A 72,089-nucleotide genomic window follows, 5' to 3' on the forward strand; every position below is an offset into this window, starting at 1 on the left:
CTGGAATGAGTTTAAGAAAAGGTTTAATGAAAAGTACTTTCCTTCGTGCTATTGTCACGAGAAAATATCCGAGTTTCTCAAATTGGAACAAGGGAATACGATAATGTCGCAATATGAAGAGCGCTTCGATGAATTGTCACGATATATACCAAAGCTGTAGAGGACGAGGAATATAAATTGGAAAAGTTTAAGGAAGGTCTCCGACCTGAAATCCAGTCGAGATTGTGCACCTTCGACTTTACTGACTTCGCTGATATCGTGGACAAAGTCATGCGAGTAGAAAAGGACTTCGAGCATAGGGCCAAAACACATACTCTTATTCAAGGTTCAGCAAGCAAAGCCAAGACGTCGCCATTTGTGTCTCCTTTGATTGAGGAGAGGATGGAATTAATGTCTCACCCAACTCATTCTTCGGGTCAGAATAAGCTTTACAACTATTGTGGAAGATCAGGTCACTTCTTAAAGCAGTGTTTTAAGAAACGGCGAGATGAGGGAATCTTCCCTCCAATACAACAACTTCAGCCACCAAGGTACGACCTTTCTAAATCTTCCTTAGTAGTTATAAGGTAGTTCGTAAGGATTATAAATTGTTAAGAATGCGTAGTAATGTGACTAAAATAATTAGAAATGATTAAATTAAAGATTTTAGGATAACACGCTAAATTGAAACGTTGAAGCTTAATGAATCATTTAGGCTTATTCTTTAGGGAAGCAGGAAATTAAATTGCCTATCTCAAAAAACTAAAATGATCAGGAACACAAACCGATGGAACCATGTCTAAACAAAATATGTGCGGTTTAATGTGAATTTTAGTTCCTAATGATTACAATGATCTCAATGCCCTGATCAAGTAGAAGATCGATACTCACGGGAATAAGAAAGATACTAGTAAACTCACTACCCGGCCAAGCAGAAGTTTGGCGTTTTAGGCTCAGACCAACTATAACTATCCGTTCGTATCTACCCGAACTCTAAAAACATAAACTACTCTTCCTTTAAGACGATATAGAACTCTCATCATGAATTTTGAACTTATGTATATAAATAGGATAACCATAATAAAACTCTCCTCTACGACATGTGAGCAAACCTTTGATCTTAATCGATACTAAAAGAAATTAGGATGACCATAATCGAATCTCATCGGCGAGATTCTTCTTTAAGGGGGGTAGATTGTAACAACCCCAGTCCTAACGGTTGATCGTGAACACGCTTGCGCATATAAATACAAGTATTAGAAAACTAGCAAATACATAGAGACATTGTTGCTCCCATTTAAGATAGAAATATTGAATTTTGAGGGAGAAATTCTCTTTGAGGGGGGTGGATTGTAACACCCCATACTTTTCAGTACTCAGGTGTTACTAGGAAGACCAAATGATTCATTTTAAATATGATATGATTATGTGTGTGTGTGTGTGTGTAGAGAGAGAGAGACATGCTCATCTATGCACATGCGCACCTTTGCACACATGTCATGGGTGTCAAATCCGAACGGTCCATAAGATGCGGAATCCCATGAAACCTTAGGGGGTGAATTATCACCCTGATCTAAGATTCTGGTGGACCATAGCAAAGAGAAATTCAAATCGAGGGAAGAAATTGTTTACATTTTTCATGGCCCACCGAAGTTTTGATTCAAAGTAAAAAGTGGTACCAAGGGGTTTCAAGAGGTTTTGCTTCATGTGAACTGTTCAGATTTGTGAGACTCATCAGATATGATGAGTTCTAAAAAAGGTTCGTATGTAGTCCGTGCGAACTGGTTCGCAGGTGAGCGTTCCGCTATATATATATATATATTATAATACAAAATAATTTTATAATTATTTGTAATAATACATATGTTACTTAAATTATTCAAATTATATATATTATTTATTTTATATTATTTAAAGTATATATAAAATAAATTGTATACCAACACATTATTATACAATTGATGTATATTAATTAACACTTACATTTTATAATTTTTATCGTATTATACTATATATAATATATCTATCACTTAATAGTAGTTTTGTTATACTACATGTGCATATATAATCACAAAAAAAATTACATTATAAATATTCATGATTTTAAATAAATACTTATCTATAATTACTAATGTATTATACTAAATAAATATGTAAATATATTTTTACTATATAACTTAAAATAGATAGTGGCCCTGGGTGGCACACTAGTTAGGTAAGCAATTTTGATCATCAAGTGTGGACCATATTCCACCTCGAATCAATGGTAACTAGCACTTACTGGCCATAATTCAGATGATATGGCCCACCTAAGTCATGAATCTATTTTATTCCTTGGACTTGGCCATAACACGGGCTAACAAAACAAATGAACGGTGTGGATCAGATCACAAATACCCCTACGGGCCCCACCTTTGATGCGTGTTGTCACGCCCCAAACTCGGAAACCGGGCTCACAAAATTTTCGATCGCCGAATTCGGCACCGACAGCCTCCGCAGAACCCCATTCTCCGCTCCCAGCACCCATTCGCTAGGTCCCGATCCTGAGATGCTACGAGGAGAATTTTCAACACCAGTTTGATTCGTAATAAGCATAATCAAAGGCACAGCTCACAAACAACAACCAAAAACTCTATCACATTTCCACTATGATAAAAAACTTTACAAGTACAATGAGCATGAAGGAAAATACAATGATAATGAACAAAAAGCTCCAAGATGATCTGCTATGCGCTCTTGCCTTAGCGCTGCTGCGGTCTAACATCACCTGCACGCAACGATCGTGCATAAGTTTATGGAAAGCTTAGAGGGCGGTAAAAGTGTGTGCGGAAGGTAGTAGTTATGCAATATCAGAGTAATGCAGAATATGCTGATGAATCCATGAATGCCATTAGCCGTACCAAGGTTATGCGATGCAAGGCATAGATGATGTCGGCCATACCAAGGCCATGCGGTGTGAAATGCAACTCAAGCATGCGAATCCTTATCTACGTCCACATATCAATACAGCTCAACTCTCGAATATCACCGGGGTCTATGTTATTAGCCAGCTGACTACCATCGTACAACAACAACAGGTTTCGATCACCACACTGTTGGAAGCTCTCCAACATAATATGGGTGCATCGGCCTCGAAGACCGAAGAAGTTAGTGAGGTAGATATGTTTGGAAGGTTTCAGAGGCTGAGGCCACCATCCTTCTCAGGAGCACCAGATCAGTTCTAGCAGAACACTGGCTAAATAGAATGGCCAAGATGATGAGATCATTGGGTTGTTCGGATGCCCAAAAGATTGTTCTCGCCACTTATGCCCTGGAAGGCGAGGCTGACATATGGTGGGAAGGCGTGCTAAGAAGAGTCCCACCTGATTATGAGTAGACCTGGAATGAGTTTAAGAAAAGGTTTAATGAAAAGTACTTTCCTCCGTGCTATTGTCACAAGAAAATATCCGAGTTTCTCAAATTGGAACAAGGGAATACGATAATGTCGCAATATGAAGCGCGCTTCGATGAATTGTCACGATATATACCAAAGGTGTAGAGGACGAGGAATATAAATTGGAAAAGTTTAAGGAAGGTCTCCAACCTGAAATCTAGTCGAGATTGTGCACCTTTGACTTTACTGACTTCGCTGATATCGTGGACAAAGTCATGCGAGTAGAAAAGGACTTCGAGCGTAGGGCCAAAACACATACTCTTATTCAAGGTTCAGCAAGTAAAGCCAAGACGTCGCCATTTGCGTCTCCTTTGATTGAGGAGAGGATGGAATTAATGTCTCACCCAACTCATTCTTCGGGTCAGAATAAGCTTTACAACTATTGTGGAAGACCAGGTCACTTCTTAAAGCAGTGTTTTAAGAAACAACGAGATGAGGGAATCTTCCCTCTAATACAACAACTTCAGCCACCAAGGTACGACCTTTCTAAATCTTCCTTAGTAGTTATAAGGTAGTTCGTAAGGATTATAAATTGTTAAGAATGCGTAGTAATGTGACTAAAATAATTAGAAATGATTAAATTAAAGATTTTAGGATAACACGCTAAATTGAAACGTTGAAGCTTAATGAATCATTTAGGCTTATTCTTTAGGGAAGCAGGAAATTAAATTGCCTATCTCAAAAAACTAAAATGATCAGGAACACAAACCGACGGAACCATGTCTAAACAAAATATGCGCGGTTTAATGTGAATTCTAGTTCCTAATGATTACAATGATCTCAATGCCCTGATCAAGTAGAAGATCGATACTCACGGGAATAAGAAAGATACTAGTAAACTCACTGCCCGGCCAAGCAGAAGTTTGGCGTTTTAGGCTCAGACCAACTATAACTATCCGTTCGTATCTACCCGAACTCTAAAAACATAAACTACTCTTCCTTTAAGATGATATAGAACTCTCATCATGAATTTTGAACTTGTGTATATAAATAGGATAACCATAATAAAACTCTCCTCTACGACATGTGAGCAAACCTTTGATCTTAATCGATACTAAAAGAAATTAGGATGACCATAATCGAATCTCATGGGCAAGATTCTTCTTTAAGGGGGGTAGATTGTAACAACCCCAGTCCTAACAGTTGATCATGAATGCTTGCACAGATAAAAACAAGTAGTAGAAAACTAGTAAATGCATAGAGACATTGTTGCTCCCATCTAAGGTAGAAATATTGAATTTTGGGGGCGAAATTCTCTTTAAGGGAGGTAGATTCTAACACCCTATACTTTTCAGTACTCGGGTGTTACTAGGAAGACCAAATAATTCATTTTAAATATGATATGATTATGTGTGTGTGTGTGTGTAGAGAGAGAGAGAGACATACTCACCTATGCACATGCGCACCTTTGCACACATGTCATGGGTGTCAAATCCAACGGTCCATAAGATGCGGAATCCCATGAAACCTTAGGGGGTGAATTATCACCCTGATCTAAGATTCTGGTGGACCATAGCAAAGAGAAATTCAAATCGAGGGAAGAAACTGTTTACATTTTTCATGGCCCACCGAAGTTTTGATTCAAAGTAAAAAGTGGTACCAAGGGGTTTCAAGAGGTTTTGCTTCATGTGAACTGTTCAGATTTGTGAGACTCATCAGATATGATGAGTTCTAAAAAAGGTTCGTATGTAGTCCGTGCGAACTGGTTCGCAGGTGAGCGTTCCGCTATATATATATATATATTATAATACAAAATAATTTTATAATTATTTGTAATAATACATATGTTACTTAAATTATTCAAATTATATATATTATTTATTTTATATTATTTAAAGTATATATAAAATAAATTGTATACCAACACATTATTATATAATTGATGTATATTAATTAACACTTACATTTTATAATTTTTATCGTATTATACTATATATAATATATCTATCACTTAATAGTAGTTTTGTTATACTATATGTGCATATATAATCACAAAAAAAAAAATTATAAATATTCATGATTTTAAATAAATACTTATCTATAATTACTAATGTATTATACTAAATAAATATGTAAATATATTTTTACTATATAATCTAAAATAGATAGTGGCCCTAGGTGGCACACTAGTTAGGTAAGCAATTTTGATCATCAAGTGTGGACCATATTCCACCTCGAATCAATGGTAACTAGCACTTACTGGCCATAATTCAGATGATATGGCCCACCTAAGTCATGGATCTATTTTATTCCTTGGACTGGGCCATAACACGGGCTAACAAAACAAATGAACGGTGTGGATCAGATCACAAATACCCCTACGGGCCCCACCTTTGATGCGTGTTGTCATGCCCCAAACTCGGAAACCGGGCTCACAAAATTTTCGATCGCCGAATCCGGCACCGACAGCCTCCGCAGAACCCCATTCTCCGCTCCTAGCACCCATTCGCTAGGTCCCGATCCTGAGATGCTACAAGGAGAATTTTCAACACCAGTTTGATTCGTAATAAGCATAACCAAAGGCACAACTCACAAACAACAACCAAAAACTCTATCACATTTCCACTATGATAAAAAACTTTACAAGTACAATGAGCATGAAGGGAAATACAATGATAATGAACAAAAAGCTCCAAGATGATCTGTTATGCGCTCCTGCCTTAGCGCTGCTGCAGTCCAACATCACCTGCACGCAACGATAGTAGTTATGTAAAGAGAGGAAGGCAGGGGAGAGAAAGAGAGAAAGAAGAGAGAAAAGAGAGGAAGGCAGGGGAGAGAAAGAGAAATGAGAGGAGGGAGGAGTGCTGCCGCACTCCTGGTTAGACGCAAGTTGAGGTACGCTGCTGCTGGCGTTAATGCCGCTGCCGCACCACCTCAACTCGGGCTAATTTCGGATCCAAGTTTGCTGGTCGGTACACAAAAAAAGGAAGGAAGAAACAGAAAGAGAAGAGAAAGAAGATCATGAGGAGGTTGCCATTGTCGAGTCAGGTAAACTCGACTCGCTGGGTTTGGGTTGGGTTGCCCAGACCCACTGTTGGATGTTTTTAGCAAGAAGAAAAGAGGAGAATCAGAAGAAAAGAAAGGGAGGAAGGAAGGAAGAAGGGAAAGGGGAAGAAAAGAGAGAGAGGAGGCTGAGGTCCTGTCGCGCACCAGACTCAAAAATTAGCTCCCAAAATTTTCGATCGTCAAATCCAGTGCCGACAGCCTCCGTAGTACCCCATTCTCGGCTCCCGACACCCATACACCAGGTTTCGATCCTGGGATCTTACAAGGAGGATTTCTATAGCATAAGTCTGATTCATAAAGAGCATACCCAAGATCATAACATCATAACCACCGATAAATAACCACAGGAACAACATTACAAAATCCACTAAGAATTTAAACTTTTTACAAGAATAAGGCTCAAAGGGAAACACAAGTCTATATAAAGAAAACTCCAAAAGGATCAATGGCATGCTCCAGCTCCTACTCCACTCTTTGGCCTTAAATCACCTGCGCGCATCAATTGTGCATAAGCTTATAGAAAGCTTAGAAGGCGGTGTAAGTGTGTGCAGGACAGGTGCCATGAATGCGATATCAGAGTATACGGAAGAATGCTGTAAGACCATGAATACCACCAGCCGTCACAAGACCATGAATACCACTCGATGTTGGAGCATCTCCTGGTACCATGAAGGTTCTGAGACTTCCACCTAAGGACATCTTACGTGCCTTAAGTGCTCAAACAAACATTTTCGATGTCCAAATCTGGCCATCCACGATGTACCTGTGGAGGCTACAACCCTGATGAAGAAAGAGCGAATATCAACATGCTATGCAATGCCAGATGCATGAATCACACAAATCAACCATGCATCAGTCCTGCGCATATAGCGCGCTCAAGAGGAGCAACTCCATCACTCAGGAAGTCCCATAACAGCCTGTCCAATGACATAAACCATGACCAATCACATTTCAACCAAGCACACATATGGTGCACATGAGAATGGGTCATGATGATAACTAAGTATGCCATGCTTTGATGTTGTACTCTCCTCATAACATGTAATGACCCGAAAAATTTCATGCTAAGACCCGAGTACTACCTCAAATTCGTAAAAGTTTTATTGTGGGTTAACTAGCGCTAAACTTGATTGCTTGTGAAATTAGCATCAATCACTTTAAATTTGATCTGCAGGACTCAAAACCTGTAGAATCGTTAGCGCTATATTTCTCTGAAATCTGAGATTCAACACTAAATCCAGTTGCTCTCAGGAATATTTGGAATCTTTGTATCGGACCTGGACCGCGCGTCGAAAGTCCGATAGCGATGATCTTAGGCAATTATGGTCACCTTGTTGGGCTTGACCATCACATCGGAAATCAAGTCCAGATGATGTCCTGGGTCGATTTATTTGAGTCCGGAGTAAAGAGTGTGAGAACGGTGAGAAATTAAATATGATTTATGAAATCTGAGTCGTGTTGCTTGCGCGACGATTTTAAGTAATCTGACAGTTGGATTCTAACCTAATTTCACCCTCGGATCAGGGAAGGTAGCCCAGGCATGTCATGGTGCTTGTGGACCTGATCGAGTTTCGGTGATCGTTGAATTGAGATTGGTCTGCCACGTCTGATCTGTAGATCCGATCGGTACGAAAACTCAGTCTGACCTAGATCCATGGTCAGTGAGCTTAAGTCCGACCGCACATGGAAGAAGGACCACCGGAAGCGCTCCGTTGGATCGAGAGAAGCTTGTTTTGGTTATAACCTAAGTATACTTTGGCCCTGGGGCTATTTTCATCAACGTTAGGCTTATATAAAGACCTTAAAACCCTCACTCTCTTTTCCATACGAATTTCCTAAACCCTAGCTAAGAGAGAGAGAGGAGAAAAGAGAGAGAAAGTGAGAGAGAAGTTGGTGAATCGTTTGAGATTCTTTCTTATTACTCTGCATCCTTAAACCGTCACTTCTAAATCGTTATTCTGGCGATTCTAAGTTCCTTCTTGGGTAAGTTAATCAAACCCTTACCTGTTTTAGAGCTTAGAATAGTCTATGTGTTGATGTAGCTCATTTCTATCCTTGCCTTAGGATATCTAGTCGCCGTTGACAAAGACATATCGTCTGAATCAGTTCGGTGCGTTCTTTCTGATTTAAGGTGCGAACTATATTCGTATAGGTTATTGTTTTCAAGGCTTTCAATGTCAGATAATGATTTATTATTGTTGTGGGTGTAATTTCACATGCCAAATGCTATGTTTATATTGCGTTCCTGATATATATGTTTTATGTTGAGATTTGTGTATTCTATGTGTATGTAGAAAGTATCGTATATGTATGAAATACGAACATGTGTTTGCCGTGATTAATTATCGTGTACTTGTGCTAGTTGTATGTATGTCAACTCCTTGGTAAAAGGAATTGTTCAAATGTGTGTTATCACCAACATATGGCATGTGTGTTGAAATATGTAGTCTAAGTGTTTGTAGAAATGTCTGAATGATTAAGTGTAATATATTATCCTATTTGCGGGCGTTGAGAAGAGATTCTCAACTCTCCTATTGGTGTATATGATTTCATACATGCAATTTACATTCTTTGTTGTTTAACTTCAAGTACTACTTATGTGTAAATCCATGTTAAGTTGATATTCTTCAAATGCTCACATACTGTATGATTTGAATTGTTGTTCCATTACTGTTCTAAATTGTTGATATGAATATCTGTTATAGTTGCATATGTTTGGGACTATGGAATAGTCCAGGAAATCAGTAACAGACTTTAAGCTCGTGGCCGAGGTTGCTTTCGCCACGAGGGACGTGTTTGACGAACCCGAGTCGTATTAGGGTTGTCGGCAGTAGTTTGGCCACACGGAGTATTTGCGCACTCTATGTCGTGCAACTCAACGTGCGCTCGAGCTAGCCAAGTTCGTCAAGTAACCTGATTATCCCGATGTATGTTCACCGTGTATGGACGCTATTGCTTGAATCTAGGGTACTAAACTTACCGATGAAATTCCGTTAACCATTGTACCTTGATCCACTAAGACTCATGAGCTGGACATGGTGGTATGGGCCATCATGGTCGAGCTGTCGGCCTACGCTGGGGTGACGAGCCTCCCCGTAGTGACCAGTGAGCACATCAGACTCGTGAGCTGATTATGGTGGTATGGGACACTATATTCGCGCTGTCGGCCTACATTGATTGGTGACGAGCCTTTTGTAGTGACCTCGAGCATACCTTGATACTGCATTAAGGCAACGTGCCTTAGAGTAGTAACTAAGGTATGATAGGCGTGCACTGATTGGTGACATGCCCTTTGCAGCGACCTAGAACCATATGATCGTATGAGATTGCCTAGGACTGACGACCCTAGAATGGATCCTTGTTTGGAAATTGATATGAGTAAGGTACTTTAGCTTCCCAAACTTGCTGTATGAAAAGGACTAATAACAACTTGATAATCATGTTCATGCACCGCATTGCATGTGCGTAGCAGTTGTTGGCACTGCAGGAGTTTGTCATGCGTAACGTAAGATGAAGACGCTGAGAGAGTGCAGGTGAGGGCATGCATCATTTATACATACATCCTTGCATTAACAAGAGTACTTTAGACGTGTTTGATTGTATTGCCTTATCATTACTACTTGATTGATTTGATATCATGTTAACTTTTACTGTATAGTTCCACTGAGTTGATCACTCACTCCCACGTTCTGGGACGGTGTTTCAACACCAACCCGACTCTGTCTTAGATGCAGATGATGACGCGACCCCTGATGCAGAGCAGGAGTTCGAGGATGATGAGGCCGCATTTTCCATTATGCAGTTCTCAAGCGGGTTCATGTGAGCCGTGTCCTGATCGACGGGGATTCTGGGTTTTCTTTTGGAATAGATGAATTTCATTTTGATACTTGTATTTTGTAGATAAACACTTGTAATTAAGACCTGGCAGAGCATACATATCACAGGGACTTGCACATGTACATATATATTTCTTTAAGTCTTCCGCTTGCGTTTTTCACTTATCCCTGGATTATGTTTGCAGTTTGGCTTAATCTATTCCATGTTTTATGCACTCATACAGACAACATACATCCATCATTACATATGTTGCATAAGTGATGTTTTGGAACTCGGGAGCTGAGTTATGCTCGACCCCCGAATTTCAGGGCGTTACATAACAAGGTAGGGTCTAGGTACTTAGACAATTTTACACGGAAAGAAAGGAACACAACCACTAGTGGGGGCCCAATAGCTTGGGGTAGCCCACGAGACTAAGTAGACAATGTCATGGGCCTAGCAAGGGTCTATGGTGGACATTTAACCACCCATAGGTGAGAATGAGCCTATCAAATGGGCCTAGAGGGGTTCACAATGGGGACATCTAACCACCATTGTCCCCTAAAGGCAGCCTAATAATAATCTACCTAAAAGCAAGGCCCAAGGCCCAAATACCATTATAAGGATAAAATGGGCAGCCATATATATATATATATATATATAATCCACATAATGGGCCTCAAGAAAATGGCCCATCTACAAACAACAATATGGGCCTATAGGGAAGACTATGGCCTAATAACAATGTCTTCAAAACCATGCATTATGTTGGACTTAGTGGGCAGACCATAAGCCTAAGTACATAGGTAAAATCATGTCCAACTTGGGCCAAATGAGCCTTACAACATCAGCCCAAAAACTGATACTTTAAGGGGGCAAATAAGGGCGTAATCACATCCATATTTCAGCCTACAAATCTAGCATAATGGTCGAAATGGCCCATACATGCAACCAGGCCAAGCTTGGACGTCCTAGCCCATTTGGGCCTACTAGACATCCAAAAAATCTGGTCTAAGATGGCCCACAATAATCGGCTAAAGGTGGGCCTCACAAGGCATTAATTAAGCCCAAAATTTTAAGAATAAAGGCATGGAACATATACATAAGTCTCTCAATATGGTGGGCCCCACATCCTTTATAATTCCAGCCACATACAATGTACTTTTAAGGCCTCTTACTGAACTTTCAGCCCACCCAACTTCCTAGGCCTACTGAAGTCCAAAAATTAGTAAAGTTAAGTGAATATTTATTCTATGGTGGCCAGTCATATACACAGGGGGCCACGCCAGATGGAGAGTGGATATACATCACATAAATCAAGTGGGACTGCTGCTGGACTGCAAGTCCAGCAGCAGCCCAGAGCCATGGGTGTCCCACATGGGCTGGACAGTCTAAGGCTTGGACCGTCCAGGCCATAACAAAGCTCAAGGTGGGCCCCACCATGGACGTCCCACCAGGGGTAGGCCACGTCCAAGTGGGCCACACAAAATGGATGAATGGAAGGATGAAACACTACATCATAGTGGGCTCATATGAGGTGGGACGGCCAGCCCATGCTGGACACACTTGGGACGTCCAGCATGGCTGCTGTCCAGCCATGTCCCCAAAGAAATGTGGTGGCCCCGGATGCCCTTGATCACATAGAAGGGGTCCCAGTAAAGTGGGCCATAATGGAGATGAATTTGGGAGTCATACATAAGCCCAAATAATTTATACAAAAATGGACATCAAGGCATATAAAAAAAATCTGCTGCTATAAAATTGCTGTTGTCCCCAACTTGGGCACCTAATGGGGTGGGTCTAGGCCTGCCAAATCAAAGGGGAAATGGGTGGATTTCATGTACCCATATGTGGACAGCAAGTGGGGTCCACTAGGGTGGCCCGCCTTCCCAAAAACTTGGTCAATACAAGCCCATTTCCAACATGTAGGACTACTAGACAGTCCAGAAAATTCTAGACCATCTAGCCCTCTTGAGCCCACTCCATTGGTCTCAATGCAGGGTTAGAGGGTATGAGCGCCATCCTACATCAAGGTGGGGTCCACACCTCAAAGAATCTCAAAAGAAATCAGGGAGAAACGCCTTGCAAACAGGCCTAAAACAATACCCAAAACCATGCATCAAATGGGCTTGAAATTTGGACAACAACATATGTTGTCCATTTCCAGCCCATAGAAAAATATTTAAAGGGATTAAAGCTATGATAATACAAGTGGGGTCCACCTAGATGGACCACAAAAATTTCAGACATACTCCCTCCCAAAAATCTCCAAGAAAATCAAGCCTTAAGGGCCATCCAACCCATGCAAGACAGGGTGGGCCTGGACGTCCCCAAAAATCTGGATGGTCTGGGATGTTTATGGTCACATCAGTGGGCCACCATCATTAGTAGCAAAAATAAGGAAGAAGATAGATAGATAGAGAGAGAGAGAGAGAGAGAGAGAGAGAGAGAGAGAGAGAGAGAGAGATCAACGACCATAAGGGAGGATTCTGATACTATGAATCCTCCACTAACACAATCCACACCTTACATCTTACATGCATGCTTGAGATCTTACAATCCAAGGAATTTGCTGAGGTAGGGATGCTATCCCCACCATGCATGCCATGGTCTAGATGACTAAACAACTATTAAATCAAAGAAATCCATCATGGTGGGTCCATGGAGAATGGTCCACCATGGAAACGTGCATGCATCATGTGGGTCTTTGGCCTCACATCTTGGAGCTATGTAGGACCTCCACCATTAATTGGTGGGTTCTACATACCCCCAAATATGAAGAGAAGGACATGCAAGAAGAAGAACGAAAGAAAGAGCTTCAATCTATCACCCACCTTCAAGATCTTCCTCCAACTTCAAGCCACAAGCTCCAAAGCTCCAATGGAAGGGTTCTAGTGGTGGAGATAGGGTTTAGATGGTGGGATTGGGAGAGAGAAGGGGGAGAAGTTGCTGGAATAGGAGAGAAATGGTGGACATCCCACCTAGCAAGGAAACAAAGGAGAGGGAAATGAGAGAGAAGAGAGGAGGGTTGTAGAAGAGTAATGATGAGTTTTGGAAGAAAGAGCTAGCTTGGGAAGAGAAATGCATGGGATAGAGAGGATATCTCATGATTATTTTCTAGAAAAGAAAAACAATCATAGCTAGGCTAGGTTATTATGGAGGGCAGCTTGCATAGAAAAAGGTGCACTAGGGTGGGGCCCACATGGGAAAATGTGCAAGGGTCTAGGTGGGTCCCACAAGCATGATCAATGGCCCAAAAATGGTGTGGGCTACATCTTATGATGTACACATCGGATGGACACACGAGACAAGGCATTGGAACCACGACGTCGATGCGGTCGTAATGGTGTGGGTTTCGGGTCGATCCAGGTCAAGTTAGCAAGTCGGGATTTAAGGATGACCGTAAACAAAATCTACAGGTCGCGGGTCGCTGGGATTTGACCAGTAAGACCGCGGGACCTTACAGAACAAAACATATACTCAGGCTAGGGTCTTACAGGTCCGGTCAAGATCAAGCCTAACTGGGTTGAGTCGGGCGTGGGCCTGGTCCAGATCTAGCTGGGAGTGAAAGAAAGAAGAAAAGAAAGAAAAGGAGAAGAAGAGGGAAAGGAGAAAGGAAGGAGAGAGAGATTGTGTGGTTGTGCTCTTATTGAGTCAACTCGGTTGAACTGTCATGCTGACTCGGTAAATTTATTGGTGAGGAGCTGAGTTGACCCGGTTTGGGTTGAGTTGGCCAGTTGTTGGTTGAGTATGAAAGAAGAGGAATAAGAGAGGGATAAGGGAGAAAGAGAGAGTGGAAGTGTTGCCTAGGTCGCTAACGAGTCAACTCGACAAGCTTCATCAAGATCATCGTCGTTGGGATCATTAGGGGCCGAATCAAGTTAAATCGGGTCAAACTCAGCTAGGTGAGCCAATTTCATTTAAATTTCATGTTAAATCATGTCTAACTATGTATTAGTTCCTAAATTGGTAACGGATCAAATCTCATATGCATAGATCCTCCTTACTTGAGTCGACTTAAGTCTAAGGCGGGTTGGTGTGGGTGCTGAATTGAGTTTGTGCATGTTGAAGGGGTTCAAGTTGATGTTGTCTTAAATTGACCAAGGTGAGGACTCACCCTTTGAGCTTCCCACTTAAACTCATTAACCATAGACAATGCCTTAATCCTTTCCATTTAGTATCCTCTAAGTTACTTGATTTTTATTACTTAACTTCTTACGTGAATGAGTGAATAGGATAATGTGTTGCGCGCCTGATTCCTGTGGTAGATATTGAATATATCTCTTTAAATTATAACATGCATGAATGATTCGATGATAACATGCTATCCTTTATTGTATATGTATTAATTAATTATATGCTACCACTTACGTTTAAATGATGAATTGAATGGAACTTACCTTGGACTTCTTATCTTGCGGTCCACATTTGCCCTTTACGGCTTGGATCACATATTTGCCCCTGTGGCTTTGATGGGTCATTTGTGCTTTTCTTGGCTTAATGGTTATATTTGCACATCTTGTTGATTTTTGGGTCATTATGCGGAGTTCATACGATTTCGGAATGATGCCGATGTTCCTATGTTGGTACTATCTTCATCTTGCGGTGTTCAGTCATATGGTGATTTCTGGGTGTAGCTGAAGTTCATTGATCAATTTTCTAGCCATCTTGCGGTGTTCACATATGATATGATTTTCAGGTGAAGCAGAGGGTTGTATGTTGATTGTCTCTTCATTTCACGGAGTCCAGTCGTACCATGATTTCCGGGTGGAGCTGGAATTCGTTTATCGATTTTCTAGCCATCATGCGGAGTTCACGTACGACGCGATTCCTGGGTGAAGTAGAAGTTTAAAGGTTAATTTTCTATTCACCTTACGGATTTCGCTTGTACCATGATTTCCAGGTGGAGCTGAAGTTCGCTTATCGATTTTCTAGCCATCTTGCGAAGTTCACATACAATGTGATTTCGGGTGAAATAGAAAGTCCTATGATTGATTATTTGGCTAGCTGGACGTATTCCCTTATATTGCGATTGCCTTTACCTTTTACTTATGATGAGATTCTATTAATTGGTTTAATTTTTTAATATATGAGTGTGATTACGAAATGCCCTATTTAATATTTCTAATCTCATGTCTTGCGATCTGTAATGGATTATGAATGATGAGTGCGCAATCTTAGAGGGTGCTCCTCACTGCGATAGCCATTGACACTATCAAACCGTAACAGTTGATGTATTTATAAAGGGAGCCGATGCTATTCACTGGGTTGCTAGAGCAGATCGGGTAGCTGAGGAGCTAGACAGGGTCCCTTCGGCCCATATTGAGCTCCACCACTAGTTGATAGACTCATGTTTTTAATTAATGATCTTTGTATTTAAGATTGTATAAGTCCTATATGGGCGCTACATTTGGAGTTTCATTATGGTTGAAATGTTTTTATTTAATGCATGGTTTATTCTAGCTTCGTTGCTGTTAACTCTGATTAATGATAAGCGGTCCAAATTTACACTGAATTTTCGAGATTAATACTCGAGTTTTTGGGAAATGGGTCATATACTCGGGTCTTGAAAACACGAGGCGTTATAGGGGCCCACTAGATGTCTGCATTGTATATTTACACCGTCCATTTTAGACGGTGCCCATTGATATATGTGTTTTATATCCAACCGTCCATCCATTTTGACGTGGCCCACCATGATGTGGACGGTGGGCCCTATCATGATGCATGTGTTCATCCATGCAGTCCACCGTCCAGATATGGATGGTGGGACCCATACAATGTGTTTTATATCCCAGCCGTCCATCCCTTCCTGGACGTGGACCCACCTCGATGTATGGGTTCTATCCTCTCTGTCCGTTCATTTGATGGGCGTGGGACCCATACGATGCACGTGTCTTATTCACAGTGTCCCACACGTGGGACCCTTGATGCATGTATCCTATCCACACCATCCAGATAGGCTGGACTGTGAGGCCTGCAATGATATATGCATTTCATATCCGCTCCATCCATCCGTATTGTTGGACGCAGGACTCACCTGCTATACACGCCGGGCCCACTTGCTGTACACGCGGGGCCCATCTGCTGGTTGTGTAGGGCCCATCTGCTGGCTATGCAGGGCCCACCTGTTATGAGGCCCATTGTGAAGTATTTGAAGCCCTTGTGATGTGGCCCATTGTGATGTATATTGGGCCCAAGTGATGAGGCCCATTGTGATGCATTTGAGGGCTAAGCGATGAGGCCCATTGTGATGTATATTAGGCCCGTGTAAGTGGCCCATTGTGATGTATATTAGGCCCGTGTGAGAGGCCCATTGCGATACATATGAGGCTGTAACATCTTGAAAAAATCTATACAAAGACCCGAGTACCACCTCAGGCAGAAATCGCTAAGGATCGAATCCTTAAGAAATTAGACGAAAATTGATTAAGTACTAAACTGAATTAATTAGTAGATTAACTTGAACTGTTTTCTATACGAACTACAAGACTCAAAACTAGTAGAATTGCTAACTCTACATTACCTAAAAACCCAGGATCAATCTTAAAACCCAGTTGCTCTCGGGAGCACATTGAAACTCCGTATCGGACCTGGACCGCGCGTCTAAAGTCTGATTACCATAAAACTATACGGTTATGACCACCTTACTGGGCTTGACAACCATATCGGGAATCAAGTTCAAATAGTATCCAGAAACGCACAACTTTAGCCCGGAGCGAAGTGTGTGAGAAACGTGAATATCTTTAAAAAACAGACTCAAACTTAAGTGAATTGGGCCGTTCGCTTGCAGGCCAAATTTAAGGTTTTAGACCGTCAGAATCTGACCCAACTACACCCTTGGATCAGGAAAATTTTCCAACACATGTCAGTGTACTTATGGCCCTGATCGAATGTCGATAGTCGTTAAACTGAAACTGGTCCTCCGTGGTCGATCTACAAACCCGATTGGACCAAAGTCTTAACCTGACATAGATCCATTATCAGGGAACTTTCTTCAGACCGTAGGTGAGCAATGGACCTCCAGATGAGTTTCGTTGGCCCGAAAAAGACGACCTTTGGCTATAACCTAAGTATACCATGGCCCTGGGGCCATTGACATCAGTTCTGGGCCTATATAAGGGCCTTAATCTACCCCTCTCATTCTATACGATTTTCCAAAATCCTAAGAGAGAGAAGAGAGAAAAGAGAAGGAGAAAGTGAGGAGAAGTGAGAGAAAGTGAGAGATAGTTGCTGGGATTCGATCCCACCACTCCACGTGCTGAATCATCCTACCTGTATCGCTATACCGACGATTTCGACTCCATTCTCGGGTAAGAAATCCTAACCCCAATCTGTTTTAGGTATCCAAATAGATAGATCGGTGAAATAGCTAGCCTATTTCATGTTATAGGTTGTTGTTGTGCCATAGACAAAGGCATAGTATTCGAACTGAGTTCGATACGAGTCTACCGACGGAAGGTGCTAACTATAAACATTTATGTTATGGTTTTCAAGGCTTTCAATGTCAGTTAATGATTTATGACTGACTTGATTGCTATCACATATGCTTAGATACGATGTTTTCTACGTATTATATATATATATATATATGAACTATGTTAAAATTAATGCATTCCATGTGTTTGTTAAAATGTTTGTATGAATACGAAATTATGATTTGTGCTTGCCATGATTGTTGTTTGAGAATACATGATTGTCGTACGTGTGGCAACTCCTTTGTGAAAGGATTTGCTATAATATACGTTATAACCAATTTATTACATTATATGATATGTGTAGTGTAAGTATTTGATAAAATGTCTGAATGAGAAAATGCTTGTTGAAATGTATTTAATGAGGGCGTTGAGATAGAGTTCTCAATTACCTTATCTATAGTTACAGTTTTCTTTATGTAACCTATATCGCCACTACGTGTTTTATGGTCAAAATGCCTTTGTATGATAACATGTACACTATGTGTTTGTTAAAATGTTCAAATGAGATTTATATTTGGATTGGTTGTCACATGCTGTCTTTGACTATCACATGTGAATGCTATTGCTTTGGAGTGTGATTGGGGCTACGATGTAGTCCAGGCAATCGGTAATGTTTACGATCAGTGGCTGAACTGTTTTAGCCATGACGGATACATTCGATGAATCCGAATCATACGGTGATTATCGACAGTGGTTAGGCCACGAGGAGTGCGTATGCGCTCCATGTTGATTAATTCAACATATGCTCGTACCAGTCGAGCTTGTCAACTAATCCGATTGACCTAATGTATGTTCACCATGTATGGACGCTACTGTTTGAATCTAAGGTACCACTTACCAGTGTAAAGCCCGTTTAACCTTGGTACCACGATCCGCTAAGACTCATGAGCCGGACATGGTGGTATGGGACACCGTGGTAGAGCTGTCGGCCTACGCTGGGGAGACGAGCCTCCCCGACGTGTCCAGTGAGAAAACCAAACTCGTGAGCCGAATACAGTGGTATGGGACACTATATTCGAGCTATTGGTGATGTTTTATTTAAACCAACACGATTTAAATGATTTTTAAACTCGCAAGTATACGAATCAGATGCAGATACGGTACGTATTACGAGATCGTTTCCACGAGGACTGGTCGTCACAATTCAAATCTATGATTCTCCTTAACTAATCCAACAAATAATGGAATGAATTACTAAGCACAATTTTATGAAAAACAATTAATTAAGAACAGGAAAGAAAATTCAATCAGAGAGAGAGCACTAGGACTTCGAATCCACCCCTAATTATCCTAACCCTTGTTTTGTCTGTTGATTCACCTTGATCTAGATTGATACCACTTATACAGAGAAAGCACAATCTGTGTCCTTAATCGGGCATACAAACTGTCTAATTCCTTTAAGCAATGCCATGAATGACATATCCCATATCCTTAGTCGGGTACATGGAATGTACATTCATTAAAGCACCCTGATTCTTCCTCTATAGGAAACTTGTTCTTGATCAGACACAAGCACCTATAATAAGCATCCAAACAACATCCATATATATACTTTAATCAAGTTCATAGATGGAGAAGTATAGAATTTAAACCCATAAAGCCCACTTAAAGAAAGATACAAATTAATTGAAATTCAAAGTAAATCAACCAATACAAGAGCTAATCAAATTAGGGGCTTCATCTCAGCCCTAGCTAAGAGATTAGTGACCCATAAAATCCATAAAAAATATTAAATAAAATTCATAAAAGAAACGTCAAACCAAACAATCTCTCTCTCTCTCTTCTTTCTTCTCTTTCTTCTCTTTCTTCTCTCCCTTGCTCCAGATCTGGAATCCCCTGGTTCTCAATGCCTTTCCCACGTCCAAAACTCCCTTTTTATAGCTGCTGGATGGCTGGGGTCGGTGGCAGAGTCGTAGAAGGACTCGGAGTACAAATTTTCACAGCCGTGATCGGTGGGCCCCATAGAGGTATTTTCTGGAAAATCCACCCCGTCCATTGGATTCAGAACGAAATTTCAGTCAAGAATGGGTGGTTTTGAAGGTCCATTAGCGCGGCCCACAGAAGAAATCTCAAAAAACTCAGTTTTGAACGTCCCGGGGCAGTCTACTTTTGGCCTCTGTACCGCACACGTGTGTACGCATGGGCGAGGAATATCAACATGATTTTGAAGCTCTCGAAGCCCTCTACACGATGGATGGATCAGATCTTCCGGAAGGTTGACGAGTGGGGCCCACTAATTTCCGCAAAAGCTGGCAGCGTCCGTGCGTTTCGCGGACGCCAAACCGACGCTGCGATGATGGTTGGGTCCATTATTGGACTTTTCACAGGAATCCACGCCGTCCATTGGTTTCAGCTCGAAAAATCAGTAGGAATTGACTGGTTTTGGGGTGGATTCGGTGCAGCCCACGCGGCTTTTTGTCTTGCCGTCCAACCTGCGTTTGAACGGCTGGGCTCTGATCTATGTGTTCATTTGAATTTTTGCCACCTAGGCAATGGTAATGGCTGCCCCAGGAAGTGGATGGACGGTTTGGATTGTCCATTTGGACACTAGGTGGGCCCCACAACCGACGACCGCGGTCGGCTTGCGGAGACGCTGGACGGCTCTGCCGTTTTCGACAAAGAACCGCGAGTCAGCGCTGGCGCTGACCGAGATACGGGTACGGTACATAGCTGGTGCAAGTGTGCACGATGCACACTCTGCATACACAGGGCCCACTGCCAGGACCAAAATTGATGTATATCCAGATATCCAGCGGGCCCCACTTAATGAATTAAGGGGCTGATCTGGCCGTTAGACCACTTCCCGAGATCGTCAATGGCTGAAATTTAATATGTACGGTTAATTTATGGTCCCCATCACGTGTATGAAGTTTCGAGTTGATCGGATGGCGAGAAACATGTGATCTTGCATTCTGGACCCTTTTCGAGCCCCTTTGCCTTGCTTTCCTCAATCCCAGGCGTGTAAAATCTTCACTATTGGTTTTCTGGAGTCCATCCCGTGCTCTGGTAATTTTGGAGCGCCAAATCCATGTTCTTAACATCATCTTTCAGTACACACTCCTGATGTCATCCTGTAATAAAACACGATTAAAATATGGCATTAAACCTTATCATGTACGTAAAATCAGGCAATTACTGGGGTCTGAGATGCAACATTCGACACTCATCACAACCCCCAACCAGCATTTTGCTAGTCCCGAGCAAAACATGCGAAAAATAATTTTAGAAATAAAAGACGATTCCTGTAAACTCAAGTGACTTGTGAACAGATAGCTGAGATGTGAAAATTCTAAGATTCATGAATGGTAAGTAGAATTTTCTCCTGAAATCAAGCTCACAGTAAACTTCATAATCAAGTTCAACATATTAATCCATTAATTAGAACATTCCTAAACATTGAGTTCCACAGGTGTATAGTATAATCTCAGCTTACAATCATTAAGAGTTCCAATGCTAAAATTGGTAATTAACGACAGAATTCCTGACAACCAACACTAACATTGTAGCTTAACCTTTCAGCCTTCATATTTTTGATTTTCTTTATGAACAGTACGCCAAGGAAGGGAATCAAATCCTCATCTATAGGGAGCAAACCTATGGTGAAAACTCGTCGCCATACTTTTCATTCATTTTTTTATTTATTTATTTATATGTCAACTATGGAAAATCAAATCTACACCTATAGGGAGCAAACCTATGGTGAAGAGTTAGCCTTTTAATTCTTCTTTTTACCAAGTTAATCATTCAGTTATCGAACCAAAACCTAATGTGTAAGCGAGATGTGATATGTGAAATCATGGCTCAATCAATGTTTTACAACTTCTAATCATGGGTTAACAATTCAAAATTGACTGTGAAATCATGCAGATGGCCGAATCCAAGAGTCATAAGTTAACAACATCACAAATCTTATAATGTTAAAATCACCCTATCCTTCAAAATCACTTTGAATTCAATAGAAATTTCAAAAAAATTTTAAAATTTCCACAAATTTTTGCTCAAGACCAAGAAAATACTGATTAGGTACCCTAATCGCCCACCCCCAACCTAAAATCTACATTGTCCTCAATGTAAAAGAAATAAACAAGCAATGCACATGGGACAACGAGAATAAAAGAGGAGTGATGAAAAGATAATACCTGGATGGAGAATCAAGAAGCTTTCTCAAAATTTGTGAAAAATTTCAACGTAAAAGCGAGTTAGCACAAGAGAGAAATCAACATAAGCTAAAATAACAAAAAGAAAAACAAAAGAAGATCCTACCTATACCACTTTCGCAGGTGCTCTCGATTGCATTTAGTGCATGCAACAAGCCTTTAAACCCCTAGGTTACCCCTAGTGGACGAGTTGTAGTCTCGTGAGGGTTTGCAGTAATGTTACCCACAAACATTGAAGTAACTAACTAAGAAAAATGAAAATGAATGAAATAAAAAAACAATATAATAAAGCAAAAGGCTGGGTTGCCTCCCATGAGCGCTAAGTTTAACGTCTTCAGCCAGACAAGAACGGACCATGAATGAAATAATCTTTATAACCAGGGTCCGCCAAAGAAATTACCTCAACACTTTCATTAACCAATCCCAGACAAGTGATGTGAGTTCCCATGAACTGTGCTATCTGAAATAAGGCAACTGACACTGTCGTCAAATAATTTAAGGACTTCTGCTCGAACGACTTCTTCTATGTTAAGATCACGCTTCCTTTGCATGTTATGCGATATTACCACAGCATGATCCATCCATACAGTGGGGCATACTCCCTGGATTTGTTCTATCTTCTGTTCAATTGCTGCCTTATATGCTCTAAGAACATTAAGCAGCCTGCTCGCCTTTGTCTTCTCAGAGTTACAAACTGGGCTGTCAGGAAGAGTCTCAGAGGGATGAAGAGGTTCCACTTTCGCTCTCCATTTTTCAGTCTCCAATATAGGAGTAGAGTCGAGCAATGCATTGACTTCATGGATGGGACTATCAATGTCAAAATCCATGCCCGATTGTGCTAAGCAGGTCTTAAGAGGATCTTCAAAAGATGTACGGAAGGAGTCCTGCACAAGGCTCTCGATCATGTCCACTTCAAATATGTCATCCAAATCTGAGGATTGTTGTCCTACATTAAAAATATTGAGTTTAATATTCATGTTACCAAAGGACAATTTCATAACTCCATTCCTGCAATTGATAATAGCATTAGATGTGGTAAAAAATGGACGACCCAAAATGACTGGGATCTGACTATGAAGATTCTGGACAGGCTGAGTATCTATAACTATGAAATCCACAGGAAAATAAAATTTATCAACCTGGATTAACACATCTTCAATAATACCCCGGGGCACCTTGACAGATCTATCGGCTAGTTGTAATGTTACCTTAGTCGGTTTCAACTCACCAAGTCCTAGCTGCTCATAAACCGAATATGGTAACAAATTGACACTCGCCCCTAAATCAAGTAATGCCTTCCCGATCTTATGATCTCCTATGCCGCAAGAAATGGTGGGAGCTCCTAGATCCCTAAATTTAGGAGGGGTGTTATGTTGAATCATGGAGCTGAGCTACTCTGCAAGGAAGACTTTCTTATGAACATTCTGCTTACGCTTTTGAGTGCATAAATCTTTAAGAAACTTAGCGTAAGCAGGGACTTGCTTGATAGCGTCAAGCAACGGGATGTTGACTTGCACTTTTTGAAACACATCCAAGATTTCATCAAAGTTATTTCTTTTCTTTGTTGGTGCCAGACGTTGAGGAAAGGGTGCTTTGGGCACATAAGGTGGCACATTAGTGGCTCTTGGAGAGTCAGAGAGCTTTTGGACTTTGGATGCATTGGTATGGCTCTCTGCTTCATCTTGATCTTCTGTTTTAGAATTTGATTCATCCCCAGGCATCCCTATTCTGTTATCAATCTGCTTGCCTGACCTAAGGGTAGTGATCGATTTGGCCTGTTCATGATATTGCCCTTGGTTGGAATTAGAGCCAATCTCATACTGTCCCTTTGGATTAGCCTCAGGTTGGCTAGGGAACTTGCCCTTCTCTCTCTCACTCAATGTGGCAGCTAGTTGACCCATTTGTACTTCCAGCTTGGCAATGGATTGTGCATTTGTATGTAAGCTTTACTGGTTGGCCAATAAGGTTTGTTGGGTGTCTTTTTGGAATTGGAGAGAACTCTGCATGAAAAGATGGAGTGTATCCTCAAGAGATGGTTTCCTTGATTGTGTAGGCAGTTGTTGATATTGTGGAAACTGTTGAGGTTGTTGACTGCCAACTTGGAGGTGCGGTTGCATGGGAGGATTTCCAGATGGTCCTCCTTGTTGTGGTCCTTTTACCCAAGAGAAATTTGGATGTCTAGCCCACCCTGGGTTGTATGTGTTCGAGTAAAGATCATTCCCAGATTTTTGAAAAGTGTTCATAGCATGAACTTGTTCAGAGAGAAGTTCTGGGAATGCTGCACCAGATGGACAAGACTACATAGGATGGGCAGGACTAGAACATGTGGCATATGCCTCGACTTGAGCTGTTTGTGGTGGTCCATTATTTAAAACCAGAGCATCAACTTTCTTTGTCAGGTTATCAAGCTTGGCGCTCAGCTCTGGTATGACTCCTATCTCATATATACCACCTCTCTTTTGTGGTTGGGGACTTCTGTCACCTCTATTTGAATAATCCCATTGCTGGAAATTTTCGCACAAGGTTTCAAAGAAGTTCCACGCTTCGACATCACTTTTGGTCATGAATGACCCTCCACTAGTGGTATCAACCATGCGACGGTTCTGTGGTGTCAGACTGTCATAGAAGTATTGAACTTGTTGCCACTTCTCAAAACCATGGTGAGGACATTTAAGAAGCAAGTCCTTCCATCTTTCCCAACATTCATGAAAGTGCTCGCCCTCTTTTTGTGTGAAGTTAGTAATTTCTCTACAAAAGGCATTGGTTTTGTGAACGGGGAAGAACTTGTTTAAGAACTTCTTAGACAGTTGGTCCCATGTAGTGATAGATCCAACTTCTAGAGAATTCAACCATGCTTTCGCCTTATCCTTCAAAGAAAAAGGAAACAGGCATAGGCGGATCGAATCGTCTGAGAAGTTTTGGAACTTAAAGGTGGAGCAAATGTTTAAGAATTCTTTCACATGATGATATGGGTCCTCCTTGTCCAATCCATAAAATGATGGCAACAATTGTATGACTCCAGGTTTAAGTTCAAAGTGTGCTGCCGTAGTGGTTGGCAACACTATGCATGAAGGCGCATTAAATTGGACAGGAGCTGAATAATCTTTGACAGCTTTAACTTCAGTCTCATTCGCCATTTCAACAGGATTATTTCTCAATCTTTCACGAATTGTTCTTTCAATCTCAGGATCAAACGGTGCTAGTTCTATATTCAGGGATCTACGTCCTAGCATAAACTATGTTATTGCAATGTAAGAAAGAAAACTAAACTAAGAAGCAACCTAAGAGAAATAAAACTAGACCTAGAAACTATGAGATTCTAAAACAAGTTAAAACTATGTAAATAAGAATGGGAAGAAAGAACCCGGAAAAGGAGATGATTGATGTCTGAAGAATAGGGAGCTCCTCCTCTTGAAGACAATGTTATTTAGCAGCTTCCTTCCTCAATTCCTGTAAACAAAAAGAAAATAAAAATAAATTAAATTCCTAAAATAATGCTAGAAAAAATCCTAAGCAACGGTTAATTTCTAAAAAAGAAAGTTTGTAATCTTAGAAATAAAAAAACTAAGTTAGTTTCTAAAAAGGGAAAAATTTCTAAAACTAGAAAATAGAAAGTTACTTGAAAGAAGAATCAGAATCTAGAATTAGAAAATAGGAAATTTCTAAAAATAAAATAAAATAGCCTAGAAATAGAAACTTCTAAAAAAATAAAACCTTAATTCTAAAAATAGAAATTAGAAAAAAAAATAGAAAATTCGGAAAGAGATTACCAAATTAATAGTTTATGTCAGGTCCCTACAAAACAGGAAATAGGTTGGTTTCTAAAAAAAAAAAAAATAAAAAAAAATAAAAAAATAAAAAAAAATTTAACCTAAAGTTAGTCAAAAAACCTAAGACTATGAATTATGATAAGAGAGAATCCTAAATCCAATTTGGAACGAAACAGTCCCCGGCAACGGCGCCAAAAACTTGATGTTTTATTTAAACCAACACGATTTAAATGATTTTTAAACTCACAAGTATACGAATCAGATGCAGATACGGTACGTATTACGAGATCGTTCCCACGAGGACTGGTCGTCACAATTCAAATCTATGATTCTCCTTAACTAATCCAACAAATAATGGAATGAATTACTAAGCATAATTTTATGAAAAACAATTAATTAAGAACAGGGAAGAAAATTCAATCAGAGAGAGAGCACTAGGACTTCGAATCCACCCCTAATTATCCTAACCCTTGTTTTGTCTGTTGATTCACCTTGATCTAGATTGATACCACTTATATAGAGAAAGCACAATCTGTGTCCTTAATCGGGCATACAAACTGTCTAATTCCTTTAAGCAATGCCATGAATGACATATCCCATATCCTTAGTCGGGTACATGGAATGTACATTCATTAAAGCACCCTGATTCTTTCTCTATAGGAAACTTGTTCTTGATCAGACACAAGCACCTATAATAAGCATCCAAACAACATCCATATATATACTTTAATCAAGTTCATAGATGGAGAAGTATAGAATTTAAACCCATAAAGCCCACTTAAAGAAAGAAACAAATTAATTGAAATTAAAAGTAAATCAACCAATACAAGAGCTAATCAAATTAGGGGCTTCATCTCAGCCCTATCTGAGAGATTAGTGACCCATAAAATCCATAAAAAATATTAAATAAAATTCATAAAAGAAACGTCAAACCAAACAATCTCTCTCTCTCTCTTCTTTCTTCTCTTTCTTCTCTTTCTTCTCTCCCTTGCTCCAGATCTGGAATCCCCTGGTTCTCAATGCCTTTCCCACGTCTAAAACTCCCTTTTTATAGCTGCTGGATGGCTGGGGTCGGTGGCAGAGTCGTAGAAGGACTCGGAGTACAAATTTTCACAGCCGTGATCGGTGGGCCCCATAGAGGTATTTTCTGGAAAATCTACCCCGTCCATTGGATTCAGAACGAAATTTCAGTCAAGAATAGGTGGTTTTGAAGGTCCATTAGCGCGGCCCACAGAAGAAATCTCAAAAAACTCAGTTTTGAACGTCCCGGGGCAGTCTACTTTTGGCCTCTGTACCGCACACGTGTGTACGCATGGGCGAGGAATATCAACATGGTTTTGAAGCTCTCGAAGCCCTCTACACGATGGACGGATCAGATCTTCCGGAAGGTTGACGAGTGGGGCCCACTAATTTCCGCAAAAACTGGCAGCGTCCGTGCGTTTCGCGGACGCCAAACCGACGCTGCGATGATGGTTGGGTCCATTATTGGACTTTTCACAGGAATCCACGCCGTCCATTGGTTTCAGCTCGAAAAATCAGTAGGAATTGACTGGTTTTGGGGTGGATTCGGTGCAGCCCACGCGGCTTTCTGTCTTGCCGTCCAACCTGCGTTTGAACGGCTGGGCTCTGATCTATGTGTTCATTTGAATTTTTGCCACCTAGGCAATGGTAATGGCTGCCCCAGGAAGTGGATGGACGGTTTGGATTGTCCATTTGGACACTAGGTGGGCCCCACAACCGACGACCGCGGTTCGGTTCCGCGGACGCTGCAGCGGCGAGAGAGAGAGACGGGTCAGCGCTCTCGCTGACCGTCCCAGCGGTGCGGTGCGCAGCCGGTGCAAGTGTGCACGATGCACACTCTGCATACACAGGGCCCACTGTAATGTTTTTGAGAAATCTGCACCGTCCATCCTTTTTCTCATATTATTTCCACCGTCAGGACCAAAATTGATGTATATCCAGATATCCGGCGGGCCCCACTTAATGAATTAAGGGGCTGATCTGGCCGTTAGACCACTTCCCGAGATCGTCAATGGCTGAAATTTAATATGTACGGTTAATTTATGGTCCCCATCACGTGTATGAAGTTTCGAGTTGATCGGATGGCGGGAAACATGTGATCTTGCATTCTGGACCCTTTTCGAGCCCCTTTGCCTTGCTTTCCTCAATCTCAGGCGTGTAAAATCTTCACTATTGGTTTTCTGGAGTCCATCCCGTGCTCTGGTAATTTTGGAGCGCCAAATCCATGTTCTTAACATCATCTTTCAGTACACACTCCTGATTTCATCCTGTAATAAAACACGATTAAAATATGGTATTAAACCTTATCATGTACGTAAAATCAGGCAATTACTGGGGTCTGAGATGCCACATTCGACACTCATCAATCGGCATGCGATTAGGTGACGAGCCTCTCGTAGTGACCTCGAGTATACACTAGGACTACGCTAAGGTGACGAGCCTTTCCGTAGTGACTTCGAGTATAAACTAAGCCTGCGCTGAGGTGACGAGCCTCTTCGTAGCGACCTAGAACTGTCATCGTATGCGACTAACTAGGATTGACAATCTTAGATAGATCATTGTTTGGGTCAATGATATAAAGGGAGGTACTTTAGCTTACCAAACCTGCTGTATGAATAGATCTAATTAAGAACTTGGCTAATCACGCACATGCACCGCATTGCATGTGCCTTTGGCGTTGGAGTTAAGCATAGAGGGAGTGTTACATGCGTGACCGTGAGATGATGTCGCAGAGGGAATGCAGGCGAGGGCGTACATTATTAATACATACCATCCTTGCATTAACCAGAGTACTTAGGAATGCTTGTTGTATTGCTTTATCATTACTGCTTGACTAAATTGATAACATGTTGACCTTTGCTTTATAGCTCCACTGAGTTAATCACTCACTCCCACTCTGGGACGGTGTTTTAAAATACCAACCAGACTCTATTGTAGTTTCAGGTGATGTCAAGGCTTACAAGACGGAGCCTGACTTCTACGACGACGAGGAGTTCTCTTACATGCAACTCTCTGATGGGTCTATGTAGACCTGGAGTTACGTTGACGGGGCTACATGGTTACGGACTAGTTGAACATTACACCTTGTTATTTTGTAAATTTTAGAATTATATATGTAATTATTTAACCTGGTGACATTCATACTCTGGAGACTTACAATCACTTATATGCTCTATATATTTGTCATAGTCTTCCGCTTGTGTAATTTAACTGTCTCCGGAGTATGATATGTTGATGTGGTACAATCTCACTCATGTTTAATGCACTAATACAGACAACATTTAATCATCATTATCTATGTTGCATAAGTGATGTGTGTTAGAACTCAGGAGTTGAGCTTTTGCTCGACCCTCAATTTTTAGGGCGTTACAGAGGCCCATGTAATGCGGCCCATTGTGATGTGTATTAAGCCCATGAGATACGGCCCATTACGATGTGTAAGGCCCATGTGATGCAGCCTATTGTGATGTATATATGGCCCATGCGATGCGGCCCACTTGATGTATATGAGGCCCATGTGATGGGGCCCATTGTGATATGTGAGGCCTATCATGTTGTATGTGAGGCCCTTATGTGAGGCCATGGGCCCTACTATATGTTTGGCCCTATGAGGGCCACTCCTTGGGAGCAATGTTGGTTGAATGTCCACATTGATGGGCAATGTTGGTTGAATGTCCACATTGATGGTTAAATGTCCACATTGTGACCTTCCCTTAGGCCTCGTTAGGCCCATTCTTGATATGAGTAGGCCGTTTAGGGCCATCCTTGACATGAGAAGAGTACATCATCATCATATAACATGCTTAGTATAGTTTCACGATCCATGTCATACACATCATATATATGCTTGTTATGAGGAGTAATTAATCATAGCACATGCCATTGGGCAAATTATTGCATGACTGGATGATATGACTCGTACATCTTGCATTTTATGATATGACCAACGTACGCCCTAGTGACATTAGGGTCGTGGCTCCAAAGACATGTCGTGGATGACTAGATGGGACACCAAAAATCTTTTTTTTTACATGGGGTGCCATAAATGTCCCTGGGTGAAAGTCCCTAAACCCTCTTGGTACCAGAGGACGCCCTAACATCTAAACCGAGTGGATATATATGGGCGCATGAGGGCTGTATACCAGTAGGCCACGTCTCCCACTATGTCGTGGTCGGTTGGGAGGGGGTGTGGCCTTACCCGCCCGAGGGAGTGGGCAATGTTAAGCTGAGTCTGACCAGCTCATAAATGGGTCCGCTATCGACGAGCTAGGCCTATATTGGTAAGCGGATAGTGAGGTCTCTTCCACTTACCCAGTCGTGTGCTTGATGGGGCAGCAGGTGGCGTAGAGTGTACTAGACCCTGGTGATGATCCCAGAGATGTACGGTACTGATATGTGGACTTATTGAGTAAGAGTTGCATACTCAACATTTTACTCATTCATATATTCATTCACTATCCACTCGGGCTGGTTGTACGCAACTAATTATTATGTGTACCTTTGCGATGGCCACGATTTCGGTTTGGGCACGCGACCAATCTGAGATTAGGAGTTTACCACATTGAGTCTGCCTATTCAAATTTGGGTATGGGACTAGTTTGGATAGAGTCCTTTGTGATGGACCCCATAGCCTGCGATATTATGTACTATCATCCCGACTTCATACTCCAGCTGGTTATTTCATTCGCACTGCATATTGCATTGCATCCTCAGCACATAACATTTGGTTTACTATGCTTCTATATTGCATAGCCTGAATACGGTTGATGGTATTATGGACTTGTCAGGATTTGCATATTGCATTGTATCCTCAGTATATGATATTTGGCTTACTATGTCTCTGCATTACATAACTGATCTACATTGCTTCCTCAGTGTATGATATTGGCTTATTATGTTTTTGCATCGCATAGCCTGGATAAGACTGATGATATTTATGGACTTACCACCATGTTTCTACATTGCTTTGATATTGCATACTTAACACTTACCTTGCGCACACACTTATACCACCCTCTAAGCTTTTTATAAGCTTATGCACAATAGATGCATGCAGGTGGCGTTAGGTCGCAGCATTGTTGAGCTTGGAGCGTGCAGCTGTCTTCTGGAGCTTTGATTTTCGCATTACGTATTTCCCTTTCAGCACTGTATTCAACTGTTTATATTAGTGGATATGTGATGATGATGTTGCTTTTGTGATTTGGGTAAACTTGTGGTTATGCTTCTTATGAGATAAATGTACGTTGGAAAATCCTCCTTGTACGATCCTAGGATCGAAATTTGGCGTATGGGCATTGGGAGTCGAGAATGGGGTACTACGGAGGCTGTCGGCAGCGGATTCGGTGATCGGGAATTTTATGGGCCTGGTTTTTGAGTTTGGGGCATGACTCACATTCTCTCTCTCTCAAATGGAGATCTGACATGGTGTTTTTGTGTACGATTCATGAAGGAAGAAGTTGCAACCCTAGGTCCATCTCTCTCTCTCTCTCTCTCTCTCTCTCTCTCTCTCTCTCCCCTCTGTTTTCCTTTCTATCTATCTAAAACTCTAGAAACCCTATTTCCAATTGAGGTTTTCATTGAATTGCTAAAAAATGCTATATTTATGTGATTCTCAGGTTGGCAAGCCCTAGTTTCAGTGTCTTCTATACCTCTATCTCTCGCTAAGATTAAGTTCGTCAGGTTTTTGATGAAATTGAATAATGAGACGGTATCGATCGAGTTAAAAAATGGCACCGTTGTTCATGGCACCATCACTAGAGTAGATATTAGCATGAACACGCATCTTAAGATTGTGAAGCTGACCTTGAAAGGTAAAAATCCGGTGACCCTCGATCACCTAAGTGTGAGGGACAACCACATCCGATACTACATCCTCCCCAATAGTTTGAACCTCGAGACTTTGTTAGTTGAGGAGACACCTAGGGTCAAGCCCAAGAAGTCAACTGCATGTATTATAGGACATTCTCCTGATTTGTAACCATCATTCCTCTGGTGTTTTTTTTCCTTTCCACTTCATCATTCTGTGCGGATGTGTTTGTTAATCAGCCTTATGTTGGTGTTCTTGAATCAGGGAGGCCTTTGGGACGAGGTCGAGGTTGTGGGTGCGGGCGTGGCCATGGCCGAGGGCGCTACATCTGTTGCTCTGTTTTAAGGTTTTATAGGCTCATATTTCAGTATTTGAATTAGTGAGTGATTTCTTTAAATCTCGTGCATACTAATATAGCCACAACCACCTGTGTAGGGGTCAATGAAGGTCAACCATGTATTTATTTTTCCTATTTATTTACTTGCAATTTTGCGTCATCCAATGATCCAGTTTATCCTTGACTCGGACTCACTTTTATAGCTATCCCATTTTTTAAGCCATGGATGGGATGGTTATGAATTTTGATTACCTAACAGAATTGATTCTTTAAAATCACAAGCAATCCATGATGGGCCGTAATATATGGATGGACCAAATTGTTGATTGGACATATTTACTTTTTGTAAATGGTCTTCACGGTTCATATTTAAGTCCACTAATCAAATGGTTGATATTTGTGAAATTATGTGATGTTTGTATGATAGCCCATGAAATGTGTGTTGGGCCTAATAAAATGTCTAGATCAATGGATTGGACTAAGTCCCCAATGCAACTACAAGCATTGTAGCATTCCCCATGAAATGTGTGTTGGACCTAATAAAATCGTCCATGATGCTGCAATAGAGATTTTGATGAATGTTTTTCTCACTTTTTAGTAAATTGGGCAGGTTATAATATTCTTCAGTACACATGGGGTGCTAGTAAGTTATGTTGAGGATGCAGGGGATCCTAGTAGAGATTAGATGGAAGATTGTATTAGTTTAAGAATGGATGAATTGAAATCTAGAGGAATTGCCAATAGTCACAATCTTGCATACTAGGTAATTCATTTAAAATTTCAGCTTTTGGTTTCTAGCTTTGATTTCCAACTACTTTATGCTTCTCAATTCTTAAGTTTGTTTGCCACTTCTGAGACATATAAATCACCATCATCTAAGCCTTATCCCGACTAATTGGTGTTGGCTTCTGAGACATTTAAATAACTAGTGAAAATTACATATGTGTTACTCCAAACAAGGCTTTAGAACTCGCCAAAACCAAGTTGATTTGGTTTCACTAGGGAACAAATCGATGTCCCTTTGAAATATGTATTTTTATGGACCGCATTTTCTAATCATTTTCACTTTGTTATCTCTTTGCTTCTTTTTTTTTTTTTTTCTCTTTCTTTCTTTTGTAAACAAAATTATGCCTAAGCCTCATCACAAAAATAGATGTAAATTTTTAGTTCCACTAGCATGGTGAATCTTGATTCATCTGTTATGAATCTCTTAACTATTTTCGATATGTTAATGCAACCGCTAGGCCAATCGAAGTCTGCGACAAAAACAACAAATGATTTTAGAGTGTCTAAGAATAGAAAGTAAGCATTTCATAATCCAATGTTTATCGGTAAACATTTAGCATGGTCACAAGATAGCTGGGTTGAAACGTATTTGTTTATCTTGCATTTGAGCATACATCAGAACTCTAGAGATTGCTTCAATGTTCATGGAGATATCTCACCCCTAAGCTCATGGGCTCCTCCACTTGTATTTGCACTCATGCACCTCATAAGAAAACTATTCTTGCATCTTTATTTTGCCCTTCAGTGATGAGGATTCTAAACTATAAAGATTTGAACTTGAGTGCCATAGAATCTTTGAGGGGAGTACCATACCTGGCTATTAGAAAACATCTTTGTGGACATCTGCTGTTGAAGAGTAGGTTGCTGCTTTCTTCTGCCTCTATTGTCTTTTAACCAAGGTGTTCAGTATCGGTGGGCGTAATGGTGCCCACCGTTACCGATATGGATACAGGGCGTATTGGCCAATACAGGGGCATAACGGCCCATAACGGTGTAATTTTTTTTCTTTGCCAAAAAAATATGAAAAAATATGGATTAAATCCAGAATATTCTAAATATTCCAAATATGCATTCATTTATAATTTGGAACATGTTTATGGTGGTGTAACGGTCCACTCTTTGGTGAGAAGTTGTATCGGACAGTCTGATGAATTAATGAACCAGACAACCTGGATTTGACTGCAAAACTCATATTTAGTTTTCTAACTATCTATTATCAATGATAAATATATTAGAATAAATGTAATATCAAAATATCTTACATGTGTAGGTGTTTACAATTATTTTTTTATAATTTATTCTATTATTAACAATTTAAAATACTTGAGTGAGGTCTCTACTCTAGAGTCTAGACTAGAGTGAGTCCAGACTTGCATAAATTACAATGTTTATTTTATTTTAAAGTCTTCATTCTTCAACATGTCAGAGACTTCTCCTCCTATCCTGTTCCTATGGCTGTGATTCCTGTCTTGTCCCGTGACCTGTCAGTCATCCTCAAGTCAAGAATAAATAAAAAAAAATGGTAGTGTCTGATATACTCCCCTACAACTTGATTAAGAATTACTTGATTGGTTGTTAGGGGAGTTATTTTAAATACAAGTTCAGCAGTGTGTGTGCTTGCAATATACTGCTGCAAATACTTATCGTAATACAAATATATACTTACAATTACCATAATAAAATTCACAAGTCACCACCAAAATGAGAATATATATTTTTTGTGGTTGCTCGACCTTCACATCATCATCATCGTCATCATTAGGCTGAGGCTGTCCAATAGGTGGAGGTGCTACATATCCATAATATCCAGTGCCAGAAGGAAATACTAGGTCAACGAAACCAGAGGATGACAGATCCTCATTAGGCAATGACTCCAACCCCGAGTAAGGATATCCACCAATGCTCGTCGAATAGCCATACTGGTGTCCGTACTCAGGCTGTTGAGAATCTTAAGATTGAGAGTGTGTCTGTGATGAGTAACTTGGATTTGGATCTGAATATCTATAATTATATGGATATGGATCGGGAGGACTACTCCAACATGAATGTGATGGAACAGGCTTAGTATAACCATAACTATAATCCAATTGGCCATAAGAATATCCATCATAATACCCAGGACTGTGGGCCTGCTGATGTTCTGGACCTCCTGGACCTGGTGCACCACTAGATCTACCCTCATCCTGCTGGCTATATCGTGACTCAGTACACTCATAAGTTCGACCTCGTGTACTACCTTGTCGATGTTCATCGGCCTCGCGATCTGTAGATGACTGTATGGTGTGCTAAGCAACACTAAAAGTGCTAGCACTAGGGGCTGGGGCATCATCATCACCATCATCCGACATGGTCATGCTACCACTGCTCGTACTCTTCTATTGATCTTGAGCCGTACTTGGCATAAAAGCTGCCCCTCTTTCTAGGTCCAACACAGCTGCATGATTCTCTTGTTGCGCTCTGTGTATTAGTGGGTTATCAATTTCCAATTCTTTACTATCCTCTTCAATTTGCTTTTCCCTGGTTTCCAACCAAGGTAGAAGCGGGTCGTCCTCATTATAAATATTGTCCGAGTTTATTAGACAGTAGTCTGTGTCATCGGCACCTGTAATGCTCCTATGATGTCGTCGCATTCTTAGCTTCATGTTGTAGTGCATGAAGACAAGTCTATCCAACATCCTAGTCTGCAATCTATTCCTATTTTTTGAATGAATAAATGCAAAACAATTCTAATTCCTTTCGCAGCTAGAAGAAGATGTTGTCTGCTCCAAACTTTTATTGTAATTTTTTGGAGAGCTTTCGTAATCTCTACGAAATTCATCCACCATTCGGCCGGTTGTAACCTAGATACTGCATGTTGTGCAAGATCATCTCCAAAGCAACCCAAGCGATTTCCAAATGTATCTAATTCATTTAATGCCTTTATTTGCTTATCTAAATCAGACTCTAATATATTTATTACATTCTTTAGCCCGACACGAACTTCATTATCCGCAACAAATGATTGGATATATCTGTACCTAGGATTTAGGTAGTAACCTGCTGCATGAAGATCATGATGGAGTTGTCTTGTCCATCTCTTGTCGATCATCCTCCAATAAGACTCCCAGCTTCCACAATCATGTTGAATTGCCAACTTTGACTTATCCATGGCATCGTATAGGAAGCCCATGGTAGGTGCTTTGTCGGTTTCAATAAGATGGAGTATCTTCTTTAGTGGCTCCATCACCTTTAGGATCGACTTGACCCTCTTCCAATATTTATTGTCCTGTATGGTGTTCACAACTTTAACCGGTGTCCCTGATGTCTTCTGCCCATGTTTTGTGTTGAGCTAATCTCCGGAAGCGAACATCTCACTCAACTCTCCCCTATGTTGGTATAAACTCTCTAATGCTATAAAGTTTGTTGCGAATCTAGTCGCCGCAGGCTTCAATAACTCTCGTCCTTTCGTGAACTTCCTCATTATTGCGACTACTTGATTATGGTTGTAAATAAATGTCGTCACTTCTCTTGCTCTTTCGACAATATCTTTAACATTCTTCTTCTTCCCAATATCTTCCAATATAAGATCAATACAATGGGCAGTACATGGTGACTAAAAAATATGTGGTCGCTTTCTCATCAACTTATGTTCTACAAGCTTATATGATAACTTATATGATGCTTCATTATCTGTCATAATCTGCACCACATTCTCCTCTCCAATCTCATTTACAACTTTATCCATTAGTCCATTAATATAATTAAATTTTTTTGTTGCGGCTGAGACATCAATTGACTTGTAGTATATAGTTCCCAAGTGGCAGTACATCATAAATTTGATCATGCTACATCTGGTTGGGCCAGTCCAACCATCGCACATGATCGTGCATCATCTAGCCTGCCAAACAGGTTTAAAGGTAGCCATGTGTGCTTTCACATTTGCATACTCTGCATTTGTTCATTTCCCCCTAATATCCCTTGTCGTGGGAGCTTTAATTCCTTCACCTGCTTCTGCTACTGCATCAATTACTACCTGCTAATATGGAGAATTGGCCGTGTTAGGAGGTATGTTGGCATGTATAAATAACTTTGTTACTGCCCTACCTAGCTTCTCAATGGAAGTTCTATTCCACATTTGTTTTATCTTTTTTTGTTTAGTTAATTCTTTCCTAAATAGGATTGGATCAATGGAGGGTCTCTTAGGCTCATTTACTTCTTCATCCAAATGTATAGGGGCATCACATGAAGATGCCTCTTGTCGGCTCCCAAACATATGTTGTAATCCACCAAACCTACCCCCCCCACCTCCACCTGCAGAAGCAGTCACACTCCCAGCTGCACTCCCACTCCCACTCCCACTGCCCCCCCTGTATCACGTATTGACCCACTCGTGCTAAACATGTGGTGACGTTCTTCCTCTTCACGAGCAAAATGCAAGCTCTCTCTCCTAACTATAGTTAATTCCTGATCTGAATCTTCGTCAGAATCAATTATATCTTCATCACGAACGCCCATATATTCAGGACCAAACACCTCCTGTCAGGCCGCATCCAAAATCTCATCTTTCTTCTTTTGTCCAGTAGCACGTTTACCCTTCAAGTCATCCAAAGTGGCTTGCATTAAAATCATTATCTCTTTTGGTACTCTAGTACATCCTACAACTTGACCCTTTCAATGTGTCAAATGTTGTTTAAGATGCGTAATTCCACCAGTTACTTGTCTATCAAAATAGTTGAAAAGGCCAGCTATATGTCCTAGAGGGGGGGTGAATAGGACAATGCCAAATAAAAACTTATAACAGCGGAATAATAAAGAAAATGATAGCCAAATTAAATAACAATGCAGGAAAGTAAAACAACCTCAAAATTCAGATCTTGAGAGGTTGATACAAACGTTATTCTAAGGACAACCTTACACCAAAAACAGAGTTTATGGTAGGACAACCTTATTTCTAGAAAGGTCTTTGTATCAAGTCTCAAATCGAAGAGGAATACAGAATTAAATATAAACTGAAATGAAATAACTTGTAATTAAAGATGTATTGTTCTAGGGACAGCCATACACCATAAAAATGGCAGGCAACCTTCTGAACAACTTTCAAATGAAATTGAAAATCAAGCTTATAAAGGAATAGCAGAAAGTAAATTCTAAGCTATTACAACATTCTCACAAAGCTTGAAATAATTACAACATTCACCACCATACATACATCCCACAAAAAGAATAAAAATTAGAAGAGTAAAACAATCAACCACAACACAAGGGTTTATAGTGGTTCGCCTGTGTGTTCACCAACTGTTATCCAACAGCCACACAAAAAGCTACTCCACTCCTAATATCCTCACACAGGGGATATTAGCGTTCACTAAAGATAGGTTTTCCCTGGTTCACCCAAAACCCTTACAATTGTGTATTTGTATGTGGGCTTACACAATTTAAAAAACCCCCACTTCTGAGTTTTCCTGGCTCTCCTCAGATAACCAAAATAACAAGATTTTTCTGGCAAATCTTGAAAGAAACCAAAATAATAGAAAGGAATTTACAATATGTAAAATACGAAAATCTCCTTCGTTGTAGCAGCCCGGTAGAACCAAATCAAAGTAGATGATTGAATGTCAAAGTTCAATGTCCAGGACTCGATTACAATGGTTCTAGTTCTAATAGATTTTAAATTAAACCAAATAGGGCTTGCCTTAATTGATTTTGATTCCAAAGAAAGGGAATAACAATTCCTCTTTTCAAATCAGATTGGAATATACGAAACAAAATCAATTAAAATAAAGCTAAGGAAAGAAGATATTAAATAAGCACACTTAGCTTAGATGGAGCACAATTATCTCTCGAAGTTCGACGAAGATTGGCTTGAATACTATAATTAAATTGATGATTTCTTCGAGATTCGTGCTCTATTTATAGGTGAGAAGATCGGTTACGGGTCTAGAGTGCTCTTCGACTAGTCGAAGCCGTAATGATATTTGAAAAATTCGGCGGGATATACTTTGACCGTTTACGATCGTCGTAGCCCTCCTACGATCGTAGACGTCACCTACGATGGTCGTAGGTTTCCTTCGACAGTCGTAGGTCCCGCAAAGGTTCGCCGACTTCGAGTCGAGATTCTACGACGGTCGAAGATGCGAAACACTGCTTCCTACGATCGGTCGAATGCATTCCGTGACTAGTCGAAGGCTACGATTTTATCCTAATTTGTAACAAACTTACGATCGTCGAGGATTTTCTTAGACTGGTCGAAGCAAGTCTAGGACTAGTCGGCAGACCTAAGACTAGTCGAAGAACATACCAATCACATGTAAAATAACATTCGACTTATGTATCCGAAATGACCTACTTCTAAGGTCATCCTATGGTCAAACAAACCTCAATCATGAAGTATGGACATTGAAACAAGAGACCATGAAGAATGAGCCTTGAAGTCTTGATGTAGACTAAACCTTGAAGTAGCTCAATCATGAAAGTGGGTTGAGTTTCAGCTTGAGTCTTGAGTTCAGCTTGAGTCTTGCCTTGTACTTTCTTTTTCTTTTCAGCTTGAGTCTTGTGAGCAGTTCTTGCATTCAAGAGTCTTGTCTTGTGATCAGTTCTTTCATTCAAGATCTTGAGTCTTGTACTTGAGAGCTTTGCTTGATGTGTGCTTAGTTTTTTCATGAAGTCATGAATGTTGATCCTTGAGAGAGCTTCACTTAAGCAGTTATATAAAAGCATAACAGAGATTTTGTCACCACAAATTTGACAACTTACAAGGATATAAACTATAGCACTTACAATCTCCCCCTTTGTCAAATTAGTGACAAAACACATAACCAAACAAAAGTAAATCAACCGGTTAATACATGCAAATCAATATTCAACATTTAACATTCAACTAGTTTCAACATTCAACCAGCTTCATTCAACAAGATCAAACATATACTCCCCCTAACTCCCCCTATACTCCCCCTAACTCCCCTGGGTAACATAACCACTGCTACTCCCCTCATAATCATATTAAGAACAAACCATTCTCTCCCTTTTTGTCACAATATGACAAAGGAGAACTAAATAAAGGAAGTCATGAGAGGAAACATGAGGAAGTAAGAGAGTATAGCAAAAGAAATATTCAGAGTGACATAGAGATACTCAAGATAGCATCACATATATTCAGCATTACATCAAGAACAAATATTCAGCATAATACATAAATAGAATCCAACTCATACCCAAGTAAATAAGTGCTAAGTAAGAAAGTTATTACAGACCAAAAAGTCTCATAAAAACTAGTCAGAATTAGAACTTGAAGATGGAGCAGGAATAGAAGGATCAAGTTGGTGCATGCCTTTGTTCAAGCGCCTAAGATATTTGCGCATATACTTGAATTGCAAATCATGAGCAACAGACATGTTTTCCAACTTAACATTTATATCCTCAACTCTACCTTCTAATGCGCTCAGACGTGCATCAACATCAGATGGTACAAAATCTGGATCATTAGCAGAGTCAGAATCCAGTTCCTCAAAAATATCATCCATATTAATATCAACACCAGCTTCTTCAGGACCACCATCAACACCACCACCTTGTTCAGGAAGCAGATCCAACTTCATCTTATTAATATTTGTATTATTGAAGATCAGATGATGGATTGGTGCTTCATCAACAGGCATATCGACTAACATATGAGTAGCCAATACAGTCATAAAGTATGCAAATGGAATGTCACTATGACCAGGATGGAGGCGAAACTGAAGAATAAAATGACAGATTAAGGAAGGCAAACAAATCTGAGTACCATTTGAGATAGCATGGATAACACGAACCATAAATGAAGTCAGGTCAGATTTATTACCCGAACGAGGATACAGATTAGACACAAAGATTCTGTGAAGAATTCTGTATTTGGGTAACAAATACCTTGCGGGGAGTGCATTCCCTTTTTGAGTCCATTGAACATCCATATTGCACAAGTCTTTAGTTAGCATACGTTTTTCAGCCATTGAGGGTTTATCAGTTAAATTATGAATTGGAATACCCTCATCATTCACAGGAATTTCCATAAGGGCTGAAATTAAATGACGATCAACGTCAAATGGCCCTTCTCTAGTAGAAATTTGGAAAGTTAAATTATCCTGTGAAAATGCACTAATACATGAAAAGATGGATTGGGCAATGGACCGGTATGCAGGCCCACCCCAATGCAATAAGTTAGTCCAACCTACAGCTTCAAGCATAAGAAGGATGTCAAATGGAGCAATGTGATTGACATCAACAGGATGTTCAACGATAACCTTACGAGATCTAATGTCCCTTACAAATGATGGATCATCATTGGGAACAAGAAGATGACGTTTAGATAAAGGGGTTGATCTGGAGGAAGAAGAACGACCACGTGAAGTAGTTTTTCTTCCTCTAGAAGCCATTTGCAACAAGGAATTAAAGGAATAAAGAGGTTGCAAAGGATTGAGAAGAGGGTTTGCTCAAAACAGATTTTTCACAACCCAAACCCCAAATCTCAATAATTTTCAAGATAGAAAGCTTCAAGAGAGAAAAGGAAGCAATCTTGACACAAATATGCAAGAAAAACGGATTTGGAACACTAACCTTGAAGAACTTGAAGGATGGGTTCGACGAGTCGAAGTTCGGCTCCAAGGAGAAGAAAGAAGAAATGAGGAAGAAAGAGAAAAATCCCCAATTTCAAGTGAAACCCGTGCTCCACGACTGGTCGTGGGTATCTACGACCGGTCATAGTACGACTGGTCGTGTATACTCACGACTGGTCGTACAAACCCCAAAAAATTCAATTTTCTAGCAATTTTTACAAAAATTGAAATACAATCTAGCAAATATATACAATATTATACAAGAAGGCATAAATTATCAATTTAAAATGCACATGCCAAGATCAAATTTCATCTTTTTGAACCTGCTTTTATCAAGAGGTTTTGTGAAAATATCAGCGCGTTGATCTTCAGTAGGAATATATTCTAGAGATATAACTTTTTCTTCTACTAATTCCCTTATATAATGAAATCTAATGTCAATGTGCTTAGTACGAGAATGCTGAATAGGATTTTTTGAAATATTTATCGCATTGGAATTATCACAGTGTAATAACATAGAATCCTGTTTAATTCCATAATCACTTAGCATTCGTTGCATCCAAACAAGCTGTGTACATGCATTACCAGCTGCGATATACTCAGCTTCAGCTGTTGAAAGTGATATAGAATTTTGTTTCTTACTAAACCAGGAAACTAGACAATTTCCAATAAAAAAACAACCACCACTGGTTGATTTTCTATCATCTAGATTGCCAGCCCAGTCAGCATCCGAGTACCCAGCTAATTGAACATTGGTTTCATGAGGATACCAAAGACCTAGATTTATAGTACTTGCGACATATCTAATAATTCGCTTAACAGCAATCAAGTGAGATTCTTTTGGATCAGATTGATATCTTGCGCAAATACCAACACTTAGAGAAATATCAGGTCTACTAGCAGTTAAATATAACAAACTACCAATCATACTCCGATAAAGTTTTGAGTCAACATTTTTACCATTAGAGTCTTTTGATAGTTTCAGGGTAGTACTCATAGGAGTATCAAAATTTTTGCCATTTTCAAATCCAAATCTCTTGATTAGATTCAAGGCATACTTAGATTGAGAAATGAATATTCCTTCAGGTTGTTGCTTTACTTGCAATCCAAGGAAATAAGTCAATTCCCCAACCATGCTCATTTCAAACTGTGATTTCATCAAATCTGCAAACTCAGCAGTCAAGTCAGTACAAGTTGATCCATAAATGATATCATCAACATAAATCTTCAACATTAAGATATGATCATTATGTTTCTTAACAAACAGAGTTTTATCAACAGATCCCATTTGAAAATTATGAGTTAAAAGAAATTTTGTTAGTTTCTCATACCATGCCCTAGGTGCTTGTTTTAATCCATAAAGTGCCTTTTTAAGCCGATATACATGATCAATATTTTTGAAATCTTCAAATCCCATTGGCTGTTCAACATAGACTTCTTCATGTAAATCGCCATTTAGAAAAGCACTTTTCACATCCATCTGATAGATCTTTATCTTTCTAAAACATGCAATGGATATAAATAGTCTGATAGATTCAAGATGTGCTACTGGTGCAAAGGTTTCATCGAAATCAATCCCTTCAATTTGAGTATAACCTTGTACCACCAGTCTAGCCTTGTTTCTAATTATATTTCCACATTCATCAGACTTATTTTTGAAAATCCATTTTGTTCCAATGATGTGTTTATCTTTAGGTTTTGGTACGAGATACCAAACATCATTTCTTACGAATTGGTTGAGTTTATCTTGCATCGCAACAATCCAGTTTTCATCAGCCAGAGCTTCTTTTACATTAGATGGTTCAATTTGGGATGTAAAACATACATAATTACATATATCCTCAAGTTGTCTACGGGTGCGAACACCGGTGAGAGGGTTTCCAAGAATTTGTGTTGTTGGATGATCTTTATCAACTCAGAATCAGTCTGATTCGATGAAGTATCGGGTTTATCAATGATTAGTACTTCATCATTATCTGAATTAGAGATTGGTGTGTTTAAGTGATCATCAATGACAACATTAATGGATTCTTGAATCACACCAGTCCTTTTATTCAGAACTCTATAAGCTCGACTGTTTAAAGAGTATCCTAAAAAAATACCTTCATCACTCTTCGTATCGAACTTTTCCAAATTTTCACGATCACGTAAAATATAGCACTTGCTGCCAAAAACTCGAAAGTATTTAACAGTAGGCTTTTTATTGAACCACAATTCGTAAGCCGTTTTATTATTATCTTTTCTAGTGTAGACTTGGTTAATAATATAGCAAGCTGTGTTGACTGCTTCAGCCCAAAGATTTTTAGAGAGCTTCATGCTATTTAACATAACATTAGCCATTTCTTGAAGCACCCTATTCTTCCTTTCTACAATTCCATTTTGTTGTGGAGTTTTGGGAGCAGAGAATTCATGTAATATTCCTTGGTCGGTACAGAACTTCTCAAAATTGCTATTCTCAAATTCAGATCCATGATCACTACGAATTTTACTAATTTGAGAGGATTTTTCAGTTTGAATCCTTTTGAGAACTTTTCTTACTTCTTCAAGGGTTTCAGATTTATCCCTTAAGAAGACTACCCAAGTGAATCTGGTAAAGTCATCAACTATTACCAAGATATACTTTTTACCACCACGACTTTCCGTTCTGGTAGGTCCTATCAAGTCCATGTGGAGACGTTCGAGTGGTCTTGATGTGGTATTTGAATTCACCTTTTTGTGTGAGTTCTTTGTTTGTTTGCCTATCTGGCACTCACCACATATTTTATCTAATTTCTGAAGTTTGGGTAAACCTCTTACAAGTTCTCGTTTGCTCAATCGATATAGATTTCGATAATGTACATGTCCAAGACGTTTGTGCCATAAATCAGTCTCGTCTGTATGGACCATGTAACATGTTTGATTAGATGAGCTGGATTCGCTAATAATATAGCAATTTTCAGACGTTCTACGTCCAGTTAATATTACAGAACCCTTATTATTTAGTATTTCACAGCTTTGATTAGAAAACCGAACATTATGGTTATTATCACATATTTGTGATATACTAAGCAAGTTGTGCTTTAGGCCTTCAACATATAAAACATTTTTAAACACTGAAAGATTAAAAAGTTGAACCGTACCTTGGCCTAAAATCTTGCAGTTGTTTCCATCACCAAATGTGACTGAACCATCAGTCATATCTTTCAAATCGGTGAATAAGGCTTTGTCACCTGTCATATGCCTGGAGCATCCACTGTCTAGGTACCACTTTGAATGACTTGTTGCTTTGAAAGCAGTGTGAGCAACCAAGCAGGTGACTTTAGGAACCCATTTCATAACTGTTTTGGGTTTAGGAACATATTTGGTTTTCTTTTGTGTATACTTGTAGGAATGACCTATAGAGTTAGATTTTAATAGCTCCTTGAGTAAATCAACTATCTTTTCAGCTAGTGGATTTCGATTCTGATTAAAGTTGACATGACTGTTTCTAGGTTTTTGAAAAGTTTTTGAATTTTTAGAAAAATCTTGATAAGTACTTTTCCCTTTTGAGTTTGAGGACTCTCCTTTAACAAACATAGGAGGAGTATACTTTTGTTTAGGAGGTAGATTTTTATCATACCCCAACCCGGATCGATCGCCACATTTTCTTGATCCGGATAAAAGTTTTTCTAACTTTGGATCACCTTGGGCATATTTCCATGTGTCCTTTAAACTCAGAAGAGAAGATACTTCAGTTTTAAGATTCTCAATTTCAAATTTTAAATCAACAATTAGTGAGTTTTTGAATTCCAAATCACATTTTGATTTTTCAAAACTATCTGAAATTTGTGATTTTTCTAAGACAAGTGAATCAAAACAATTTTTGAGTTTAGAAAACTTTTCTTTTTGAAGTTTAAGTTTGACAGCAATTTTACAACTTTCCTTATATAGGGCATTGTAAGCATCTTGAAGATCATCTTCATTTTCACATTCACTATTCAGATTTTCTTCACTTGTAGAGTCATTATCTGAAAATGTGAATTTGGCTAGAGTCATAAGAGCTTTAACCTCATTGCCCGACTCAGTTTCAGAATCTTCTGATTCAGAAGAACCTTCAGAATCAGATGATTCATCCCATGTAGCCAACATACCCTTCTTCTTGGGTTTGTCCCTTTTAGGACATCTATTTGCTAAGTGCCCATATTCTAGACAGTTGTAAAATTGACTATCTTTCAAGGATTTTCGAGATTTGGGTCTAAACTTCTTTTTGTCATTTGATTTTTGAAAATCAACCCTTTTCTTGCTTTTGAAAATCTTATAAAAAATTTTAGCCAAAAGAGTCATATCATCTTCTGAATCAGAATTTTCTTCTGAATTACATTTAGAAGATTTTAGTGCGATAGATTTACCTTTAGGAGCTTTAAAGTTTAACTCGTAGGTTTGTAGAGAACCAACTAGTTCTTCAACCCTCATATTATCTGTATCACGAAGTTCCTAGATTGCGGTTACTTTAGAATTGAACCGTTCAGGAAGTGAGCGTAGTATTTTTGCACATACTTTACTTTCTGGGATTTTATCGCCAAGACCCCACATTGAGTTTACAATGTCATTCAATCTAGTGTAGAAGTCCATAAACATTTCATTTTCCTCCATATGAATTTCTTCAAATCTGGTTATGAGGAGTTGGACTTTAGATTTTTAACAATTGTAGTACCCTCGTGTGTCATTTCTAATACATCCCAAGCTTGCTTTGCAGTATCACAAGAGATGATTCTTTTGAACTCATCCGGTGATAGTGCGCAAGTAATTGCATTTAGTGCTTTAGCATTTGCACTACTCTCACTTTTCTGAAGGGTGGTCCATTGGTAATATGGTGTGGTTTTCATAGACTTTGAACCATCAACCCCAGTAACTTCCATGATAGGAGGATTCCATTCAGTCACTGTGGCTTGCCACACATTTTCATCCATTGATTTGAGGAAGATCCTCATTCTGGCTTTCCAATAAGCATAGTTGGAGCCATCAAAGGGTGGAGGCCTAGTGACTGAAAGGCTATCAAAATTTGACATCTTAAATAGCTTAAATCGTTAGCTCAGGAATTAAATCCAAAAAAAAACGAGCTATTAGGCTTTGATACCACTTGAAAAGGCCAAGCTATATGTCCTAGAGGGGGGGTGAATAGGACAATGCCAAATAAAAACTTATAACAGCGGAATAATAAAGAAAATGATAGCCAAATTAAATAACAATGCAGGAAAGTAAAACAACCTCAAAATTCAGATCTTGAGAGGTTGATACAAACGTTATTCTAAGGACAACCTTACACCAAAAACAGAGTTTATGGTAGGACAACCTTATTTCTAGAAAGGTCTTTGTATCAAATCTCAAATCGAAGAGGAATACAGAATTAAATATAAACTAAAATGAAATAACTTGTAATTAAAGATGTATTGTTCTAGGGACAACCATACACCATAAAAATGGCAGGGCAACCTTGTTGGAACAACTTTCAAATGAAATTGAAAATCAAGCTTATAAAGGAATAACAGAAAGTAAATTCTAAGCTATTACAACATTCTCACAAAGCTTGAAATAATTACAACATTCACCACCATACATACATCCCACAAAAAGAATAAAAATTAGAAGAGTAAAACAATCAACCACAACACAAGGGTTTATAGTGGTTCGCCTGTGTGTTCACCAACTGTTATCCAACAGCCACACAAAAAGCTACTCCACTCCTAATATCCTCACACAGGGGATATTAGCGTTCACTAAAGATAGGTTTTCCCAGGTTCACCCAAAACCCTTACAATTGTGTCTTTGTATGTGGGCTTACACAATTAAAAAACCCCCACTTCTGAGTTTTCCTGGCTCTCCTCAGATAACCAAAATAACAAGATTTTTCTGGCAAATCTTGAAAGAAACCAAAATAATAGAAAGGAATTTACAATATGTAAAATACCGAAAATCTCCTTCGTTGTAGCAGCCCGGTAGAACCAAATCAAAGTAGATGATTGAATGACCAAGTTCAATGTCCAGGACTCGATTACAATGGTACTAGTTCTAATAGATTTTAAATTAAACCAAATAGGGCTTGCCTTAATTGATTTTGATTCCAAAGAAAGGGAATAACAATTCCTCATTTCAAATCAGATTGGAATACTAGAAACAAAATCAATTAAAATAAAGCTAAGGAAAGAAGATATTAAATAAGCACACTTAGCTTAGATGGAGCACAATTATCTCTCGGAAGTTCGACGAAGATTGGCTTGAATACTATAATTAAATTGATGATTTCTTCGAGATTCGTGCTCTATTTATAGGTGAGAAGATCGAGTCTTCGATGTCTAGAGTGCTCTTCGACTAGTCGAAGCCGTAATGATATTTGAAAAATCCGGCGGGATATACTTTGACCGTTCTACGATCGGTCGTAGCCCTCCTAAGATCGGTCGTACGTCACCTACGATCGTCGTAGGTTTCCTTCGAGTCGTAGGTCCCGAAAGGTTCGCTGGACTTCGAGTCGTAGATTCTACGACCGGTCGAAGTGCGTCGACACTGTTCCTACGATCGGTCGAACAGATCCTTGACTAGTCGAAGGCTAACAGATTTTATCCGTAATTTGTAACAAACTTACGATCGATCCAGGAAATGTTAGACTGGTCGAAGCAAGTCTAGGACTAGTCGAAGCAGACCTAAGACTGGTCGAAGATGCAGACCAATCACGTGTAAAATAACATTCGACTTATGTATCCGAAATGACCTACTTCTAAGGTCATCCTATGGTCAAACAAACCTCAATCATGAAGTATGGACATTGAAACAAGAGACCATGAAGAATGAGCCTTGAAGTCTTGATGTAGACTAAACCTTGAAGTAGCTCAATCATGAAAGTGGCTTGAGTTTCAGCTTGAGTCTTGAGTTCAGCTTAACTTTCAACTTGAGTCTTGAGTTCAGCTTGAGTCTTGCCTTGTACTTTCTTTTTCTTTTCAGCTTGAGTCTTGTGAGCAGTTCTTGCATTCAAGAGTCTTGTCTTGTGATCAGTTCTTTCATTCAAGATCTTGAGTCTTGTACTTGAGAGCTTTGCTTGATGTGAGCTTAGTTTGTTCATGAAGTCATGAATGTTGATCCTTGAGAGAGCTTCACTTAAGCAGGTTATATAAAAGCATAACGGAGATTTTGTCACCACAAATTTGACAACTTACAGGGATATAAACTATAGCACTTACAATAGTTGCACTTCATTTGGTGCCTAGTACCACCAACCCTCTGAAAATGTTGCCATCCAATATCCTTACTTACTTGTTGGCCAGACTCAGATATTTCCTTAGGTAGATTAGATATAAGTCTATGAACTATATCTATGTGAGATTGTGAGTCTACTCCTATTCTAAATTTATATATAACATTTACTTTTTATAGGAGAATGAATGAATGAATTAATTTAAATCTCGAAAGCTTAATGTAAATAGATTAATAAAAGAAAGTTCGAACTTCTGAATTTAATCAATAAAGATGATTTTATGTTCTAAACCCTAAGAAGCTCCAAAACCTGTCCAAAATAAGAAAATATAAACATAAAGTCACTAATTTGATTATAGAAAAAAATATAAAATCACAACGATAATTTGTTAAATGGACATTAATATGTTTTATTATGATTAACACATCATATTTTACCATTAAAACAGCAAAACGTTGAATAAAAATTGATTTTTTGAATTTTTTAAAAACTGGCCAAAAATAGTGCATAATAGAAAAAAATATAAAAATATAAAATCACAACAATAATTTGTTAAATGGACAATAATATATTCGACTATGATTAACACATCATATTCTACCATTAAAACATTAAAACATTGAACAAAAATTGATTTTTCGAATTAAAAAAAAGTGTCAAAAATAGTGCGTAAATAGAAAAAAATATAAATCACAATAATAATATGTTAAATGGACATTAATATATTCTACTATAATTAACACATCATATTCTACCATTAAAACAATAAATTATTGAATAAAAATTGATTTTTCGAATTAAAAAAAAGGGCCAAAAATAGTGCGTAAATAGAAAAAAATATAAAAAAATATAAAATCATAACAATAATTTATTAAATGAACATTAATATATTCTACTATGATTAGCATATCATATTCTACTATTAAAACAATAAAACATTGAACAAAAATTGATTTTTCCAATTTAAAAAAGGGCAAAAAATAGTGTGTAAATAGAAAAAATATAAAATCATAACAATAATCTGTTAAATAGACATTAATATATTCTACTATGATTAACACATTATATTCTACTATTAAAACAGCAAAACATTAAATAAAAATTGATTTTCGAATTTAAAAAAAAGGGCCGAAAATAGTGCGTAAATAGAAAAAATATAAAAAAAAATATAAAATCATAACAATAATCTGTTAAATGGACATTAATATGTTCTACTATGATTAACACATCATATTCTATCATTAAAACAGCAAAACATTGAATAAAACTTGATTTTTCAATTTTTTTTTAAAGGGCCGAAAATAGTGCGTAAATAAAAAAAAATATAAAAAAAATATAAAATCAAAACAATAATCTGTTACATGGACATTAATATGTTCTATTATGATTAAAACATCATACTCTACCATTAAAATAGCAATATAAAAAGTATAAATACCTATTTTAAAGGAATTTCTGAAAAATGGCCCACGGAGCTTTGAATCAAGAAAATCCTTAATATAACTTGTTTTGATCCTTAATTTCAAGCTAAAGGTGGTCAAAAATTGCAATAGAATGATTTAGGAAGAATTTGTAAGTAAAAAGTATAAAAAAAGGTGAAAAATCAAAGCCATTTTCTGACCGTTACACCCTGACCGTTATTGGGCACCGCTATGGTCACAAAATTGGGTAGTAACGACCCTGTAACGCGTAATGGGGTCGGCCGTTACCGTTATGTATCGGCCGATACGGTCGATACGTAACCGATATTGAACACATTGCTTTTAACTGTTCTTCCTTTGATATAGGAGCTCCATTCACAGGTGATCTCTCTTCTCGTTTTTTCTTTTTCCTTTTCAAGTGGGCCACCCAATAGGAAAAGTGGGGAGGGAAATACCTACTGTTGAAACATTTCCAAGGTCCAGTTCTTAAAAGTTCATTCCCACTAGTATGAGCTGAAAATACAAATATTATCTTGATCCAAAACTTCTTGTCTTATAAATATTTTAACGGTGAGCGTTCAATCCCCATCTTCTTGTTGCTTGGCATATTTAGTTTTGGATTGGCTTCATTTTTAGGTCTATGCCCTAACATGAGTTAGGAAAATAGATGAATGGAGTGGATTTCTCACAAACATACAGTGGGCGGCACTTAGATCTGGACCACCTGTGTAACTTTCATGATGGGGTGGCAGGCAATTCGCCTCTCGAAATGATGGTTGAAGGGTGGACCACGACCCTTACATGGCAAAAGAAAAAAGCTCTGAATGTGGCTGTAGGCACGATGAAGAGGGCAAAATTTCACGAAAGCTACATTTAACCACAGGTTTTATGTTTGACGTACATGGCGTCAGGGTCAGATGAAGATTCCTATTACAAGCCATTTTCATTAGGGCTGTTAACGTCTGGGCCAAGGTATGTCTTGGCCCGGATTTCAACTGATTGGTAGAAAATCTCGTAAACTTATCTCGAGTTAGAAATGCAATTAGTCACGTCTATTAATTGGCCAATCAATCAAGAGAAAACTCCTTATACATTTATAAATTCAACAGAGAATAAAGCGCTCAAGGCCCACTCCATTCCAATACAAAACATTACTTATTTAACTCCAAATTTGCCTTTCCTCAGTTTGCAATGGACATTTGTCATCATCATTATCATTCTTCTTCTTATTCCTTATTCTTGCTGCAGGAGGATTGCTTTATACAAGCCCTTTACGGTAAGGTTGTCTACACGTATGGACGTCGTGCTCGTCACGTATTTATGGTAATAGGGATTGTAGATTTTCTCTACTCTTTGGCCACACTCCATGGGTTTCAAAGTTGCATCCAGGTGCGTGCTGAAACTTTTTATTGGGGATTCTCATTCTAAGTCTTGACGTAAACCTTATTTGGTACTTTCCTGGGGTCCACAAACTAAACAAAAGGTTAGTTCTTAATCATGTATAAAAGAAAGTACCAGTTATAACGCATCTGTGATAACCACTGAAAGAAACTCCTTGCGACAAGGGAATTTCGCTGATAATGGATGGTGATGTTGCATTGTTTGCTTCTCCAAAGCCCTAAAAATTTTTATACATGCATTAGTCAGCTGAACCACAAAATCTTTGAAGTGATTAAACTGAACTAGCAACGTGAATTATGCTTGTTAAACCATAAGCTTGTTGCACTTACCAGCCTACCTATTGTTCTTTCACCAAATGTAAAAACAGATCCTTGTTCTGCAAGCATAATAGAAATCAAGAAATGAAAATTATAAACATCTGCCCAACTAATCTTTACTCAAAAATTGGCATGAGCAATAGGAAAGGGTTTTGAAATTACCGCTGATGCAGGCTGAATGCAACAACCCTGCAACAATCTTTGTAACCTGCATCTTCTTGTTGCTTGGCATATTTGGATTGCTTCCATATCAAGATTTCTCATTTTTCTGTTCCCTGTCTTTCTAATTTTTTTAATTTTTTTAATTTTTTTTGTGATTTTCACTGTTGTACCTTCTTCTTTGAATTCTTTTATAACAGTTAGCATGTTGGCAAATAGTTCTTAAATTCAGATGTTTCCAGTTGTAGGCAAATGCTTCTTATCTCTGCTAATTGGGATATCCATTGGTCTGGATTATTGAACATAGGCTGATTTCACTTGTACCGCATGGTTCCCCACCAGTGCAAAAAAGCTAATCAAAAGGATTCTGGACCCCAATCCTTTAACTGTATGTACTTTTCCTTTTTGTGCTTTGACACATGCACCATGCCTTCAGCTTGTTAGAATAAATTGTTGAAATTGTAGCTGGGTCTCTTTGCAAGAATCTTATTATAGAGGAATGCTAATGGTTCACAGATAGTGGAGCACACATGACGGGCAGTCCAAATTGTGTGCCTGTCTGCCATGTGTTCCCATGGGAACTTGGCTGCAAATTTTCATGTGCAATTAGGCATTCTAAATATGGTGCACTTCACAGTATTTTGAAGGCTACACATTACACCATTCTGTTCAGGACTTGGTCGCTAGTTGTTTGAGTCTAAAACATGATTATATGTTTCTCTTGGGGTTTATGCAGCAGATTACAATTCCCGATGTCATTGAAAATGAATGGTTTAAGAAAGGATATGAGCCGCCCAGTTTCAATACTGCAGATGTAACCAATCTCGATGATGTGGACTCCGTTTTCAATGAATCTGGGGTAACATTTGTTGAATATTTTGTGGTAAAGTAGAACTGTCGAAGGATTATGTTATAAGTTCTATATTAATGTTCCTGTGCTCAGGAACCTGGAAATCTTGTTGTTGAGAGGAGAGAAGAAAGACCGATGGTGATGAATGCCTTCGAGCTTATTTCCACATCTCATGGTCTCAATCTTGGCATTCTATTTGAAAAACAGATGGTATGTTTTGGAAGTCCATACTTATACCATATGTCACTTAGCATGGATGTATGTGTTGGGAGTGACATGAATTCGATCATGTGGTGCTTACCATAATGAATGATGATCAGGGTCTTATCAAACGGGAAACATGATTTACATCAAAATGCCCTGCAAGTGAGATCATTTCAAGGATCGAGGAAACCACTAGGCCTCTGGGTTTCAATGTGAAGAAAAACAATTACAAGGTGCCTTAAATCTTCTTTCCTATCAATCTTGTTACATTCTGCCATGTTGCTTAAACATGCTTATTTGTTGCCATCCAATACTACTGTTGGGCAGAGATTTTCCCCATGGAAAATTAGTGGACTTGGTAGCTACTTACATGTCTAAGTATCGACAGTCCATGCTTATAGGAACTTGAGGTTGGGCGATCTTACTACACAGATAGCTAGCTGTATCATGTAAAGGTTCCATAAATAATATGGAAAATAATATGTTCTATTTAATCTGAATAGCCATATCAATTTGTCCATGAGACATCTCTCACATGTCCAAGTTTTAGAATATGGAGTATCCTTGACACATAGATGAACATTTTTTTTTTGTATAATCCCAGATGAAGCTGCAAGGGTCTAAAGCTGGAAGGAAGGGTCACTTGTCCATTGCCACTGAGGTATTTCTCCCCGTCAGTCATTTCCTGCTCTGCTTGTATTGAAAAACAGGAGCAAATTGAATTGGAGACTTTTCAAGTACCGAAATCCAGTGCAATTGAGATACTGCATTTTTTTTTTTTCTAATTGGTTACATATGGATATTTCATTTCCTCTTACAGATCTTCGAGGTAGCTCCTTCTCTATACATGGTCGAGGTTTGCAAATCCACAGGCAATACTTTGGAATTAAACACGGTATGATATTTTAATCATAGAAAAGATTCATTGCTAAACCTTAAAACCCAGTTAGTTATCGAGCACCTAACCTCATATTCGCATCACACATGTATAAGATATCGATTGTTCATTCATTGGGCTTTACCATGGATGGGTCATGATCAGATGATATTATGTGCTGATCAGTGGGAGGCTTTTTCCCATTGTATATTATTGGTAGTTGGTTTGACTTTTTTTTTGTTGTGGGATCACCCAGCCAATCCACAGTAGGGCCCAACAGATGAATGATCTAGGTCTCATGCATGTGGATTGAATGCTTGATAACCGAACTTAAGATGTTTGCATCTAGCACTGGATACTCTATATTGTTGATAATTCCCAAATGTATCAATTAACCTGGAGTCGTGATTCTGGTTTCTGGGTTCATATATTTTTAGTTTTATAAGAGCCTCTCAACCGACCTCAAGAACAATTACATATACATATCTCAAGTGCAAACTTATCTTATATAAATAAATGGTACGTGGAACTACTCAAATTGTTTTTTTCACCTTTCTATTTAGCAGGCTCTTCATCCACATCCATGTCTCTCTGACCTTTTAAAAGAGTCACAAATCATTCTTTTTTTTTTTTTTTTTCCCTTCTTCTAAAAAAGAGTATTTCCTTTCTTTAATTCACGCATTATTTAATGATTCTTCAATTATTCATGCATGCAGCTTCTTCGCCAATAAGACGGGTATTATTTGCAAATTACTCAATGATTTTAATAAAACCCAAGAAAATTCACCAACAACATATTCTATTTTCTAGATTTTATTTCCCTGATTCGTCTAAAAAAATTACCACAATTTTCTGGAATCTTGAGCAGTTTTCTTGCTGAAATATTCCTGAATCCAAACTTTGTAACGATTATCAAGAGAACTCACTAAATAACCAAGCCTTGTAACGATTATCAAGAGAACTCACTAAATAACCAAGGATTAGGCTTGAGTAGACTCAGTTTGGCCAGGCATTGAGTACAGTTAGTCACTAGTCTGCATTAATGAAATGAGGGAACATATAATGCTCATTGAAGCAATTTGTGCAGCCCGACAACCTGTACATGATGGGTTCATTTTGTGGTGATTGAGACTACTCCCATGATGGGTTTGGTTGGATGGGCGATAGATGATTCTAACCATCTGACAGTGCCTGTTAAATGTAGACCATTTGTTGCAATTGTACATTTGCAAGCCTCCAATGGGATCGCTAGGATCATCCCATGGGGGAGATGTTGGGTATTTTTATTGACCCTGTTGAACCTAACACAAACTGAAACACACCAACATCTGAGTCAAGTCGAGGTAAACACCTCTTGAAAGTTCCCTCACCATAATCTTAGGTCTTTCCTTCTTTTGATTTTGCAGGTATTTCATACAAAATCTTCTTCCCACATGAGGATTTTTATTTGAGGCTTGATGTCTTGAACTTATATATACATATAGATTGTTGTTGTACATATAAAGAAACATATGTCTGGCTTTGCAGGTATTAAATAATAAGTTTAATTTTTGGTTTATGATATGACCTAAAATGGGACTCGTAATTTGGACAGTTCAATTTGAAGTACTTGTATGCCATGTACACACTTTCTCAGTGCCCGTGTATCATCCAATATGCTTCACCAGAGTATCAAGGTTCTCCTCGTCAATCTGTTGCATGCACTATTGGTTATTAGTTGGAAATTCTCATTTCACCCATTGGAAGAATCTGGTTTCTTGTTGTGTAACATTATTCCACAATCACAGTGCCACAGCAGCAGCCCGATGGGGATCGTGTCAGACGCACCTTGAGTTCAGACAGTGCAAGTAGTGGGACCCACTGTAAATGGGTTATAACCTGAAGTGGTCCTGTAAATGGGTTATAACCTGAAGTGGTCCTATAAATGGGTTATAATCTGAAAATTACACTTAAAACTATGGTCGTACCTTGCAGATTGGTGTGCATGTAGTAGACCGTCAATGTCTCCAATGAGCAATCAGTCGGAGTTTGACAACATCCATTAATCAGATTTTGGGGATACCACCGAAATCTAAATAAGCAGGACCATTGTTGGGTGGTTTGGATTCGAGGTACATGCCCAGTGCCCTCTAAAACTCTGCTTTCTTACTTTTAGGGCACTTTTGGCTACAGCAAATATCATAAAATTGCATTATGTTTTGCACCAAATTACACTTATTAATAATGAAATTTCATGGTATTTAGTGCAGCCAAACACACCTGTTATATATTGGTAACTCAAAAACTTATGGGCAAAATCATCACAAAAACATGCTATTTTAAAGTAGCACATGGTATGGAGTTTTCCACCTCAGTAGTCATGGTTTTAATGAGTTGCATGTAGTGATATATGTGCCTAGCCAGAGAATTCAAGTAATACCTGTTCTTACATATGTTGCAATATTTATCAAATCAGCTGTAGTTCTTCAAATTTCAGATACTTTAGGGACCGATTAGATACTTGGAAATTATTGAATTGGAAATTGTAGCAGCATAGAAAACCTGAAAACCAACATGAAATCATAAAAAGGAAATGAAACGAATTTTATGTTTGTTGAATCGTGAATGAAAATCCTTCTTGATGTGTAGGTGCTTGTTTGTTTGTCTTATTTAACATTGCCTCTTTCTTTCTGCCCGGATTGTTTCGATCCTATAGTTGAAAAAACAGGTTGTGATCTGATCCCTGCTATGGTCTACGGGTAAGTCATGGACATTGTTCACTTGAATTTTGTACAAATGAATTGATTTTGTCTGCGGCAAGGGTGTGAATGTGAGTAACTACACACCGGCCCATGTAAGGACACAAGTGATCCCAATTGCTGAATTAATTGCCTGTTCCTTGTATCAGCTATATTTTGGGAAATTCATTATTGCCATCATCTGAGATTGCTTTATATTTCTCAAACCTGTGGCAATTTAAATATGTAACTAATCAGTCTACTTAAAAGTTGCAACGATATATTTGTGGAGCTCCTTTCTGAAACATCCTGCAGGAATGTGGCATAACTTTTTTATTTTTTTATTTTTTGTATTTTACAAGAAATAACGTATTCTGTTTTGTTAGTGATTCAGCTTTAGCCTACCCCAACTAGCAGGGATAAAGCTTATGATGATGATAAGTTCATTTTTCTTTTCTTTCTTTCTTCTTTTTTGATGGTGCAGTTCTACATGAAAATTGGAGAATGCAAACTTGGAGAAAGATGCAAATTCCATCACCCAATTGATAGGTCAGCACCCACACCATCAATGATGAAGCAGATCCAACAAAACGTAAAGCTTACTCTCGCTGGCCTTCCAAGCAGAGAGGTCTGTGTACTCATCAATGCATTTACGTGATCCCTCTTTTTGGTTTTCCTTCTTGTACATTGATTCTAGGAGTTTACAGGAGCGATCAGGCTTTGTGAAAATCAGTTCCATGTTCCTTTTGGGGGAAGGAAAATCAATTCCATGTTTAGCAGTGTCTGAGCTCCAAAGTGCCCCGTAGCTTTATTTTCAAAATCACTTTAGTTTGAAACTATAATCGTTCTTACATTTTTATAGTCATTTCTGATTTTTATTTGTACTACAACTTTTTGAGTTTCAAATATTTAAAAAAATACAGATTTCAAATGAAAAAATTATACTGTTCACCAAAATTAAGAGAGAAGTTGAAAATTTGCGACGATTTTCAACTAGCCATAATTTTTTTTGCGATGCCCTATTTCAGGAACAGTTTTCAACCATCTCTAATTTTTTGCGACACCTTCATTAACCATGGTTGAAAACCATTCCTAATTGGTTTAGAAACGGTTTTCAACCGTTTGTAAAGAGGGATTTTGGTGTAGTGTTTGTTTAACTGCATCCAATAGAGGGATATTGACTTTCACTTGTTTAAGCACCTCCAAAATATCCTATGAATTAGATAAAGGTTGATAGAGGTGGTGGTGCAATCAACCGCTGGGGGAATAGCACAATTGGCTTATTTTGGGAGTCCGGTTCTATCTCATGTGGGATGTTGCGAAATCCATTACCCTCAATTTCTTCCAAGTCGTTAGGCTTTTCAACCCTCGCTGGAGTAGTTTTGTCAATTGTCTTTTCACTTCTAAGAGCGGTGGTAGACTTAGCTTGTTCCACATATTGATTGGAAGAGCTCAGGCCATTGATTTCACATTGTGGCTTCGGATTGGGGAGAGGTTGAGCTAGAAAAGTCCCTTTCTCTCCAATCGCTAAGTGTGACTCAATCTTTTGAATTGACAATGCAAACATTCTCATTGTCATTTTGAGATCATGGAATGCTTGCACTGTATTATGGTTGAATGGCTCTTGGTTTTGCATGAATTTTTGAACCGGATGCTCTCGAGGTTTCCTTTGATTAGGAAGTTGAGTAAGGGCCTCTCGAGGATTGGTCGTTTGTTCGTTCCTCCAACTGAAGTTTGGATGATTCGTCCAGCTGGAATTATAAGTATTTGAGGTGGGTCCGTTGAATGGGCGTTGGTAATTGTTTACGGCATTTGATTGCTCATTCAACAACTCTTGAAACGCAGGAATTGTAGGACAATCCTGTGTTAAGTGTATGTTGCTGGCACAAATACCGCAAGAAACTTCCACAACCTCCTTTGGTTTGACCATTTCCACCTTCTTAAGTTCCATGGCCTCGACTTTCCTTGTGAGACTGGTCACCCTTGTGTAAGGTCTATATCCTAGTCTGTACCGTTCCTTAGACTCCTGTGATCCTCCCCATCAAATCCCGGCGATCTGCGACCTGTAGACAGTATTTGCGCGCGACCCTAAGTTGCATCCCGTAGATCTGAGTCGACTCAACCTGAGACGTGTACCCTAACGACCGCGCCGTCGCCACGGTTCCAACGCCGCGTCTTGTGCACTGATGTGATACCTAGGCCAGGAGTTGTGGGCCCTCGTATATCTTAAGGAAATGCCGCGCGTTGCGAATTCTAAGAGATTCCAGAAAATCTCTACCCACCTTTCACATCAACTAGTCAAGTACACATCCCATCACAAACCCATGGCTTTCTTTTCCCCCAAGGCAAGCAACCCTCCCCAAAGTCAACTCTCATGTCTCCTCTCTTACACACCCATCACTCCACCCATCACTCTCTTACACACCCATTACCCTCTTAGCCATCACATCCCCTTTCTCTCTCATTTTCTCTACCCATCCCAAGCAACCAAGGAGAGAGTGACCATCCAAGTAAGAGAAGCTCTAAGGAGAGAAAACACCCAAGTGCTAAACCCATCTTTCCCTACCCCAAATCTCTCATCCCAACCCTTCAATCTTCATCATCCTCCATTAAAGAAGAAGCATAGGAGCTAAGGAAGCCAAAGAACCAAGAAGAAGATCTAACAGTGGGTGATCTTAGGTTTAGATATTGCTTTCATCCATGGGACAAGTGGGGCCTACCGGTTGATGGTAGGGACCCTATTTTGGGCCCTAGGTATGGCCAATGGCCCACCATGATGCATATATGAATTCCATGATGGGGCCATTCTCCATGGACCCCATCATGATGTTTATTTTGATTCCCATTGTAAGAAGGTCATCTAGACCTTGCAATTATTGGTGGGAAAGGGATTTCCACTATTGATATATATTGGTGGGCCCACATGAATTGGGACCCATTTTGATGTATGTATTGTATCATAGAAGGGAGCTCATAGTGGCGGAGCTCCCTCCATCACCACACGTCTCTCTCTCTCTCTCTCTCTCTCTCTCCTTTTCCCTTGTATGATGGCCCACCTTGATGATGTGGTACACATGTGGACCATCCGTCCATTTAGAGATTTTAAGGGCCGAGGGCCCCGTTGTGATTTCTGATTTCAATCCCAAATGGACGGCACCTTAGGACAATGGTGGTTAAATGTCCACTGTTGTAAACTTTCCTAGGGCCCATTGTTAAGCCCATTTCCACCCTTACCCTTGTGGGTTAACCCAAACCATTGGGCCCCCACTTATGTTACTAATACCCATTGGGCTAACCCAAACCGTTGTACATAGTTCACTCTCTCAACTCACCTTGTTGTGTAGCCATTAGAATTACCCATTGCTGTAGATGGAAGAATATGTGGTATCAGATTTGGTATATCCACTGTGTGGAAACTACCTTAATACATGGGTTAGATCCACTATCCTCTCAGTGAACCCCGCCTTAGGACATATGATATGCTAGTACCTTGAGTAGGTTATGATAGTCTAACATGGACCATTCCATATAGACTTCTTTATGTCTAGTGGGGCGTATCGTTTAGCCTCTACTCTCGTAAGTAACATACCTGTTAAGGCCGATCATCGCCTGCTATATCTGATAATCATGCTAGTGTATTTAGTCTAGTAGAACACACTGAGAACATGCTTAGTATTACATCATGATACATGCCCATAGGCATCATTTGTATGCCTGTTATGAGGAATGATTGATCATAGCATATGCCATTGGGCTGAGATGTTTATGGGACTCCCTGTGAAACGAAGTTGCCCCACATGATCATGTGGTACGCGCAGGTTTGATGCATGACTGAATGGTATGACTCATGCATCCCGCATCTTGTGTGACATGATCATTGTACGCCCTAGCGACATCAGGGCTGTGGCCTCCACAGGCATATCGTGGATGGTCAGATTGGATACCAGAAATATTGGTTCTAGAACTGTGGGCATATAAGATGTCCTTGGGTGAGAGTCCCAGAACCTTTTTGGTACTAGGAGATGCTCCAACGTTTAGACTAAGTGGATGAATGAGTGCACGAGTGTTGAATACCAGTAGGCCGCGTCTTCCACTATGTCGTGGTCGGTTGGAAGGGGGCGTGACCTTATCCCCTGAGTGAGGGGGTTGTAAGCTAGGCTGAGTTTGACCAGCTCATAAATGGGTCTGCTATCGACGAGCCTGGTAGGTATTGGTAGACTACTGGTCAGGCGGGTAGTGAGGTCTCTTTTACTCACTGGGCTGTGCGGATAGGGAGGCGGCAGTAAGTGTGGAATGTACTAGACCCTGGTGATATCCCAGAGGGGAGTTGTACTAATATATGTGCTTGATGAGGACTGGCATGCATGCGTTGCATCTTGCATATGACATTTGGCTACGTAGGCCTTGCATCGCATAGCCTTGGTATGGCTGACAGCATTCATAGAATTTCCAGTATTTCCGCTTACTCTGACATTGTATGCTTGATACATGCATTGTGCACACACGCACACACCCTTTAAGCTTTTCGTAAGCTTATGCACGACCATTGCGTGCGGGTGACGTTGGATCGCAGTAGCGTTGAGGCAGGAGCGCGTGGCGGATCATCTTGGAGCTTTTGACTATCTTTGTATTTCCCTTTCCGCATTGTACTCAATGTTTTATTATGGTAGATATGTGGTGATGTTGTTTTATGACTTGGTTATGCTCCTTTACAAAAAAATTCAGGCTGAAAATCCTCCTCGTAGGATCTCAGGATTGGAACCTGGCATATGGGTGCTGGGAGTCGAGAATGGGGTACTATGGAGGCGGTTGGCGTCGGATTTGGCGATCGAGAATTCTGTGAGCCCGGTTTCTGAATTTGGGGCGTAACGCCTTGCACTCATGTCATCTTCTTGTTTTAAGACGTACATTCCTCCTTTCTCCCTTGACTGAGTAGGCTTAAACATGGTGGGTCTTGGGGAGGTGTCCCATGATTGCGCGCTCTCTACAAGTTGATTTAAATAGTCCCACGCATTATCGGCCTCCTTGTTCATGAATTCACCGTAACACATCATCTCTACAAATTGGCGCATGGGCGATGTCAGTTCATTATAGAAAAAGCTTATCATTCGCCAGATTTCATAACTATGGTGTGGACACGAATTCGTGAGATCCTTGAACCTTTCCTAACATTGAAAGAAGGTTTCTTCCTCTTTTTGGGCAAAGTTCATGATTGCCTTCCTTAAAGTGTTTGTTTTATGAAATAGGAAGAACTTTTAAAGAAATTCTCGGGTCATCTCAGCCCATGTGCCTTTAGATCGCGGTTTTAAGGAGTGCAACCACGACTTAGCCTTCTCCTTCAATGAGAAGGGAAACAACTTCAATCTTAATGTGTCTTCAGACACGTTTGGAAAGTGCAATGTGACGACTATTTCATCAAATTCTTTAATGTGCAAGTATGGACTTTTAGAGTCTAGTCCATGAAATTTAGGAAGGAGTTGAATCACTCTAGGTTTGAAATCCATGCTTCCTGTATTAAGTGGAAAAACCATGCAGGAAGGTGTACTCACTTTCGTCGGTTGTAAGTAATCTCATAAAGTACGAGGCGGGGGAGCATGATGCACCTCATTCTCATCTTGAACTTCCTCAACTGGATGTTGAGGTTGATTTGCAGCCATTACTTCAATTAACTTAAACGATCTTAACTGGTGTCTAATCCGTTGATGGATAGGCAACCCTTCGACTAATCCTCCTTCACTTAAGAGATGCTGAGTGTTGTCACGAACCCACTTAGACATGAAACACTCACAACCCTCAAATTCTAATTAACTAAAACTTGAAAAAATAATAATTAAAAACTACAGCAATAAGAGAGAGTTGGAGAGAAGTTATCGGATTGGAGTATTTATGTTAGGATTCTACAAAATAGAAAACAAAGTTAGTTTCTAAAAATAACATCAGAAAAGTCCTAACTTAAAACACAACAAAAAGTTAATCTTAATCCTAAACTAATTCCAATATTAATCAATTTCAAAAAACGTAGCCGAAGTCTCTGGCAATAGCGCCAAAAACTTATTTACAACCCCAAGTGCAGGGTCGTGATGTAGTAATAACTTGGTGAGACCGAGGTTGAATCCACAGGAACTAAACTTGTATGTATTATGAAAATAATTAAAACTAGAACTAGAATCAGAACTAAACTAAAATTTGGAATAGTTGAGAATAATTGTGAATAAACTATCAATAAAAAGAGGAACTAGAGCATTAAGGACCCACTTGCAGCTGTTAAGATGATACCTCACTTGATTCAATAAATACAACTGGAATCGAAGCCCTATCCTATCCAGTTGGAAGATGGAATAGTCAAAACAATCTCGAACTTTTCATTAAATTAGTTCTCACATGAAGAACCATTGTGATAATCGAAAGGGAATTCAACCATCCACCATGCCCAGGAGACAATGGTAAATCACGAATTTTATAGATCCCACAACTTAAAACAAGCAAGAAGATATTCAAAGCTTGTTGAGACTCAAATATTACATATTTAACCCTTCAATTACATTAGTTTTCCTGACATTTAATTGCTAATTTGATTTAATTATATATGTTTTTGTCATGCGAGGTGATTCAGAAGCTTATGATAAATATGCGCTTAAAAGGATGGATTTAGAGCTCAAAAGAAGACAATGAAGAATAAGAGATTTGGAAGTTATTAATCAAGAATTCACATGCCAAAGATCCAAGGAAACCAAGTGAGGAATGAAGAGAATCGAAGATTTGAAGTGAAAAAAAGGAATCCTGAAAATTGTCCTGAAAAAAGATATTTTGAAATTCCGGGGCCAGAAAAACATGGTTTTGAAAAAGTGCCAGAATAGACTTTGATGCAATCAAAGATTGTTCGATGCATTGAAGGTGCAATAGAAGCTACTTTGATGCAATTGAGAATTTCAGGATTTCTTAAGCCAAACTCGTTGGACAGTCCTGAACGATATTTTGATCAATCAGAGACTGTTCGATAGCATCGAAGGTGTTATGTAGAGTTTACGAACTACATAAATTTGAGACAATTTGCGGATTTTTCCAACTCGGTGCGAAAGTTAGAGTTCCACAACCATAAATAGGAGTCCCTAGGATGTTCCAAATCATCTTTTAGGGTTTGGAAAGTGTAACGTCTCGGAAAAATCCGTACAGAGACCCGAGTACCACCTCAGGCAGAAATCACTAAGGATCAAATCCTTTAGAAATTAGACGAGAATTATAAGTGCTAAACGAGACTACCTGTGGAATTAGCACTAATCACTTTAAATACGAACTGCAAGACCCAAAACGTGTAGAATCATTAAGGCTGCATTACCCCGAAATCTAGGATCAAGCCCTAAACCCAGATGCTCTCGAGAGTACATTGAAACTCCGTATCGGACCTGGACTGCACGTCGAAAGTCCGATGACTACAAAACTATATGGTTATGACCGCAGTACTGGACTTGACAACCACCTCGGAAATCAAGTCCTAATAGTACCCAAAAACGCACAACTTGAGCCCGGAGCGAAGTGTGTGAGAAACGCGAATATCTTTAGAAAACGAACTAAAATTTAAGTGAATTGAGTCGTTCGCTCGTAGGCCAAATCTAAGGATTCAGACCGTTGGAATCTGACCCAATTACCCCCTCGGATCAGGGAAAATTTCCAACACATATCAGTGCACTTGTGGCCCTGATCGAGTACCGGTGACCGTTGAACTGAAACTAGTCCACCACGGCCGATCTGTAAATCTGATCGGACTGAAAACTTTACACAACCTAGATCCAATGTCAGGGAGCTTAAGTCCGACCGCATGCAGAAAAGGGGCCCCCAGATGTGCTTCGTTAGATCGGAACAGTCCGTATTTGGTTATAACCTAAGTATAACATGGCCCTGGGGCCATTCTCATCACTGCTGGGCCTATATAAGGGCCTTAAACCCTCTCTCTCCCTCCACATACGAATTTGCAAACCTTAGAGAGAAAAGAGAAGGAAAGAGAGAGAAAGTGAGAGTGAAAGATGGAGTTTGTTCCTGGGATTCAATCCCGCCGCTCCACGTGCTTAACCACCCTTCCCGTATCATTATTCTGGCGATTTCGATTCCGTTCTTAGGTAAGAAAACCTAACCCTAATCTGTTTTAGGGTTTCCAATAGTGTAAATGGTGGAATAGCTAACCTATTCCCTGTTAGAGGTCGTTGTGGTGCCGTAGACAAAGACTTAGCTTTCAAACTGAGTTCGTTACGAGTCTACTGGCGAAAGGTGCGGACTATAAATGTTTAGGTTATGGTTTTCAAGGCTTTCAATGTCAGTTAATGATTTATGACTGACTTGAATGTTGTCATATGCTTAGATACGATGTTTCCCGCACTTTACACATATATATGAACTCTGTTGAATATAGTGAAATCCATGTGTTTGTTGATATGTTTGAATGAATATGGAATTATGATTTGTGCTTGCCATGATTATTGATTGTAAATGCATGATTGTAAATGCATGATTGTTGTCGAAAGGTGCGGACTATAAATGTTTAGGTTATGGTTTTCAAGGCTTTCAATGTCAGTTAATGATTTATGACTGACTTGAATGTTGTCATATGCTTAGATACGATGTTTCCCGCACTTTACACATATATATGAACTCTGTTGAATATAGTGAAATCCATGTGTTTGTTGATATGTTTGAATGAATATGGAATTATGATTTGTGCTTGCCATGATTATTGATTGTAAATGCATGATTGTTGTATACGGGGCATCTCCTTTGTGAAAGGATTTGCTATAATATGTGTTTTAACTAAGTTATTACATGTATGTAATATGTGTAGTCTAAGTGTTTGATAAAATGCCTCAATGAGGAAATACTTGTTGAAATGCATGTAATAAGGGTGTTGAGATAGGATTCTCAATTCCCTTAACTATGGCTATAGTTTCTTTTATGTAACCTATATCGCTACTACGTGCTTTATGGTTGAAATGCCTATGTATGCTAACATGTACCCTATGTGTTTGTTGAAATGCTCATGTGAGATCTGTATTTGATTTCAGTCACCACATGCTGTTTTGGCTTACTATATGTGAATGCTATTGTTTGGAAGGTGTTTGGGACTATTATATGGTCCAGGCAATCGGTAATAGGTTCCGACTAGGTGGCTGAAGTTGTTTTCGCCACACAGGACGTGTTCGATGAATCCGAGCCGTACCTCGGTTGTCGATAGTGGTTAGGCCACACGGAGTGTTTGCGCACTTCATGTCGATCATCTCGATGTGCGCTCGTACTGATCGGGCTCGTCAAGTAACCCGATTGACCCGATGTATGTTCACCATGTATGGACGCTATTGCTTGAACCTAAGGTACAAAACTCACCAGTGGAAACCCCGTTAACCTTGATACCTCGATCCGCTAAGACTCATGAGCCAGACATGGTGGTATGGGATACCGTGGTTGAGCTGTCGACTTACGTTGGGGCGACGAGCCTCCCAGTAATGACCAGTGAGCAACACCGCCTCGTGAGCTGAATACGGTGGTATGGGACACTGTATTCGAGCTGTCGGCCTACACTGATCAGGTGACGAGCCCTTTGTAGTGACCTTGAGTATACTTTGAGACTGCGTTGAGGCGACGAGCCCTTCTATAGCAACTAGAGTATAAACTAGGCCTACACTGATCAGGTGACGAGTCCTTTATAGTGACCTAGAACCGTAACATCGTATGAGATTTACTAGGACTGACGACCCTAGAATGGATCATTGTTCGGGGAATGATATAAGGGAGGTACCTTAGCTTCCCAATCCTGCTATATGAAAAGGTCTAATAAGAACTCGGTAATCATGCTCATGCACCGCATTGCATGTGCCTTTGGCGTTGGTGTTAAGCACAGAGGAAGGGGTGCATGTCGCGACTGTAAGAGGAACATCGCAGAGGGAGTGCAGGCGAGGGCATGCATTATTAATACATATCATTTTTGCATTAACCAGAGTACTTAGGGATGCTTGATTGTATTGCTTTATCATTACTGCTTAATCGAATTGATAACATATTAACCTTTGCCTTATAGCTCCACTGAGTTGATCACTCACTCTCACGTTCTGGGACGGTGTTGTAACCAACCAGACTCTGTCTTAGCTGCAGCTGATGGCGATGCTTATGAGGCAGAGCCGGACTATTACGATGACGAGTTCTCCGATATGCAACTCTCTGGCGGGTCTATGTAGACCTGGAGTTGTGCTGGCAGGGCTGCAGGGTTTTGGATAGAGAACTTTACACTTTCTTATTTTGTATATTTTGGAACTAAACTTGTAATTATTTAACCTAGTGGCAATCATACTCTGAGGGCTTGCTATTACCCTTATACAGTTTATATACATATCACAGTCTTCCGCTTGCGTAATTTAATTTGTCCCTGGAGTATGATATACTGTTTTGGTATAATCCCATTCATGTTTAAGACACTAATACGGACAACATTTAATCATCATTATCTATGTTGCATAAGTGATGCGTTGGAACTCGGGAGTTGAGTCTATACTCGACCACCAATTTGTACAAATTGGTATCAGAGCATGATTTGGACTAAACTGGACCTGGGTTATGGTCACACGATGCCCACTGATGTACTTTGACTTAGGAGGATGCGATAGAACCCAGAAACAGTTATAGGATTTCCAGTTTCGTCGGACGTCGAATTCGGCTGAAACTGACCTTCGTAGTTAACTCCGTAGGCCTCGTGGATCGTGTAAGACGATCCAAATCTCTCCTTAGTCCGTCCATCGACGAGTTTAGACGCCGATTCAGTCAATCCCGCACGCAAAACACGCCAAAGCGTGAATAATTGCAAGTGGGAGTGCGAATGTGTACCGAACCAATGCGGGGGGCCATACCGCTACTTAAAATGGGATCCAAGGTGGGTCCCATGACTTTTCGCCACCCCGGGGGGGTGTGGACCCCGCCTTCGTGTAGACCCACCGCTGGTGAGGCAGTTGCCCGGCGGGGCCCCCGCTAGATCGGTGGGGCCCCGCCAGCTAGGCAGTGCCTAGGTGGGGGCCCCCTCCACCCGGCGGGGCCCCGCCAGCCGACCGATCATGTGGGCCCCCACGCATGTGTGGGACCACCCCTCCCACTCTAAAAACCCTCATTGGGGTCGTTTTTGCAAAAATCCAACCCCTTTTACTTTATATTCTCTCCCAAACCTCTCAAATCCTTCTTCCTCTCTAATCCATTACACCAACCCACCTTCCAAGCTTCAAATCTCCTTCTTCATCACAACTCTCCCTTTTGTCACTCTAAGTGCTTCAAACCCTACTACCTCTTTCAATTTCCTCTCAAATCTCATTCCATACGTCTAGAACACCTCCTTTTTCCCCATTTTTTTTTTTTTTTTTTTTACATCATTTCCCTCCTTCCTTCCCATTTGAGAACACAAACCCCTTTGTGTTTCTCAAAACTCTAATACCCATCAGCCTATCTTGTTTTCATGGCTTTCTTTGCGGTGGTCACCGCCATCTCTGCATCTCTACACTCTTGTCTCTCATGAAGAGGAAAAGAGCGGCCTCGGATGAGGCCGGGCCAAGCCGACCACGCCGTCCTACGAGGAGGGCGGACGCCGAAGCAAGTACTAGTGCTGGGCGAGAACGGAGGTCCAAGCGGGACCTCGATCCTCGGATTCCATTGGAGAGATACCTACTACCGAACATCGGTCTCGGTAAGTTCCGCAACTGCAAGGTCGTATTTGAAGTGCATGTCAATGAGAAGTTATCTGGGACGTACCCAGTCATCGACTTTCTCGCTGATAATGGGTGGGGTCCCATATTCGAGGCAAAGGAGCCTGCAAGCGAGAACACTGTGCGCACCTTCTACGCCCTCATTCGGAACCGCTGTTGAAGCCTCTCCAGTTTTTCATCCCTTTGGGAAGGCAGGAGATTACGATTGGTGTGGATGAGATTGCTCGTGTCATGGGTATTGAGAAGGGATCGGTGCATGCTAGCGAGGGGGATTACGCTAGTGAGCGGGAGAAGAGACTCCGCACGCGATTCCTCTGTGGCCAGGTCGAGCATTGGAGGCGGGGGACTGACCTCGCTTCATCCAAGATGACAGACGACTTCCGTCTGCTCCACAACATATGCACGTTTAACGTGTATCCCCGAGCGAGAAACCGCACCGAGTGCACGAGGTTCATGGTGGACTTCCTATTTCGAGTTGGAGAGGGAGACAAAGTATGTTTGCCCACTCTCGTCCTGTCACAGATGGTTAAAGCGGCAAGGTCCAATAGGGAAAACACCGCACTGCCATTCGGCCGACTGGTTTGCAAGATCACCCGCCAATACAGCTTCCGACTCCATATGGATGACGTCGCCCCAATCCATGTTATCAGTGCAAGCACGCTTGACAGCATGGGGATTGGCGAAAGGCAACGCCTAGCCTGCCTTGGGGGGTAGAGTGACGATACAGAAGAAGAGAGTGTTGATGTCGAAGAGGAAAGTGACGAGATCGAAGATAGCGAAGGTGAGGAACACAGCGGCGATGAAGGAGGAAGTGGTGAGGAAGGCAGTGAAGATGAGAGCGGTGGTGGGGAGGAAAGACAGGCAAAGGAAGAAGAGGAGGCACAAGAGCCGGATGAGGCACCTCCTCCTGCCATACAGGTGCCTGATATGGATCGGGCTGCTTCAGAAGCCCGCTGGGCTCGAATTAAGGAGAGCCAAGCCGCCTTGCGACAAGAGGTCGGTCAGGTCCGGGCCGAACTTGGACAGGCCCGAGCCAAGCTTGACGAAACCGAGGCCTTCGTGAAACGGAAATTCAAGAAGGTGTCCCGCACCTTGAGGGCCATCCTATGTTGTCTGCAGGATGAGGGTGCACCTCCCCCATCGCCAGATTCTAACGATTAGTCGTACATATGATCGTCTTTTAGTTTGCTTTACTGTTAGTCTTCCTTTGTACTAGCCTTAGTGGACTTGTTTTGGTTGTTGGTATGTTTAGTGGTTAAAGCTTGTTTAAATTAGCTCAAATGCATCTTCTGTCATAATTCATGTAAAACTATATCTCATGTATTGTGACAATTTTGTTAAATGGAATGCGTGTAGCTCCTTTTGTTATGGGCTGTCACCACCCATGGATTTGATGTCACTAACCCATGAACCTGAGGGCACGGCTTTTACTTTCCCTGTTCAGGTCAGTCACCCTTCTCGTTTAAGTTGTTACGCTTCTCTATTGGAGAGTACTGATAGTACGACACTTGGGAACACGCTTGTAGTTCAGGATTTTGAGGATGTGTTCAGAAAGATACTTGGGTTGCCTCCTCAGCGCGAGATCGATTTTACTATCGATTTAGTGCCTGGTGTGACACCCATTTCGCTGCCGACGTATCCCATGCCTCCATGTGAGATGGAGGAATTGAGGAGACAGATTGACAGCTTATTGGATGCGGGCTTCATACGACCGAGTGTATCTCCTTGGGGAGCACCTATGCTGTTTGTGAAGAAGAAGGATGGATCACTGCGATTGTGTGTTGATTATCGCAGGTTGAACCAAGTGACAGTAAAGAACAAGTATCCTTTGCCCAAGATAGACGATCTGTTTGATCAGTTGAAGGGGGCACAGTATTTCATAAAGATCGATTTATAGTCAGGGTATCACCAATTGCGCGTCAGGGAGGAGGACGTGCAAAAGACAACTTTCAGAACCAGTTTTGGGCACTACGAGTTCCTTGTGATGTCGTTTGGACTCACGAACGCACCGGCCGTGTTTATGGACTTGATGAACAGGGTGTTTCGGCCATTTCTATTCCGATTCGTCATCGTATTTATTGATGACATCCTGATATATTCCAAGAGTCGGGAAGACCACGAGGAACACCTGCGAGCAGTCTTTGATACTCTCAGGAAGAACCAGTTGTTTGCACAGTATAAGAAGTGCGACTTCTGGAAAGAAGAAGTCAAGTTCCTGGGACATGTGGTGTCCAAGGAAGGGATAGCTGTGGACCTTGCTAAGGTAGCCGCAGTTCAGGACTGGGAGCAGCCCGGTTCGGTTACTGAAGTGAGGAGTTTTCTTGGTCTGGCAGGTTATTATCGACGATTCATTCGGGACTTTTCCAAGATAGCCAGACCCTTGTCTCAATTGACTCGGAAGGATCTTAAGTTCGCCTGGAACGAGAAGGCAGAAGCAGCTTTTAAGGAGCTGAAGGACAAGTTGACATCCGCCCCTGTGCTAGTATTGTCAGAGCAAGGGGTCAAGTATACTATATACACCGACACATCTCGCGTTGGTTTGGGTTATGTCCTTATGCAGAAGGACAGGGTGATTGCTTACGCCTCGAGACAGTTGAGGAAACACGAGGAAAACTACCCTACACACGACCTCGAGTTAGCAGCCGTCATCTTTGCATTGAAGCTCTGGAGACATTACCTCTATGGAGAGGAGTTCGAGCTCTTTTGCGACCACAAGAGCCTCAGGTACATATTCACCTAGAGGGACCTGAATATGAGACAGCGATGATGGATGGAAACCTTGAAAGACTTCAAGTTCGAGGTCTCCTACCATCCTGGCAAGGCCAACCTTGTGGCAGACGCGTTGAGTCGTAAGAAGACGATAGCATTTGCGGCTTCGCTGATGATAGCGGAATGGGATATGGTAGAGTTTGTGCGAGACTTTGAGCAGAAACTTATGGTAAAGGAGTCGTTCAAGAGCATCGCACATATTCGGGTTCAGCCACTCATTGATGACAGGATCATTGCGACTCAGACAGACGACGAGCTATTAGCGAAGATGAGAGAGCAGCTTAGTGACGATGCAGACTCTGAGTGGAGAGTTGGTACGGATGGGGGTTTACGTTATCGTGGCCGCCTATGCGTCCCAAACCTTCATGACCTGAGGAAGGAAGTCCTCGAGGCTGCTCACGATTCGAGGATGGCAATGCATCCTGGCAGTACGAAGATGTACCGCGACATGAAGATGTCGTACTGGTGGGATAACATGAAGGCCCATATAGCAGAGTATGTATCACGTTATCTCACGTGCCAGCAGGTTAAGGCCGAACATCGCTGACCTCCTGAACTGCTTCAGCCTATGCCCATAGCTGAATGGAAATGAGACTTTATCTCTATGGATTTCATCTCAGGGCTACCGAAGATGAGGAAGGGGCATGACTCCATATGGGTGATCATGGACCGGTTGACGAAATTGGTTCATTTCTTCCCTATCAGAGTTTTGAACTCCGCAGACGAGTTGGCCAGGTTGTACATCAAGGAGAATGTGCATCTATATGGAGTTCCTCTGGAGATCGTGTCGGACCGAGACACGCGATTCACGTCTATCTTCTGGACTGATGGGCAGATGGAACGGGTAAACCAGGTGTTAGAGGACATGTTGCGAGCTTGCATGCTGGATTTCAAGGACAGTTGGGACGATTGTCTTCCTTATGCAGAGTTCGTGTATAACAACAGTTTTCAGGCGAGTATTAGCATGGCTCCCTATGAGGCCTTGTATGGGCGCCCCTGCCGGGCATCGCATTGGTTGGTAGAGGTTGGCGAGAAGAGCCTGATCGGCCCAGAGTTAGTTCAGGCAACCTCAGAGAAGATCGACATTATCAGGGGTCGACTTCTGGCAGCACAGAGCAGACAGAAGAGCTACGCTGATATGAGGCGGCGGCAGCAGAGTTCGAGGTTGGGGACCATGTATTCCTGAAGGTTTCCCCGATGAAGGGAGTCCTTCGGTTTGGAAAGAAGGGGAAGCTCACGCCGAGATTTATTGGCCCATTCTAGATACTGGACCGAGTGGGTGTGGTAGCAT

At 40.2% G+C, this 72,089-nt stretch overlaps 1 protein-coding gene, 1 long non-coding RNA gene, 2 other non-coding genes and 1 pseudogene across 4 annotated transcripts; 4 read left to right on the forward strand and 1 right to left on the reverse strand.

Annotated features, from left to right (window-relative positions):
• Nucleotides 1-487: 487 nt before the first annotated feature.
• LOC131217491 (small nuclear ribonucleoprotein SmD1a-like) lies at nucleotides 488-31,792 on the forward strand (the record flags this gene model as incomplete). The annotated part of the gene is made up of 3 exons (XM_058212427.1): nucleotides 488-530; nucleotides 31,276-31,608; nucleotides 31,731-31,792. Coding segments are annotated over exons 1-3 (438 nt in total), but the record flags the coding sequence as incomplete, so codon positions are not given.
• LOC131217957 (small nucleolar RNA R71) lies at nucleotides 24,522-24,630 on the forward strand. Its single transcript, XR_009157537.1, has one exon. It is a non-coding gene; the product is annotated as a small nucleolar RNA R71 (small nucleolar RNA).
• Nucleotides 31,793-51,294: 19,502 nt separating the features above from the next.
• LOC131257442 (uncharacterized) lies at nucleotides 51,295-51,728 on the reverse strand. The gene is made up of 3 exons (XR_009177405.1): nucleotides 51,662-51,728; nucleotides 51,512-51,558; nucleotides 51,295-51,399 (listed from the first exon to the last, which is right to left on the reverse strand). It is a non-coding gene; the product is annotated as an uncharacterized LOC131257442 (long non-coding RNA).
• A 135-nt stretch (nucleotides 51,729-51,863) lies between these two features.
• LOC131217492 (CBL-interacting protein kinase 23-like) lies at nucleotides 51,864-54,056 on the forward strand (annotated as a pseudogene).
• A 7,372-nt stretch (nucleotides 54,057-61,428) lies between these two features.
• Nucleotides 61,429-61,534, forward strand: LOC131217952 (small nucleolar RNA R71). Its single transcript, XR_009157532.1, has one exon. It is a non-coding gene; the product is annotated as a small nucleolar RNA R71 (small nucleolar RNA).
• The last annotated feature ends 10,555 nt before the right edge of the window (nucleotides 61,535-72,089 follow it).

This window comes from Magnolia sinica, chromosome 10 (assembly GCF_029962835.1).
Source record: "Magnolia sinica isolate HGM2019 chromosome 10, MsV1, whole genome shotgun sequence".
Classification (NCBI taxonomy): domain Eukaryota; kingdom Viridiplantae; phylum Streptophyta; class Magnoliopsida; order Magnoliales; family Magnoliaceae; genus Magnolia; species Magnolia sinica.